This window comes from Tympanuchus pallidicinctus, unplaced genomic scaffold, assembly GCF_026119805.1.
Source record: "Tympanuchus pallidicinctus isolate F22 unplaced genomic scaffold, pur_lepc_1.0 scaffold1, whole genome shotgun sequence".
Classification (NCBI taxonomy): Eukaryota; Metazoa; Chordata; class Aves; order Galliformes; family Phasianidae; genus Tympanuchus; species Tympanuchus pallidicinctus.
Genome location: NW_026294618.1, coordinates 63,560,336 through 63,632,424, shown reverse-complemented (window position 1 = coordinate 63,632,424; position 72,089 = coordinate 63,560,336). Strand labels below are relative to the sequence as shown.

Here is a 72,089-nt window from a genome sequence, read left to right as displayed (position 1 = left end):
ATTTGATAGCTGTTTTGGTCACCTTGACTTTAATTGCTTTCTCTTTGGTACTCCAGTACTAAAACTGAGGGTGACAACCCCAACCAGTTTTAACTAGCTGCCATAACAATAAATATACAATACATTCAGATATGAATGTGAACAACCCAGAATACCATGAAGAAAATGATAACTGCGTTCAGCCCAGTACTTACGCAGCATGCAGGGAGCATCCGAAAAGGCATACTGACAGAAACTTCCCTTGGAAAACAGAGTCAGGGATCACTAATGTAAATGAGCCATCAAGTACAGTGTGAATGTTTTACTTACTTGCATTTCCTTAAAATACCCCTGTTATCATGTTGTTGTTCCTTAATTTCATGTCAAGTTTTGGGCAAAATATGCATCTCTATTCTGTGCTTTCACAGAAATGTAGCAGTGCCCTGCATGGCTCCACTGACCTTCAGAGGAACAGCCACCCAATGGCTTTCAGAAAAGTCTCAACACATCAACTTTGGGTTGTTTAGAGCTCAGGAACAAAATACCACCCTTTGCAGGGAGCTGTTCTAGGGACACTTATGTGATCCAGCTCATCAGAAGTGCCAAGTGCACACTTAAATCATTATGAAATTAGAGGCATGATGAGGGCAATGAAGACCCTCTAATGGAATAATTGCATTAGCATGGGAAAGTGATGCTGCTGAGCTCTGTAGTGCTTAGACCACAGTAATGAGACCTTGATGTGCTGGTGAATCAGCAAAGCAGCAGAGGCAAAGCAGCTGCTGGTCTGTGGAAATCAGGGCCATTAGGGCAGCTGAGCATCCTCATGCCAAAGAGATCCTTCTTTCAAAAACGTTGACAGAAACAGAAGGGAAAAAATAACACAGCAAATCACCTGCTGCTCAGTTCATCTGAAGCTGGCAAATGAGGTGTTTTCAAACATAGTGCACCAATATCTCATGACCTTGTGTCTCTAAAATATTGATAAGAATATTACTTTTAACCTGAAATGTAGTCTGCTCTTTTGTTGACTTCTGGTTAATGTAAATATGTGTCAGAGCAAGCACCAGGTAACATGGGTTAGCCAAAGTGCTGCTGTAGCTCTGAGATCCCAGGGCTGAGATTGAGAAAAAAGAAATGGAATGGAAACATGTGAAAGTGAGAACGTATGTAACAAACAATTCTGTATCTTTTGTTTCTAAAGGATATGGGTTTTGTTTCTGGCTGCAGCATTTTTGTGTTCTCTCCTGCTTCATCCATTAGCAACATATTAAAAAAAAAAAAGAAAGAAATGAAGACATAAAAAATATTTTTGAACATATACACATATTTATATTTAACAAGGAAATTGTTCTATAATTGGCAGAGAAATTAAGATACTTCTTCTCCAATAAGAAAACCAAGTTTAAAGCCTACAGGAAGTTTATTTGTGCAGAGCTTGCATGCTGTTAGATGTAATGTGAGAGTGGAAGAACAGTCAAATTTCACAGCAGGGGTCCTATCCAGGAGTTTGATTATTTGTTTATGCTATAAATCACTATGTAAGTCCCTGTAGTTGGAGTATGCAAATGCTTTAAAAATTTACTAGTTTTAAATATCTTTCTGAATGAAAATATGAGAAAAACAGACAACCCACAAAATTGTTAATAAAAGCCGTTTCTTGGTGAAGCAGAAGAAAAATTAATATAGGCAGTCCGGGAGAATTTAATGGTGAAACTGAACTATGGGGATTCAGATGGGCCCTAAGTCAGACAGCAGTAAGAAGGAGGAAATCTTTGAATTGCAAGTGGTGATTGATGTGCCTGAAGCATTGCTTTGCTGCATGCTTGACTGACACAGGAGCCACTGTTGTAAGCCAGAAACGGTGAGGGATGCTGTCCTTTGGTGGTGCTTTGTGGGGCCCTTTGCTTATTTTCTGCTGTAAAGAGCATCATCTGATTTTTTACCGGTTCTGAGAAAGAGCCAAGTTTTCTCCTTTCTAGGTACTTTCTTCTGCTCCAGCCATATGTACTTACCTATGACAATTTGTAATAGTATTTTGCACTATGTAGCTTCTGTTCAGTGAAATGTTCAAGTGTTTAACTGCTTTTGCACACAGCAAAACCCTAATATGCTAATGGCCAAGCACTTGCGTTAGTTCTTCCTTCACTGAACACTCTACAAGCCAAACTAACCAACCCTGAAAAGTAATTTGTGCATACTTACGCTATAGAGTGCATTTCACTACGTTATTAAATTCAGTTAAACATCAGTAGTGGAAGAATCATAATCGAATTTTCTACAGTATTTCATGACAGCTACAACTTCACAAAAATAGTTGCTGTCACAAAAGATATTTCTGTAGAACAGGAGATTGTATACTAATTTTAGAAATAGAATAGGTAGGTCACTCTAAAAGTAATGCCTCCTGTTTATTTCCAAGGAAACTACAACAAAGAGCACAATAACACTTTTTGATAGAGCAAATTCTCAGCTACAAAACACTATTTTTCAATGGAGTCATCACCATTAGCTATGCATTTTCACCAGCCATGAACAAGAGCCTGCATGCCACGCTTATTAAAATCAGTACCAGCTGAGGTGACGCACTCTTTAGCACTACTGCTAAAACACCACCCACCTCCTCACTGTGCTCAAATCCACTGCTTGGCCTCCACAAACGTACAGCAAGTATCAGTGAATGTCAATGGTTGCAATATTTTCAGCATAGAGGAATTCACTGACATGTCTTTGCTTCATCCACACTTCCATGTCAGACAGCATGGTGTTTGACTATCCCTCTGCTGCCATCTATCACACGGCAACAACATGTAATGGAATATTGGTGGGAAGGCTCAACCTCTTCTGCCATACCAACATCTGCCTCTGGTGTTGTGGGCCAACAATAAACAATAAAATAGGAGGCATTACTTTCAGAGCAGCTTTCATATCTTCATTCAGCCAGAGGTTGCATTACATGTCTCTGTCAGCAGAAATTTCTTTTCCTGAATTATCCTCCTTTCAATAAATCTCTGTCCCAAGTATTGCACAGACATGTAGCCTCAAATTCAGCTTGTCTACTCCAGCAAGTGAAAATGGCTGTTGCACAGTACCTACAACATCAGCTCTTCAGGCTTATTTAAGTCTTCAGCCTTTGGTAACTATAAAGCAAACAGAAAACTTCACTGCCTTTCTTGCACCACTGAAAATTTCCCTGTATGTAATTTGGAGAACTGTACATATATATGCTTGGCACATATATAAATCTACACGTATCATTTTGAAAGTATAAAAGCATCTTCATCTTCCAGCATGTTCATGCTGGACTTGAATCACCAAGACCTATTGGTCCTCATCCCCACGTGGGCTCCATCACAGTGCAGGGCATGGCCACCCCTCAGCTCCCTCCTCCGAGAGCTCCTCAGCACGACATGACCAATGCCCATTCCTCTCATAGTGACACCAGGAGAGCTCCAACAGCCAGCTCTGTGGCACCTTCTTATTCCATAAGTTTAGTCAGGAAGACTGTTGACTCCTTTTTAGAGATGAGGTGGAAACGATGATCATCACTTTCCTGACAGGCAATAATTTCTTCTTAGCAAAGCCATTAGGACCGTCAAGCAAATCTGCAGCACAGTACATAACGTAATTTCAGGGATGCATCTTATTTACCTGTAATGAGGCTGGTTTGTTTTAGCCTGTTCTGTCAGTCACTGCTTTAGAAATACAGATTACATTTATTCTGAAAAAACATATCCCATCCCTTTTACAGTGACTCTTTTTTTGGAACACAGTTTATCAGAGTAGTGTAAAATCTCCTGAATTTTCAGTAAATATTGAAGTCAATGACCTAACAAGTTATGTGATACAATCAAGTGACACGTTTCTCTTCAGTTACATACACCATTTTGTTGACTTCCCAGGGAGCTTAGCAAACGACACTAAATAAAGACTTACATCAGTGACATATATCTATGCAAGCAAGGACTGAAAATGATCTGGTCACCCAATCATGAAGTCCTGAAACTAGTCCCCATAGCATAACGGCCTGAATTCCAAGTGAATGAATTTATTCATAAGACAATCCTTTAGCAAGAGAGTGCAGTGGGGCCTACTTTTCTACGATACAATATTTTCTCTTTCCAACACAGTGGCACACAGCTTAAAAAAAGCAAAATGGGTCAAAACATACTTAAAATTACAGAAAATCTGCCCTTCAATTGTACTGTATGGACTGGCCTGACTTCTAAGGAGCCCACCAACTTTCTTTGTCACTTATTCCTTAGGAAACTTCTTCCCTGCAGGAAGTTTTATAATGATAAATTTTAACTCTGAAAAATTCAAATTGCATTAAAGTTTCCATTAAAGCTTTAGGAGATTGCCAGTGCCATCATTTCAGCTTGGAATGGCCACAATCAGTAGCTGTTTCTTATGGGTACCATGTAATTTATTCTCTTCTATTATAGAACTCCGTGCATTCTCATTTTTCTACTATGAGAAGACTTCAATTAAAAGTCTATCTTCTTTCCTAAATATAAAAATAAACATTGAATAGCACAGAGGAAATGCAGCCCTGAGCCTTCTTGCTCAGAGACAAGGTGTATAGCTTGTATTTTCTAGAATTCTCAGCATGAATTAGCTGGAATCATTAAAGCTGTGGATTGGAGAAATACTGCTATCCGCCTAGTGCTGGGGACATTTAGCATGTAGAAATTAGAACTTGGAAGACATTCAAAATAGAAAGAGAAAAAAGAAAACCAAACAAATCCACACTTTCACATTTTAAACTCACAACCATGCACAAAAAGAAAAATGCCCGCAGTCACATCACCCTGAAAATTCACATTATCTTGGTTATATTCTGTGATAGAGAGCAATTCACTCAGTTGTTCTATGCTTCCTGTGCTCGTGCTCTGTGTTTTCTCTTTCTAAGTTGCCCCTTCTGCAGTCAGAATTTCTCAGTAAGGGTCCCCCAGATCTTCCTCCACAAAACACAAGTAGCTCAAAACAAAATGCTAACCCAAATATTGGTTGAAGAATTTTGTGCTACACAGGAATTACTTGAGTTGGAAGGAACACTTAGGGGTCATCTAGTCCAACTCCCTTGCAATGACCCTTGTCTGCCCTGCAGTAGTGATGCACAAGAAGCCAACAGCATTCCACCAGAGCAAAACAGATGTCATAGAAGAAGGCACAGTCTTAGAGCATTCCCCCTTGTTCTGCTCTTGTTGCTCATCAGCTGGTGATGACCCCTCATTTCTCTGCACCCTTTTGGAAAGCAGTATCAGTCTAAAGGCTCACCTGAGAGCACCTATTATCTGCCTTATAAGAGTTGCAGAAGTGTTGGTCATTTTGGATAGTTCTTGCTTGATCTATTGGGATGCAAGAATTAAAGTAGCTTGATTTTTGAAGGGTGCAAGAGTGCATGCTCTCACTGCTTTCTGTTTCTGAGCAGAGTAGCTGAATTCTGGTCACTTGCAGCAAAAAGTCGAGTTCTTTCCATAGTTCTTTATCTTGCTTTAAAGCCAATTGTTTGCTTCTGCCAGCTCGTAATTGCACAGAAAGGTGGATGTCTGCAAGTGCGAAGGGAGGTTTTCTATCATTATGCGTAATGGTTGTTCCGCTCTGCTGGTGATTATTCATCTGCCTGTGATGTTTCCTGCTCTTGCCAGAAGACTTGCGGCAGGTCAGATTTGCCTTATATGTCTTTCACGGAATCATTTGTTTTCTCTTCCAGGAAAACATCAACATCTTAATGCAGTTTATTCCTCTGATTAATGAGAGAAGTAAATCCACCCATTTTTTTCTGATTTACGTTCATTTTACTCAATAAGCTGCAGATGCAGGTGTTCAAGAAATCCCTGTGTGAAAAAGAAAGCATTTTTACCTGATTAGTCTCACTTTTTCCTATTACTTGCTACAGGAAACAAAGGTATTTGGAGAAGTGCACTTTTCAATAATCAAATATGCTTGGCAAAGTGATATTTAGTCTCTGTGCTTTGCTGTGACCCACCAAGAGGCAGCTGGCTTTTGACTGCCACAAGCAGGAGTTCTGGCATTGTAGAATGTAAAGGATGGCCACCTCTTTGTGAGCACCAAGACCATGCCCAGAAAACCACCATCTACTTCAGAGACCAAAATCCACATTCTCTAACTAGTCCATTTTGAAAGGCTACTTTAGTAGTAAACCCTGTATAACTACATGATTTCTTACTAATTGTGACGCAGGCTAAAAAAAGCCATGATATTTATGGGAGCAGTGCCATGGAAATGGGTGGAGAAAGACGAATTTATAGGATATATATTTGATCCTAACCATACTGGCGGAAAGTATGAAACTGCATTTTAGCTGACTTCTTGACATCCTAAATACTTGAAGTAGAGCCGTCAGCTGTACGTGGCACTCCCCTCACACTCTCTGGTTTTAGCAGACAGTTTTACACTTAAAAGGAGTTTAATTTCTTTGAGCCTTAAAGATAAAGCCTCTTGCCTGAATTTTTAGCAGGAAGAACTCAACTGTCTCTCACTGAATAAGTAATGACCCAATGCATCTTAATCAGAGCATATGTCCTTCACAGACCGAAGGTCTTTTGAAATTTCACCCACAGCCCATTTGTAATGTCTGTTTGGCAAAGTTTAGCACTTGTTTGGTACAATCAAAAATGCAGACTCATTTCATCATCTTCTCCCTTATGCTTTCTCTGAAGGACAGAAAGTTACCAGCCCAGATCTCCTGTCTGGTTTAAACACATATCAAATGTAGGATTTCTCACAGGAGATACACAAATTGCTTGCTACCTCTTTTCTTGTACGGTTCATATCCCCGTCCCTGCTTATCAAGGAGAATGCTTCTGTACTGTCTTCCTATATAACTTACATCGAGCTTGGTATCTTTGCCCCCAGTTTTGCATGACAACGGAAATACTTGTTCAAGTGCAAACCTTATTGCAAAGTTTTGAAAAGACAATTGTTGAATAACTCAATTTTCATCATTTAGTTTGTTTCGCCTAATGAACTTCATTTTTCTTTTCCAAGGACATAATCTGTTAATTAGTTCACCTGCTCATTCTCATTCAATGAAAACAATGAGTCCTCAGAAGGGATTTCTTCACAACATTCTATCAGATCCTCTCCATTGTTACATTTCACTGAGAGGGTGATGAGGTCCTGAAGCAGGCTGCACAGAGCTCCATCTGTGGAGGTGCTCAAGGCCAAGTTGGATGGGGCCTTGGGCAGCCTGATCTGGTGAGTGGCAGCCCTGCCCATGGCAGAGGGTTGGAACTCGGTGATCTTTAAGGTCCCTTCCAACCCAAGCCATTCTGTGAGTCTGTGATTGTACAGTGATGTGTTTAGCTGAAGTGTAGTATTTGGCAGAAGACATCAACATACCATCGATGTGATCACCAACAACTATGGAAAATAGACTTCTGCAGCAGGAATTGAGACCTTAGCAACAAAAAAACCCCCACCTTCTGTGAAAGAAAAAATAGTTATTTCTGTACAGCAAATGCAAAGCCAGAAACTTCAGCAGGGAAGCCTAACAGATTTGCTTCTGGATAAACTTCATCATCCTGTAAAACTTTCCTCAGGATTGATTGTGTGGTTATGAGCAAGAGGCTCAACAAGATAAATATTGCCATGCAAGTGGATGATCTGTCACTCACCCTCCTCAGGTTTACTGGAGACTGGGCCTCACTTGGTTTCTGCTGGAATGAGATATAATGTTCTGGCAACATTGAGTGTTTTTTTTTTTATGGATGGAAAATTTCATGCAATAATTAACCACCTCTTGCTGCTTGGCTTGCTGAAATAATAAGGGTAATTGAATAACATGCTTATGGGTGTAAGCTGACTGCCTGCAGGGCTCTGGAAGGATGTATCTTCCCTGTACACCACACAGCATAATTGGATGGGTAATAGCTGTTATGGGAGCCTTCCACCTTCCTCTAGAATATCAGTGCAGAAGGCACAATGTCAAGTTAGATGAACAAATGATTTAATCTGGTATGGCAAATCCTCTGCCCCTGCAGTGCCATAGTGAGCAACCGGCTAGACTGCAGGATGTGTGCCTGCCGTTGTGTAATGAGGTCCTGGGTAACCTGGGTCATTATTTTTAGTCTGAAATGCCAGCAAAGGCCCCAAACTTCTGAGAATGCTCATCTCTATGGCAACCCCCATGCAAAGTATTGTTCAGTTCTGAATTAATATGTATTTATGCTTAAGCGAGAACCAGGAGTGACTGTTCCTGGTTTTACAAGCATACCATCTCCTGAATCCCTTTAATCTTCTCTGTGTGCTGTTGAATGTCAGGTAATGGAGAGGCACAGTGTGAGCTCAATTAGTTTAAAATCTTATCAGTGTAATTGGGCAGGATGAGCTGCATTAGCTTGCCAAATAGGACTCAACACTTTGAAGTTATTTACTCAATTTTATATTCTTCCAAAAGCAATTAATTGCATAACCATTAGCAACTAATATTAATTAATGGGGTTCCAACATAACTGTGTGTGATAGACATCACCAAATGAGTCCACTGAGATGGCTGGGAGGAAGGGGATTGCCACCATGAATACCAAATCTCAGCAGACTGACAGCAGACTCACTCGAAAACCGTGCTGAGGAATGATTAGAAAAAGGCCAGTGCTAAAGATGGCTCAGAGCAGGCACTGCCCCATGCATGGCCACAGCATAGTGGTGCTAGGTGTTGTTAAATCCCAATAGCCTTGCTGAAAACAGGACTGTCAAGAGTCTCTGTCTGCAAGAGCAACCTAAATGCTTTCCTCTGCACTAAACAGCATTTCACTTGCTGCGGCAGATTTCTGCCCTTTTGAACTATATTTTCTGCAGTCAATTTTCTTCCCTATCATTTCAGGTAACTGAGGCTGAAATCATTCAGTGTAATACGCCGTTTACTGTAGGCTTACTTGCCAAGAGCCCTGCCCATGCCTGCCAGCACACCACCACTCTGTTCCCTCCCATTCACCACTTACAGCAGCTGCTGCCCAAGGAAATGGAGCACACCAGAGATATGTTCTAGGATGCCGTGCTCACTGCCCTACTTCTCCATAACAAAGAGTGCAGAAGCCACATGCAGTGACATCATTTACTGTGCAGCACTGAACTTCAACGAGTGTCCAGGATCAAGCATTCATTTGACAATCATGACTTGGACTATTGAGGTAGCCTGGCCTTCAGTGGTGTGAGTAGGTGAGCTGAGCATTACTGAGTACTGATCAAAACACTCAGTCCAAGGTGCAGTAGTTAGACAGGTTACGATCCTTATGATAATCATAACAAAAACAGGTAGGGAAAGAGATGAATTGAGATGCATTATTTTCAGATAATGTTATTAGTTGGATATCCATTTTTAGTTAAACTTTTTCTAAAGGTCCCCTGCTGTTTCTGATGCATCCTGCCTTGCTTCTGTCCCTCACTGTGGGACTGTGTTGTTATCCACAATTAAACACATTTCCAATTTGTGCTCCTGAGACCGTGGCAGCTGCACTTCAATAGAGGGTGAAGGCAGACCAGATGGAGAGAAGGTGAAGTGCCGTCAGTCCGTTGAGATGGAAGATGCCATAGAAATGCAAACAGAACCTATAGTTTATAAGGGAAAATAATGTCCTGACAGCCTGATGAAAGACTAACTCAGAAACCTCCTAGTCCTTCCCAAATTAAGTTCTGGGAAGATTGATATGGGTGCACTGTCAGATACTTCATCATTTTTATCCTTCTACAGCTTTCTGTGTGTGTGTATGAGAAACTGTACCAATCTAATCCGAATGAGGAAAGTCACCTTCTTTGGTGCTCAGTTTCATTTTGCTCGAGTAATAGGAATGAAAATGAAAATCCCACTTTAAAAACATGAATAAGGAATGTTTTCTGTTAGGTAGAAAGGATTCTTCAACTCCACAAGGAAAACTCTTTAAACAGTCACATATATCCTTAAAAATCCAGGCTGCTTATATAAACTATAAACTATATTATATAATATAGTTTATATAAAGTATAAGTATATATAAGTATATATAAACTTATAAACTATATGCGCCTGCTCCATATTTTTTTTCCTCAAAGACAGATAGAAACTGCAGTGCCTCAAAGATCCAATAAATGCATAGCAAGGGAACACTTGAGAAGAGAAGGAGGGAGGGGAGACAGAGCTGAAGTCAAGTTAATTTGGGAGGCACTTTAAGAGAAACACACTGGAAGCATATGAAAGCTGTTAGAACAGTTCTTCTGGGACTCACAGTTCTGCACATTAGACGGTAATGAAAGAAGGTGCTGATGTATAGATCAACATCTAAATCCATAATATTTTTGGCAAACCATGCTATTAGCTGCATCTTCTCTCCTTATATACTGTAGCTATTTCACATGCATGTGTTCGTATTTCTTACAGAACAGATGCTGCACATCTGAAGCAGTGCTAAGTCCCAGGACATCAATGAAACTTTCAGCCCACTCTACAAATCAGGGTCTGATCCTGTTTTCATGTGTTAATCTTTACAATCATCCTGTCCTGAGCAAAGCAGCGATTTGCAGCAGGCTGTGAGCCCCCTGATCCCAGTGGTACACTGCACTTTGCTTGGTCACATCAAAACCAGTGAAGGGGGTGGATATCTGCTCCCCAGTGGGGGGTCACAGCTCTGCCCTTTGTGCATAGATTGCAGCAAAACTTCCAGTCAACTGGCTTGACATTCTTCTAATTGACTGTGAAATTATGCAGATCAAGGGCAGTTTGCCCAGGAATGTCCAACTCAAGCGTGGCGAATATTGGCTGTAACAGTATTCTGGATTATGGGGGCTTGCTTGGATTTTCCATAAGCACCTGTAACATACTTAGTGTTTGCATTCCCAACATCCCCCCTGCTTCACAGACACAACATCCAGCTGCAGCAGCCAAAGGAGCTTTTTGCATTGGCTGCTCTGTAAACAGAGAACTGAAAATATTTCCCTTGCCAAAAACCATACATAGAAATCCAGGTTTCCACAGGTACACATTTTTTTTACCATTTTTGGAGGGATAAAAGGAGCAAAGAAAATAAATCCTGTGTTTTTGAGGTCAGTTTCCTGAAATCTGCAGGGACAGAGGATGAGCCAGGACAGAGGAAACCCAGTCCCACACCATGAGGTGCCCTGGGGGCAGAGAGCCCTGGCCCAGCTCTGCCCCACCAGGCACGATCAAGGCAAAGACCCTTTTGTGTGTGTCATCTGTGATCCTGCCCCATCCACAGCAAAGGGTTTTCCCTGCAAAATGCGACCTGAACTCCCTGGGCTCCCTTGTCAAAATCTCCCATGTGGGAATCAATCACAGAAAGGAGGTGAGATACAGGGAAAACCACAGGGGAGGCTCATCCTTCCTTCTGTTTTGTATTGAATTACAGATGTTGTAACATGAGATATTGTGATAGAGGTACGCATTATTCCCTCACGAATATCTCAGGGGAAGAATTCGAAGAGAAGAAAATAGAGAGTTTATGTCTGCCAGTTACAAAATGAGTATTTGTGGGGCAAGTAGCTGCTCTTTGCCAAATGCAAAAGCATTATCATATATTTTAAAACACCAAGCCTATGGAAAAAGCAGACTGTTACTAGCACAAAACCTTATACTAAACATAGAATTGTCTTCAATGGATTTCTGTATTTCCTCTACATCATGTGTATTTTTTGTCAGTCAGCAAGACATAGAATACATTAAAAATATAAGAAACAGGTTTCTTGTCCTTAGAACTATAGATAGGCAGCAGACTTTGGTGCATATGCAAGCAACAGACTTTTATTAGATGCTGCAAACACAAGGATCTGGAAAGCCAGAGCCTTTTATTTCTATCTCCTTGCTGATACTGGAAACATTTTGGCAGAGTTGTCAACTCACACACAGAGGGCAGTTTGTGTATTTTCTCATCCTGTTGTGCTTTGCCTTTCTTTCTTTGTCTCATTACGATTTCAAGCTGCTTTCTTCATTTTCACAAATTTAAATGGCAAGTTTAATTGCAATACCCCAAACATGTTCTATGACAACTCTGAAAACCTTGGAGACTCACATAATATTTTTAAGCCCTAATTTGCCTCAATTTCTGCACCAGGCTGTAAGAGCTGACATTTCATAGAATCACAGAATCATAGAGTCACAGAATGGCTTGGGTTGGAAGGAACCACAAAACCCACCCAGCCCCAACCCCCTGCCATGTGCAGGGCTGCTACCCACTAGATCAGGCTGCCGAGGGCCCCATCCAACCTGGCCTTGAACACCTCCACAGGTGGGGCATCCACAGCATCCCTGGCTGGCCTGCTCCAGTGCCTCACCACTCTCTAAGAATTTCTTTGTAACACCTAACCTAAATCTTCCCTCTTTTAGCTTAAAGCCCTTCCCCCTCCCCATGTCTCTGTCAGACCATGTAAAAAGTCAGCCTTCCTCCTGCTCATAATAACCCTTCAAGTACTGCAAGTCTGCAGTGAGGCATCTCTAGAATCTTCTCCAAGCTAAACAAACCCAACTCCCTTAACCTTTCTACATAGAAGTGTTCCAGCCCTCTGATCATCCTCCTGGCCTTCCTCTGGATCCTCTCCAACAGCTCTGCATCCTTCCTGTGCTGATGGCCCCAGGCTTGGAGGGATATAGCCCCAAATGGAGACTCTCAAGGGCAGACCAGAGGGGGACAATCCCCTCGCTCTCCCTGCTGACCACTCTGTTGATGCCACCCAGGATGCAGTTGGCCTTCTGGGCTGCAAACACACACTGCTGGCTCATATTCAGCCTTTTGTCCATCAAGATGACCAAGTCCTTCTCCACAGCACTGCTCTCAATCAGTTCTTCTCCCATTCTGTATCTGGGATTGCTTTGATCCAAGTGCAATACCTTGCACCTTATTTCGTTTTCAAGCAGGTATGTGTAGCACGTGAACATGGATGTTTAGCCAGCCTTGCTGATGTGCACTGCACAGCGTTCGGATCTTGTGTTAAAAAGCAGGAGAGGCTCCAACACCTACTGTCACCCATTCCCTTGACAAATAAAGTGATTTCACTCTGCCAACCCACACAGCTTGCTTGAATCACAGAATCACACAGTAAACAAGTGTCCTTACCCTTTTCTAAGGGCTAATGACTCATAGCATGTTGCAGCAGGCCACCAAATTAGAACTCATCTCATCAATAACTCAGGTGGGGAATGCAGCAAGGCACTCGGAAACCAAGTATAGAGCCTTCAACTTGAAATCCCCAGTACTATTCTTGTACTCAAATTTCCATAAGTGGCAAGTGCTTTCTTATATCACTTTCTATCAAAAGGAAGTATTCCTTGAGCACAGCCTTGAAGTCTGTGGAAGGAGACTCTTTTTCCCTCCTGCCTTGCCCTTGGGAAAGCAGATTAATGGCAGGATAAACATACTGGTACTGGTTTTCTCATTGATGCTCACTTTAAAGGGTTATTTTTGTTTTTCATACAAATTTTAACACCGTGAACCTTGAATATTTACAGTAGCACAAAAACATAATGTTTTCAGCAATGGTTCCAAAACTAGCTATACTTTGGTATTTTCTGTGCTACCGAAGCATGTGTTTTAGCTTGAAATACTGGACAGTGGTGAATTAAAGAAGATAATTGTATGCTCTAATTTCAGCAATGCCCTAGTAAATAAGGATGATGATAATTAGAAGGACAGAAATTATCTTAGATCTGTATCGTTTTTATCCATTTCTGGTATGTTTCTTGGAAGAGTTTTTTTTTTCTTTTTAAATCTCAGTGCCACTGAAAGGCATCCTGAAATTATCGCTATTAAAGAAAGCAAAATAAGAACTATGTACACAGTTAAAATAAAGTTATTGATTTCATTTCCATAAACAGAAAAACACGAATGGCTTATCTCAGCATTTTTCAAAGCGTACTCAAGTCATGTTCCCAGCCATCAAGAGAGAGCTAATCAAATTTTTTCTTCTCAGAAATAATGATTGTGGCAGATTTTGTTGAATAGTTTGCAAGGTTTTGCTGTTTCAGTGTATATCACTGCGCTTCTGTTGATCATTGGGTATTGAGATATATTTGTGTCTCACTGCCTCATCCCAACACATCGATCCTTTCTTTAGGTCACATATTTCCCACTTCTCCTTGTAAATCTTTCTCTGGTGTGCAGACCCAGTACAGGCCTATTTCTCACCTTGGGAAACTTTCAGTCCTTTGCATGAAACTTGCTGCAGAATAGCACGTGCATTTTACCACTTAGGAAGGGTGGAAGACATCAAATACTGAGTATTTTCCATTTTGGTTGAGCATAGAGGTGGAAATACAAACACCCCCACAATCATTGTGGGTGAATGTACTGAGAATAGCAGTTGTTGTATTCAATTACTAACAGTAAACTGAGGTTAAGAATTCTTCCTGTCATTGTAAGACCGAAAATGTTGATCACATTTTCAAGTGAGTTGTGGTGTTTGTTTTCCCACTCCAGTACTTTTTCCATTGACATTAGCCACAGTTATACTACGTATTTATGTATCTTGCCTTTCTGCAAATACAATCCTTATAGTCCTTTCCTAACCTCTATGTTTATGTATTTTATTGAATTTTTGGAAATTAGATTCCTTTTCAGTGTTTGATTTGTTGCAGTGACTTTAGGCTGGCTGCCCAACTTAAATACGGTTGCTACCCTTGGATGATAGCCTGACTGTTAATTATTTCCTTTCTGAAACTGTTAGCACAAAACAAATTTTGTTATAATGACATTAAATAATGACCACAGAAACCTGCTCGGTGTTAGAATTTTTTTCCTTGGCAGCTGTTTTATGCTTTTTCCTCAATCATGTAAATTAAGAATGAGGTTTCATTTAATATTTTACCAGCTCATGAATAAATAGGCCTCCTATTTTTCTTGATGCAAATATAACAACATTAGTATGGGAATAATTACCAAATAGCAGACATTATCTTGCAATTTTTATAAAGTAAATCTTCCAAATAAGACAACACACTTAAGCACAAAAAAGGCTGAACTATATAGGGCTAGGGCTAATGATGTCACCATCCTTATTCTACATGGTATAACTGTTATTATTTCCTCATCCAAAGGCAAGCTTTGATATTTACAAAAGGGCTTAAAATATTTCTTACTTATCTTTACAAATATGGCAGTGTAGTCAAGAACCCTTTCCAACTAGTCAAGATTGGGACGGAGCATGTTGAGGTGGAAGGATGGAGCAAGAAAAAAATGTAATTTGGAACGAATACCCTATAGATTCAATGTTAACATAATGGAAGGTTCAAAAACATGTTTTAGTTGCTTATATCACAACTATACAATTATGCTAATATATGGTAATGGCATTACCCTTGAGAAATTTCCTTTCCTTCGTTAATTTAGGAAGAAAATCAGTTATGAATTCATATGATTTGGTCTGTTGGTGACGTCAGTGCTGTGTCAGAGGACAACTGAAGAATGATTAATTCTTCAACTTCCCCTGTTCAAAAGGCTGTTCCCTCAGAGCTGCTCCTTTAACTTTAAGCTATAAATATGTGTAAAATAAACCATAATTCTTTCCAACAGAATATTTTAAGGAAGCAACTGCGGAGGTGTTGATTTAACACATGGAATGTAAACAGCTCGAGTTGGAGAAAGTCATCTATATCCTGTCCTCTGCTACATTAATCCAATTCCATTTTAGCTAAAGGCTGTCTGCTGTTCATTATTCTACAAGAAGTAAGGGCCTGCTTGCCAAATATATACTTTTGTGGTAGTTATTATGCTTCTAAATATTTATTCACAGCTTCCCACTGCACAGCCTCAGTGCATTTTTTTAATGAATTAATATTTTTGTTTTAACTCTACTATTGGTACTAAACCTCTTGCTGCAATTTAATGAGGAAATATAAAAGAAGAGGCAAGGTAATAAAGTTATGGTAAAATTTTTAACAATTTTCAATCAATTTTTTTTCTTATTTGGAGATCAGTAAACTCCATGTATTATCCTATGGAAGTCAAAACGTAAGCCTACGTTAGCTAGAGAGTCTCCTTACAGTAACATACAGAGTTTCCAAGCATTTTCTGGTGTGTTGTACATTTTTGTTTTAAATAGGGAGTTCATTCCCTGCTTCTGCCCACCTACAGCTTAACCTCCATCACATTTCCTCAAGAGGGTTTGAGTCTCAAATCCTAATTCCACCCTGTCCTGGTGGAACACCCCAGAGCAGAGACACTGTTTTGCAATAAGCTTTTGTGCAGTGCACACAACTCAGCTGCCCACGGTAAGACTTTCCAGCTACTCAGGAGCACAACCTGGTACAAAACCACAAAACCAACAGTCCCAGCCACATCCAGAGCTACACTGTGTTTAGTGCTGGACAAGCAGACAGGGAAGACTGAGAGCTTGCAACCTAGGCACCTGAGGAGACAATACCAAAGGGGTCAAAGTACAAGGTGTGCACAGGAGCCAGAGATGAAAGAGGGTATACAGCAGCCCTGCCAGCCAGCCCAGTGTCCTTCATTGAACTGCATTCCCTGACTGAAGTCTCATGCAGGAGATCCACATTAACTGCTTTTTGATTTCAAAAGGCAAAATATTCATGAAACCAAACCACTCAGACCTCAACCCATTCATCAAGGGGCTGCATTTGTTATAGCATTACCTGTAAGAGCTAGCTGTGCTCAGATCCTTCAGATACATAGCCCTGGGAATGAACATACACTATTGCCTATTAATGACACTGACGTAACTATCCTGAATCATGAATGGTCCCATCTCATGTAACAAGTCCTGCTTTCTTCTTCAGTATTGCAAAGGTGAAAAACTGCTAGAAGAGGACAAAGAATACTGATGCTCTTACAAGCAGATAACCATTTTCCTTAACTGATGCTTTTCAATGACAATTTATAACAATATTTCTACCTGGTTCTTGTTACTGTCTGTACATTAGTTTGGCTTCTTGGGTGTGCTGTAAAATAAACATTATCTCTGTTAATCTTTCGATGGGAGTTGCCCTTCTCTAAGTATCACAGCACTTTTATGACTAAGCTGGTAAACTATACTTGGATGTGAACAACAGAGCTGTCCTCATCCTGACATCCAAACTGCATGAGGAATCTAGTATGTGGAAACAGCTAATGATCCAATCAGCACAAGAACATATTGCAAATTGCAATTGTAATAAATAAGCAGTAGACAGCTCTATCATGTAATTATACATTATGTTTTCATATCATTGCTTTTTCTATTACTGTAGCCTCTTTCAATAATCTCTTCAGCATTTAAATTCCTAGTTGCTTTCAACAGACAGAACTTTTAATGGATGTTACTTGCGACAGAGTGACCTTCAATGAAGAAAGCAAGTAGGTGGCAATGAGGAAAAAAAAGTGACAAATCAGCACAAAGGGATTACAAGCCATAAGAACTCCTTGCACTTGTTGTTTAAATGATATTGACAAGCTGTTTTCATGTATTTTATCAGCTACTGTGATCTGCATACGATACAGCTCACCATCGGTTTCACAGACAAGGAAACTGAAATGGCAATAAACAATGAATTAACAACCCCTTGCTAGGGCTTCCTTAAATAATATGGCTTCTGTATCATTTGAACTCCTGCACTTCAAGAGATGAAGCATCAATCTGCTTCAGCTGCCACGGAAACGAGCATTAAGGAATAGCCAACACAGCATGGTTATACCTTAGCTTTACATTCATGTGCACCATGTTATGCAAGAACTCTAAAAAAGAAATACAGTCAGCTATGAAACTAATAACATGTCAGAGGCAAAACCACAAGTGTTGGTCATAACAGACAAGTTGCATCAAATTGAAAGGAAACATAATTTAAGCTTGGGGTTTCAACTGTGTTTCAAAAGAACTGTAAAACTTAAGCAAGTTCCAGTTTCTGCTCCTCATGGCATCCTCCTCCTCCTCTCAGACCTTGTTTTGGAAGGCTAGACAGCAGACCCTCAGAACTGGCATTGTGTAGCACACAAACAACAGATCAACAGATCAACATCATTGAAGTGGCTGGCCCCTATCCCATACAGAGGTCAGTCATCACCCTTCCTGTTACTTATGAAATTGCGAGCCAAATGCAAAGAACAAAATGGACTACTGGAATCACCATGATGTTATTTAATTAGTGAACTTTTCTCAGACACTTTCTAAACAGGCACTGTTAGTGCAAAGCAAAACCAAAGCCAAACAAGCAAATAAAAAATGTAAAAAAAAAAAAAAAAAAAAAAAAAACCCACAACAAATCAGGATCAAAACCACTCATGTTCAATAATTTAAACATTTTTTTCCTTTTGAAGACTACTGAAATAGAAGATAAATAAAACATATTGTATTATGCTGGGCATTCTCCATTAACAGCTCATATCCAAACAGGCAGTATTACTTCAAAGCAAAAACAAAGAAACAAACCAGAAACGAAGCCATGATCAAAAACACACATTTAGAATAACTTAAATTGCCATTTTTCTTTTGAAGATAATTAAAGTAGAAGATAAATAAAATATCATATTGCATGATGCTGGACTTTCTCCATGAACAGCTCATACCCATTTTCATATTACATATTCAGATAAACTAAATTTATCAGTTATATTACACTGGCATCGATGGGATCTTTAGAGGGAAAAGTCAGCTGGCTAGGAAAAAAAAAAAAACACTGAAGAATAAATCTATAGAAATTAGTTTCTTAATGTTTATGTATCCTTAATCCTCTGTTCTCTAGAGAATGCTTTTCCTCTCTTGATCAATCTTAGACCTGTCCTGCAGCGAACTGGTTTTATTCAAGCAGGACTGTGAGCTATCAAAATATTTAAAATTAACTGCATAGGTAAAAAAAAATAAAATTAGTTGCCTGCATTTGATACTAGTTTTTTGCTCAAGAAACTCAGATGAAAAGTCACTTTCTGGTCTTTTGCACTAAAACCACTTTTCTACAAAATTACTAGAAAACACTTCAATAATGTACACTCCAAAACAACTGAGCCACTTTTGACTATCCTCAGCTCCATGCAAATCTGAACCATAACTCAGTCAATCTTACACCTGTTTTTCCGAGAACATCTTCCCTTCTTGTCACTAAAATACTGCCAACAATAATTATTTTATTTCAAGTCTTGTCTTATTATGTACCCTAACACTCAGCTCCTGTAGGCAAATAGTTAAAATAGAATCTTAGTCTCCTTTCGCAGACCTTTGGGTCTCGTACTTGCAGCAAAAGGCTTAAAAACATGAATCATATCAGCTTAAAGAATGCAAATGAAAAACACTCAAAGGCACTTTTTAACGAAATTCTCAGGGCTGTTATGACAGGTGTGCAATCTGATGAGGAGAGGCAGGAGTCTGATTCATGATTTCTTAACCACTGGGATTCACATGTAAGGATTGCTCTTCACCTTCATTTTCCTTTTCTGCTTTTCTACTCTCCTACTTTACATGAGGAACGAAGAGGTCCAAATTTCTGGAAGAAATCATCTTCAGCACGAATCAGAGCTTCCTCATCTATGTAGACAGCCGGTCTCCTGGAAGCCAAGAAGTACTGCACCTTGCGCAGGCTCCATCCCATCACATACTTCAGCCAGCCACTGACAGCAGCTGTAGACCTGCCAACGCCAGCATTGCAATGAACGTAGACAGTGTGTCCATTCTGAAGCAGCCCATGCAGGAGGCAGACAGCCTGTGGCAACATCTGTATTCTTCCTAAAGATAAAAACAAGGGCACGGTCACTAGCGTTTCAGAGAGTTAGGTTCACAGTAGAGATTTTGTCAGCACAGCCTGATGCACTTTAAATGCTATATATCTTTCTGTTTTCTCTCTCTTTTTTTTTTCCCCTCAAATGACCTACTCTAACCTCCATTTCTTCTTGCAGATTCAGATCATTCAAAACCTGTAAAATGCCCAAAGTCCTCTCTAAATACACCTTCTGATTAACATTGAATGTGCATGGCATATTCATTTTTCTGAAATAAGACAGGAAATTACATCAAGTAGCACATCTTTTATAGCATTCAAATCAGCAATCCAAAAATGTTTTTGTTTATTTTTTTTTAAAGTTTTTGTTTTTTTATCACCAATGGTTTGTGAATCTACCCATGCATTGCTGCTTTCCAAAACCTGGTAATGAAAACAGTAACATCAATCATAAGGGAAGGAGAGAGAACAGAATAGCATTTTCCTATACAACTTAACACTCTCATAATCAAATTGTGTACTGAGCATATGGTTAAATAGTCTGTGTATGATTAAGAGCAGTCTTTCTCACTCCCAAAGGGATGAATATACTGTATTTCTTGATACCTCTCCCTGCTACCCTGGGAATTGAAGCTGCAGACATCAAAGTGTAACTTCTCCTCACGGCATAGATAAGCACTGACGTTAAGCCCTTTCAAATCCCTGTCTTAAGGTCTCCTGTCCTTCCTGATGCCCCATTCCTGATGTGACAGCTCCCTGTTCGTGGCAGTGAACTTCACTCTGTTGAAAGCACTCTTGTTTGAGGGAGCAGCCTACCAGCCAAATACACACTTCCTACCTATGGGCTAAAAGCAAGATTTTGAAATGAGCATTGCAACCGAGGAATTAAAAATATTAATTTATGTTATGATGCAATGCACTGTGGGTATTCTAAATCAATTACAAATAATTATAGAAATGACTCCATGGAGATTCATCAGACTGGGATACTGTAGATAAAGAAAAATAATTTGCTTGGGGAACGGAGTGGCTACACTAGACATACAGCACTATCTCTCTCCATTTTTAACTAGCAAGATGGCAAGCTGTCCTGCTGTGCAAGCTTGCAGTCTTCCACCTACACAGCATATTTTCATTATACAGGCTGAATGCAAGCTGAAAGCACAAGTAGTCAAGCAGTTATCTGTGTCTGATGGCTTTAACCTCAAATACACATATACTCCCAGACACAAAGTAGTTTAGATGGCCTCTCCACCTACCAGAAAATGTAAATAAAACAAAAATATCCTTGAACTCTAGCTGTATTTTCACACAAAATTTACACGAGAAAAAAAAAAAAAAGGCAGCCACGACAGCAACAGTTTAATAACTCAAAGGTTTTATTGCTATTAATTTAGCTGCAAGACTGGTCTGAGCATTACCTTCAGTGCTCATGTCTGGAGTTGGCATCCAGACATAGGCGAGACCTTCCTCTTTGTACAGTTTCATGAGGACTTCAGGGCTCATAGGTTCTGGGTAGCGATTGCAGCCCCAGGAATTCTGAACAATGTCCCACTCAGTCTGGAAGTTCATCACTGCTGTGACACCCAGCTCGTGCTTTAGCTTGACCGTCACATGCTCCAGCTGCCGAGGGCAACTTCCCAGCCAGATGTTCGGCAGAATTCTAGCACGGAGAAGACATTGAAGTGGGTTTGATCAAAATATCTGAATGTAAAAACTGCCAAATTAAGTGATGTTCCAGCTCAAAACCTGCTTAGCATCATCACATGAATACTCCTAAGAACAACCTTTCATTTCACGCAGTGAGAAGCTTCCTCATTCGTTACAGTTTAGTTGGTAATGGTTGATGGTGGGGATCAAGCTCGTAACCTTCTCCAAAAGTCTAAGAAAAAATTCTGAGCAGTTACTAGCACAGGTCCCCAAGGCATCCATCATTCAATCTGCAGTGGAAACTTACCAACATCATGAATTAGGATAAGAGAACTCTTCAGATTTGTGCAATTTGCAGAGAAGAAAGAGACCAAAGGATTCACATGATCTAAATCTGAATAATAAGACAAATCACAGAACTCTTCTGGCTTTGTAGCTATCACTATAATGAGGACAGTAGACGGGGGGAAAAGGAAGAAAAAAACCAAGGAAATAAAAACCAACAACCCTTAAATTTCTCTTCTGTAAGAAAACTCAAAAAGGAATTTAATTAGTAATTTTCTTCTCATTTTTCTCTTCACTAGTAGTGTCTAGAGGGAACCAAGCATAGAATTATAAGCCTAGTTTCCCTCAAGGTTTGAAGAACTAGATATTTTCTCATGAAAACCTCAAGAGATGCAGTTAGAATGGATAAACATCCGCATTTCCAGCAATTCTTCAAATCAAACTTCAAGACTGCTATCATTCTCCCACTAATAACTATCATTAAAATATCCTACGTCCCAATCACTTTTTACATAAACAGAATATTAAGAGCCTTGTTTTTAAATGAGAATATTTAATCTGCACATACAATTATATTTATGTTATCTAAAATTGATTATTTACATTCATAAATTATTAGTGATTTATTTTTTCTGTATGCAAAAACATCTATTTTGAATATGCAATTCACAAGCTACAGTTAAATATACTCAATAGTTGAGTGAAGTTTATTAACAGCAAAAAAAAAAAAAAAAAAAAAAAAAAAGAATGCATGCTACATCAAAAACAAGATCTGCAAAAATAAAATATCTGCCAAAAATTTCTTAAAGGATTTTTTTTTTCTTTCTCAATTTTAATCTCAGGGACAAATGGGAAAACTTATTTTTATTGAGGAACAGTTACTCATATAAACAGCCCCTAGGTCAGCTATTTCCATTTGATAAGACTATGACAGTAATAACTGTTAACTAGCACTTAATTAAGCCTTGCAATTGGCAATGATTAAATCCTACTATATTACTACCGAAACATAAAAATGCACTCTAGAAAGCATATTTTATTGTTATTGCTTCCTGCATTTGAGCTGCATCCAGAGAGAGGCATACAGCTATGCAAACACAGCCAACAGTCCCAACAGCCCCTGCATCAGTGAGGCAAGGACCTTGACCTCAGGATGGTACAGGACATGGTAACTGTTGAGTCATGGCCTGAACCACTGATTGAGCACCTGGGGAAAGTCAGCCCTGGGAGCACAGGTGAAGGCAATTCAGTGTGTAATTGGAAGGGGGGAGCCTGGCTGCACCTTTCTTAGCTCTCATGTACTGGTTTTCTGAATAGATCTGAGAGTTTTGCCTTTGACAGCACCAGGACCAAGCTTTGATCTTGGCATTCAAGCCTCTTATTTATCCAGTTCCAAGGACTGTGAAGTGTTGGTTTTGCTGGACCCGGCTTAACTGTTCTTCTTCCAGGAAAACAGTCCCTGCATAGAACAGAAGGGCAGAGCTCTCCTATTGGTCAATTCATATCAAAGTCCTGGGATAATTCCACAGTACCCATATTTCCATTTGGCTTTAGCTGGTTCAAATCTTAACTTAGTCTTTTATCAGAGGGAAAGGATAGGTGCAAACAAGCATGGCAATTGATGAAGAGTTTAGCAGCTGTGTTCTGTATAGAGATTAATGACTGCCCTACTGAAAGCTTGATTCTTCTGAGGACCAAGGAAGTGTTAATTTCATTTTTACATCTTACTTTAGTAATAACGAATTTTAGTTTTTTTCCAATATGTCCTTACTTCTTTAAGCTGCCACTGTACTTCAGTAGCAGCTAACTAGATTGGAGCAGTGGAGTGCTTGGCATGAGAAAGAGACCTCTTATCTTCTCTGCTTAACTGTCATGCAAACTGCTTTGAGCTGCTCAACAGCTGCTGCTTTCCAGCTCACATGTGGTTGTTTTCCAGCAGTGGATTCAGTGATCCTTACCTACAGTTTGAAAAACAAAAACAAACAAAACAAAACAAAACAAAAAAACAAAAAACAAAACCAAGCAAACAAAAAAACAACATTTAGGTGTTATGTGTGATAGGTAAACCTATGCTCTTTGCAGTCGTTAGCCCTTTTCATATTCCCTAGTATCACAACAAGATAATTTAAAAAAAATTTTACTTAGAATTGTTTTAATACTAAAATAGCATTTTGTCATTGTATATGTAAACTTCCTGTTACTAATGATAGTATGCTATGCCTGGTCTCAGAATACATGGTCAATTCAGTCACAGTTTAGCAATAGAGAAACTACCTAGAGCAACATCAAAACATTCAGTTAACCTGGCAGGCTAACATCTACAGATTTTCTAAAAGCTGTTTCTTTAAAGCTGCCTTCTGCTAAGTTACTTTAATCCTGCCTTATGCCTCAGTTCCCCATTGGAAATGTGAAGATGATATTTACCCACCTCAAGAGGACGTTGGGGGATTAAATGAATAAACAAATGTGGAAAGTTCTAATCTGTGGTAAAAACAACAAAATATGAGACAGGTATCTATTGAATTTGCTTGAGTTACAGATCCCAGACTGAAGGCTGACATCTTAAAAAATACTGCATTTTGACTTACAAACCGAGAAACCCAATAGCAATTTATCTCTACTGAGGAATAAATATGGAATGTATTTGTATGATTATTTTCCATCTGTCATCACACTTAAATTATTTTTAATGATGTAGATATACATTGCACTTGGTTGCTTCCCCCAGGACCCTGCACAGCCTAGATTAAATTGTAACTATTCACTAAGAAAGCATCTGGAACAATAAATGCATTCCCTTTAATGAATGCATATACAAATGGTCTTCCCATCCATAAGGAGAAAATGAGTCTGAGGCTCAGACTAGAAGAAATGTACCCATGGAATGACGTGCTGCACTTTTCAATCCCAGACCTCCACAGATGGCACAAGACCAGTCCAGCAGCTGTGGGTTCACACCATGGGTGATCTGCCACAGGGGAAGGTACTGAGTTACTGCATCCAGTTGCTCCTTTACATGCTGATGTCTACACTGCTTCTGAAGCTCCCGTACTATTGCTATTGTTTGTGGTTTAAAGCAAACAGATTTGAATTTTGGCTTTCTTTAAAATGCTGAGCTGTAAACTAGGATGACTCAGGTGCTGTTTCCAGATTCATTGAATATTAGTGCACTAGGAGTGGTCATCTTGTAAAGTTTTCTAAGATCAGCCAGCCCTTCTTGGGGGTCACGGCTCTTACAGAAAAGTGCATGATTCAATTCTTTGGGGAACACATTTCATTGGAACATCTGTCAGGAACAATATTGTAGATGTCCACTTAGCAGTATAGTTGCCAGATTAAATCAAGAAAGAGGACTTCATCAAACTAGAGGGTTTTTTCCATTGGTTATTGGCAGTAGAGAGTGATACATTAGCCACTCCATTTGTTTATATTGATAACATGCTGGATCTTAATCAAAAATGTTATTTTAAATGAAAAGTGATGGATTCAGCCCTTAGTGCCAGCTCAAGATGTAGCCCAGTGTTAAAGCTTGCAATTCACTTTGGTTGCCTGCACTACAGTTTTCTCTTAGATCCTGTAAAGAATCAGATGACAAGCAGGGACAAGATTTAGCAGAGGGTTGTTAGAGTTAGACTAGTATGGTTAGGATGAGGTTAGACTTGATGATCTTGAAGGTCTTTTCCAACCTGAGCAATTCTGTGAGTATTGATATAAGTTCTTTTCAACTTTCCCTTACGGTACTTGTTGATCTGAATGTGGATGTTCCTGATCTGAATGTGGATGTTCCTGATCTGAATGTGGATGTTTGGTGGCCCTGCTAGGCAGGGGGGTTGGAACTACATGATCCTTGAGGTCCCTTCCAACCCAGGTGATTCTGTGATTCTGTGATTCTGTGATATTGATATACACATAACAGGGCAGGGCAACTTAGCTGAAACAAGAAAAAAAATGATTAAATTTCCTGTGTTGTCTCTTAAAGGCCTTGATTTTTGTAAAGGTGTAGCATGCAACTATGGCTACACATAACTTGCAGCAAAACTTATTTTGCATTCCCATAGGAATAAAATATACAATTAAGCCAATTTACTCCCAGCATTTTGTGGTGCTCCTATGCAGTATGGTTTTGTACTGATGTGGTGCTGTTGCCCTGATACCAGTACAAGCAAGCAGTCCAAAGGGAACTTAGGCCTGAAGTACAACTCAGTTAGAGATGTATTTGCAGCTCAGTAACTACTGGAAACTGCTTCAAATTACAGTGCATCCCACTCTGAAGGCAGAATTTTTTAATAAGGTGGATTTTTCAATGGAAAATCTGTCTGAATCAAAAGACTGCATTGGAACTTTTAGCCAAGTTTAAACTAGCGTAATAACTAAAAGTCTGATGAGAAATAAAGGAAGAGTGAGGGATATAAGAAATTCCTACCGCTCTCTCCCTTTCTCTCACTTGACAGATATTTTCGAAAGTATTGCTTTGGGCATATTCAAAATGAGAATAGAGGAAATCTTACCAGCTGTAGCTGAGATGCTCTTTCATCTTTTTTCCTACCCTCTACCTAGTGACAAGGCACATCATATTAAACAGTAATACCAGTAGATCATGATGATCCATAACTATTATGCTGTATGTGTTCACTGTTCTGCCATTGGCATTTTTTTAATACCACATTGCAGCTTATTTTTAAATACACATGCATCTTCCAAAGCAACAAATTAGACACACCTCTTTCCTGGGCCTTACTTGCTCTCTTCTCTCCTGATCACTTACTAGAATTCAAACAGGGTTCCTGTTGCTTAGATTCCTATCTGAAGTTCTAGAATGCATTTACAAGCAAAGAAAGGTTTTCAGGTGACCATGCTGTGTTCTCCAATGGATGACACTAACACTTTCAAATATGGCTTGATATGTAAAAATAAATTGATGACTACCCTTGACTCCAGAAATATTTTCCTAATGTCCAACATGAATAGTTTAGCCACAGTTAGAGCAAATTCTTCTTGTCTCCATAATGGATATGCAAGACAGGTTATTCCCTTCCACTCTTAAAAATTTACCTATCTGAAAATTACTAACACACATCCACACAGCTGTGCCTTCTTCATGCTAAAATATCTAACCTTTCCTTGCTTGTTATATATTGAGAATATTCAGCGATTCTTGTTTGCCTTTGGACTCTCCAGCTGATCAACATCTGTTTTAAGATGCTATTCCCAGTGCTGGAAAGAAGACCTACCAGTTCAGAGCAGAACCAAAGATTAGTTATTTCTTGTGCCCAAAGGCTACGTGCCTATGTATAGTTCTGTCTTTTTACAGCATGAAACCACTGATCTATGTTCAACAAGAAATTCCATTTTCAAGTTAAGATCTGTCACAAGAGATGAGGCTACTCAAGAATGGAGCAAAATCTCCCTGAAACAGAATTATTTAATACCTTATTAGTTACAACTATTAAATAAAACTAAATGAATATGCAACAAAAGAGCAGATGAGATTTATGGTTGATGGATGCATCACAGGATACATATTGGAACAAATAATCTCAGTCACTCAATACACATCACATGGATTTAAGTTAACTATAATCAATTCCAAAAGGAAACAGTGCATCCTAGAAGTTATGCTTAGTTTAAAAGTTTCTTCAAAGTAGTAATGTTAGCCTGTACAAACAAGTGAACTGAAAATGATAGAAAGTTTATAATAACCTCAAAACAATTATCTCAGTCTATGCACTAAAAGTTTGAACCTTCTGTTAACTATTGTACTGTATCAGGAAAGATATAGAAAAACAAAAACAGTCAAAATACAGGAGATACAGTCTATTGCCAAGAAAATAATTCCATATGAAGGCAGACTAAGAACGTAGAATATTTAAGAGAGAATTAGATTATAGCTTATGGATAAAATAAATTGGAGAGGTAAATCAAGTAGCACTACCTACATAAAAATGGTAAAGAATCTCAGCTTCCATACAGCTTCACCTGCACAGCAACTGCTAAGAGATAAGAAAAACAAGCAGGTGTTTTGTTTGGTTGTTTTTTTTTTGCTACTTAAAATATTAGTATTTTGCTCCCCAAAATACTGACAACATATGTAGATGTCAAAGCAGCTGAATCCCTGGTTTGGTCTTGTACAACAATTCTGACTTCACTCCATTCTTTTTAAATAAAGGACACCTCTCACCAAAATGAATTCTTGCCACTGAAATATGACATAATAATGCAGATCTGAGGGGTCATGCATTGACAATTCACTGCACATCATGCAGGGCACATAGGTAAATTATTGTGGTCTTAATCCCTTCTCCTGCTGACTTACTGATGAAGTCTCCTTGCAGAAGAAAAGCTGATGGAGGCTTTGTGATGAGAGGCTTGACTTAAGTAGGATTGGATGAACACAGTCTGATGCACTCAGAGGCCCACCATGCAGGCAAATACTATTGGCCTCAGTAGGAGAGTGAGGTTTGATGACACTAAAGTTTAACTCACAGAACATCAACATCTAATTGCCAGGCTTAATAACATCACTCTTCTCAATAAAGATGGGTTAAATGGATGTAATATTAGCAGAATCTTCACAGAAAAGTGCTGATTAATGATAAAACTATATCCTGCTGAAATGATACAGCTGCACATCTTGTAATAACTTACTTATATTTTTGAACAAAAAAATCACTTTTACTTAAGTGCCAAACATAGAATAAGTCATACAAGTTGCTGTGCTCTATTGCTGAAAGTGTGCAGTTTATTTTGAAGTTAAGAATTCTACCACAGGGCTTTAAATGAGGAAAATGAAAGAGACCACGGTGTATTTTCAGGGTGGTTTGGTTTGTTGTTTTTGTTTTCTTCTACTTCTGATTTGGCACTGTGATGAAAAGTAATTAAGCTTGGGCAAGTGTTCTTCTTAGATGTAATTTGGACTACTTATTGAGCCTCTCACATGGGAGCATACTTGGCAACTAAAAAGGAACACCTGCTTTTATCACCTTAGAACAACACTTTGTCAGCTTAGCAATATGCAAAGTTTCTCAAGCACTTAAGTCCCGAGTGCTAAGCTTAATAATATTGTATTTATTCCATGCTCACAAATGCATGAATGTAGCATTAAACTACACTACTTACTGATATGCAGAGCAAACAAGCCACTAAGAATTGAAATTAACCTGACAATGAGCTAAAATTAAAATAGCTAATAAAAATACCAGAGTGATACCTGAAATACAAGGTTACACATTCAGACACAAAGCAGTTCCAGTAGCACAGTGACTTAGAAGATTTCTGCAACACAGGGATGATGGTACACAAAAGGGCTGTAGTTGTCTTCTCTTCACCCAACAGCTTGTGATTCAGGGCCACAAAAATGAACAAAAGGCTGGAGCTCATCTCCTATAAAGACAGACTGAGAGAACTGGGCTTATTCAGCCTAGAAAAGAGAAGGCTCTGGAAGACTTCGCTGCAGCCTTCCAGTACTTAAAGAGATTTAGGGTAGACGTTGGAAGGAAATTCTTTACTCATAGGGTAGTGAGGCATTGGAATAGGTTGTCCAGATAAGCTGTGGATGCCCCATTCCTGCAAGTGTTCAAGACCAGGCATGATGGGGCCCTGGGCAGTCTGATCTAGGGGTAGTAATCCTGACTGTGGTAGGGGGACTGAAAATGAATCATCTTTAAGGTCCCTTCCAACCCAAGCCATTCTACGATACTGTGAATTACAGCTGGGGTACAATGACAACAAGATGAAGCACAACCATGCTAATGTCTAAGCATAGCTTTCCACCTCATTCATAATCTTCCAGTGGATTCTAAATGTGGGAGAAGCCTGTAGGCCATGCCTGCTCTATGGATTGTTCTAGCTTTGAATGCCCTAGGAACACAGGATAAAGAAGTATCCACCTGAGTAAAATTCAGGTCCAATACCTTCTAACAGATGCCTAAACAAAACAGCAGTTGGTACCAGAGTCACTCAGAAATGACATAAAATAGGAGCAGAACAAAGGTTTCACCCAGGTAATCAGAGCCACTGATATGCTAGCATGTGTGAAACAAAAGGTCAGTGTTGTGTATGCTAAAAAGCCAGATTAGTTTGAAGTCTTCTGGCACTGCATGTGATAGGGATATGAAGATACTCACTCCTATTCCACTGAGTTATTTTCTTAATGTACACACAGCCTTGAAGTTTCTGCTACTCTGACTTGAACATAAACGCTCTTCAGACCACAAACTGAACCTGTGCAGCTTAACATCAAAAGCATGGAAGCACAGGAAGTTAACCAATGACAAAACTTTCTCTCCACACTGTACAACTTCTCTTAGCCTCTGATACTTCAGAAAAACTCAATAGCGCTCAAGAAGCCAAATCAAATAGGCATAAAACTTTCTCATCACTTTATTCACAGAAATCGTAGAACGGGATTACCTTCCGAAAGATGTTATAAATGTAACGTGATAAATGTAATCAGTAAATACTTACAAGGGATCTTTTCAAATATTGCACCAGGAAACAACAGCAATCTGATAAGAAGTCTGAGGTACTAGCAATAATCTGAAGAAAGTTGAGAAACTTTGCACAGAAATATCAAGTACTTTGGAAGAGCAAAAAAGAAATAGAGAACAACCAACAAGAACAATGAACTGCACCAAGACAGAATGGGAGCCACCTGCTTAGCTAACAGTCCTAACAAAAAACTAGATCTATTGTTAATGATAAACCAAAAAATACTGAGATGAGGTTTCAACCTCATCTATTACGTGATTCTGTGAAGAAGGATAGTGAAGAAGCATATAAGAAAATAGCCACAAAGAAGCAGGATAATAATTTGTGTCCCATGTCTGATGTGGACAGGACAAGAAATGAACTTAAATGGCAAGCTCAGGAGACTTCAGTTAACATTAGGGAAGCATTTTAATGGCAAGAATAGTGAGCTAATTGAATGAAAGAATGGGCTGTAGAATCTCATAACTGAGATGAGATCATATGCAAGACCACACTGGATAAAGCTGGAATTATTTAAATATAATTGAGACTAAGTCACAGAAGAAAATGGACTGGATGTTTTCTTAGGTCTCTTTGAGCCTATGATCTATGACACTACAATCCTCTTAATCTCCCTCTCTAGCATCACTACCTATATTTACTTATTAAGCTCCATCTTTAAATAATTCAGGTTCCTTGTAATCCTTACCCTATTTGAAAGGTCATGCCAGAATTCAGCTTTATGCCTTTGATGTCAGAAATATTGTCCTAGTTTACAATCTAAGTTCAGAATCAATTAATATCCATTTGATATTACATAAATTTTTTCCTCCTTTGTACCAATTCCCAAATGCTTTTCACAAATAGCAATACATTCTCTCTCTTAGTTTTAATTTAACAATGCCATCTCTCTCAGATACTAGAGGTAGACAAGCTATGGAAGTACAAAGTTTTTTGCAAGCAAATTTACTACAAGTTCTGTGACGTGACTGCTACATAGCATCTGGAAGATGCCCTCATTCGTTCCAAGCTCAGGTATCTCTGCTTTCCACTGCAGTTTGTTTTGAAGGCATATCTTATGCCTGTCAGGGAATCCAAAAACAAAAATAATGTTCCATATTTAAATACATTTGCATAACCAAATCTGTGATTTCCACTGAACTCATGATACAAAAAAGATGTAAAGTTCTTCCAAACAGAAGTTTGAGATTTTTTTTTTTTTTCCTGGGTTATGAAGTTTATCTGAAGAAGACAACAGAGATGAGGAAGTGTATCCCCATTAACAGGGGTTACATCATTACTTCAAAGGTTAATTACTGAGAGAACTGAAAAACCAGCCAGATTCAGCTGACCTCTTCCATGGGAAGACTAGAACATGCCCCAGATTCATCACCCTTGAGAAACTGAGTGCAAAAGGAATTGTAAACTATCTTTGCTCTTCTGTCACAATAATAGATAAATGAAACTTAATTCTGCCTCGGGGATAAATGGGCATGCTCCAGTGAATTCAGTGGAATTGTTCTCATTAAGCTCACAGTACACTGCTATCTATATAGGGAAATAAACTTTTCTATCTTCTCATTCACCTTACTCCAATAAGAAGCTTGAAGCCAATGAATTTATATCTCACGCATTTTTAATAATCTATTTTATCTCTGTTCTAGAAATGATCTAAAATAACTTGGTCATACAAGACTTTACACACATGACCAAAATTAAATTATGGAAGATAAAATTTTATCTTCCCTGTGTTCAAAGTGAAATATTTTGTTTCATATTTCACTATGTTCTTCTATCATGAAGATAAGATACTGTAAAACAAGAACATGATCTTATCTTGCACACTGATGCCTTGCAAGATGTCTAGATCTAGCCTTTCAGGATACAGTCAATACTGGTTTTCAAACATACACATGAAGTTTCTGCTGATTCCTAGAAGCACACTGCATGCAGCAGAAGGCAGTATTTGCCTTTGCAGGGAATGACTCTTCTCATGACCTCCTTTGTATAAATACTATCTGAAGCAAATGAAGTGCCAATTGCAAAAATACAGCCTGAGAAGAGAAGCAAGTTCCAAAGCTTACAGTGAATAAACTCAGGATCTTGTTCTGGAAATGACTACTCAGTTGGCTTGTGGGGATTCATATTTAAATGTTCCAGTTTTAGAATCTTGTTTCATAACTGGCTGCCAATGGTTACTTCCTACATACATCTCCATTGGGTTGCCAACATTTCCATTTGTTTTGAACAAATACTTAGAAACGCAAGAACGACAGGCTGCTAAACTAAGCCAGACAGTAATGAGCCATGAATCCCTTGGCAAAAGGAACAAGAATTTCTAACATTAATGCTTAGTAACATGAATGATGCTTCTGCTGGCATCTGTAAATTAAGGCATCTTAACAAAGTTGACTTAAACCCCTATAGACGAACTTTAAACACTTGAGAAGTGTTAGTAAAATTATCTTTTACAATTTTTTCAGTGTTTTGTTATCCAAACAGTAATATGTACACACATGCAGTGTACTGGAATGTCCTCAGAGCTAGGATACAGTCAGAGGAAAAAGCACTCCCATTTCCCTTGGTGCCATCCAAACACAACAGTCCTGATGGACACTGCGCCTGTGTTCATTCCAGTTAAATTACTTATCCAGAATTTCCAAAATTTCAACAGTTCATTTACATTCATTTAAAAGAGGGAGAAGTGCATTCCAGAGTACAACAGACTGGGAAAAACCATTTTAGAAATATTGAGAAAAACTGAATCAATTCAACTTCACAATCAGTCACAAATATCTAAAAGAGTAACCTCCCCCATCCCCCCCAAAAAAGTGTAGTCAAAGGGACAACGGCTATCTGATAATATAATAAATTGCCAGCAAACTTATTTTTAGCTAAAATACCTGGATACTAGATCATAAACCTGAGATTAATAGCCCTGGTGAATGAGTTGCCAACCCATAACAGAACTCTATTATAACAACCCCTTGTTCCTTTATTTTTTCCTGGTTCTGTGTGTTTGTACATGCCTTTCTGCCTAAATTGCCTTCTCCAAGTCTTAGAAAATTAACAGAAATAATAATAATAAAAAAGTTAACAGTCTGCACCCTTCACTCTGACATAAACAACATCTCCAGTACTCAAAACTCAAGCAGACAGCAGAGCATTATAATAATCTCAACACTCATGTCTGCAAGCAGAATCCGAATGATAGAGATGAAGAAGCGAACATAGGGAGGGAGCTGTAGAAAGCATCTTTGCAGAGCAAGCTTGGAGTGCTGCATGGATTAGAGAAGAGGAGCTGAGTTAGCACAGCACTGCTGCAGAGCACTTCCTGCTTCACGACTCAAGCTAACTTATCTACTGGCACAATTCATGAAAGACAAAACTAGCTCTGTATTTTCTCTCCTGGCTCCTAGAGGAGCTGAAGAAAGGGAAAAAACAACAATAACAAAAACAACAACAACAAAAAAAAACCATTTGACTTGAAATTTTATAAATTAACAATTCTGCAGTCTTTATGGGAACCAAAAGATGAACAACAAATATTACAGGTTGCCTAAGTTTTTAAACTAGCGCATTTTTCCAGCTTGATTTCTTGTCCTATCTGCATCATTTTTGAGATTGGAGTATTGTTACAGTATCATTGGAGAATTTAATTGCAGGCACTTGAATAAACCTATTAAAGTCAGCTACTGTTACTAAAGTTCTTGCAAATGTGTTTATGTTGTCAGCTGAAGCATAACTTTGTAAAACATTACTCAGTACTGGATAGCCTTCTACCTAGACCATCAATATTTATGAGAAGGTTTTTCCTCTTTTATTTTACCAGATTGAAGCAACTCAGTGTGAAAGAAAACCCAGCAATTCAGCCTGTGGCAGTGAAAGCAATAGCTAATGTTATGTTTAGGAATGGCCTGCACAAGGCTGACACTTCTAGCTGGCAGCCTGGCAACTGAAAGAAGAATGCTAAGGAAACTATGGAGGAAATTGTGTGTTCTCCTCATCAGGCTTCCATCTTGAGACAATGAAGGCAAGATTATAACTGTTCTGAAGAGTTTTGAAAAGGCAACTCTGGAAAAGCTAGATAAAAACTAAACAAAAAGAAATCCACAAACTTCAATACCAGCACATCCTTTCTCTATCCTGAATGACAGAGCCACGGAGTGTCTTGCCTCTGGCCCATCTGATCAGTGGATTTTGCACAAGAATGCTGCCATCATGCTTCTGCTGTTACTCGTCCTGGTTTCAGCTGGGACAGATGTGATTCTTCCTTCCAGCAAGGGAGGAGCTGAGGGAGCATGAGGTGCAGGGAGTGGATAGAACCAGGTCAGCTGAGCTAAACTGGCCAAAGGGATACTCCATGCTGTATGACATCGTGCCAAAAAAAAAAAAAAAAAAAAAAAAAAAAGCCTTGAAAAATGGTGGGGAGTTGGCTGGGTGTTGGTCAGTGAATAGTGAGCAATTCCTTGTGCATCACGTGTTTTGTGTATTTGTAGGTATCTATAATTATCCTTAGTGTTCTCTTTTTCCTTTTCTATCTTAGTAAATAATTTGTATCTCAACCCATGATTCTACTTTATGGTTTTTTTCCTCTATTTTCATCCCCATCCCACTGGAAAGGGGGAAGAGTGAGCGAACAACTGTGTGGTGCTCAACTACCTGCTTTACTACTACCTTACTTTAAACTACAGGTAGGTAGACAGGTAAGTAGATAGGAAGGTAAATAGATACAGTAGACAAAAAATATCAACATTTGACTTCACTGATGATCTCATTTATATTCTATGTTCTTGTCTCTGTATTAAAACTGAAATGCGTATTTTCCCTTTTCCCTGTTCTTGCATGCTTAAGATCATCTTTTTTCATTAGCAGGTTTTTCACATCAAAGTGAAAGACATTTCATTTAAGCTCACAAAACACTGTATCTTTTGAGCCAAGAAAGAAAAAATCCATATTTCTTATAACTTGGTAACCTTTATGACACCTGACACAATTTTCATCTTAGTTCAGAAAAGGACACACATTAAACTCATGAGCAGTGTCATGGATTATGTACCTGACTCCCTGAAATTAAATTTCCCAAAGTAGAAGCTTAGAAGGAGAGAACAAGTGATTTTTCAGTACAGCTTCTTAATATGCTTCCTAGGAAGACAAACATAATTCATTTCTTTGGTTTTGTTTTTTTCTTGCAGAAAGTAGATTATACATAGGAAAATACACAGCAGCAATTTGATAATGTTTACTTCCTCCTGGGAAATAAAATAGTTAAGCTTTGAGACAAACTTCAAACAGACTACAACTACATTCAAGTTTCCTTCCTAATAAGTAATTTTTTTACTCTTTAAGTAGAATTCCCCATATTTTTGTATGGAGGACATTTTTTAAAAGCATCTAGAGCATTCAAGCATGAAAGCTTGTTTTTAAGTCTATCAGCACTTACAAAAGTTAAAGCTAGAGGTAGAATTTGTAATTTCATACCTTCAGACTGCTACTCTTCTGAATGAAGTATCTTTTACACTTTCCCCATTTCATTTATATTGAAAGAAGAAAGCAGTGTTGTTTCGTTTGCTTTTTTTTTCCAGATATTATGACTTCGAGGTTGCTGGTTTCAGAATTACAGTATATACCCAGCAAGTAAAAACCAAACAATGTAGTGGAAATAAACTAAGTAGGTAGCTCCAAAAGTAACACTTTCTATCTATTGGAAACTATAAAAGATACAAAGAATAGAATATCACTATTTGATAGAGCAAATGTTCAGCTAAAAAACAGCTTTTCAACATAGTCACCACCATTAGCTTTGAATTTTTGCCAGCAATAAACAAGAGCCTTGTCAAAATATGCATGGCCATCCAAAATGTGGCTTGCTTTTCACATTGCTATCACAACTGCTGAAACACAGCACCCAATGCAAACCCACTGGTTTGTCTGCACCAACGTTCAGCAAGCTTCAATAATTGTCAATGGGTGCAGTTTTCTCTTGAATGGAAAACAACACCTTTGCTTCATCTGTGCTTCCATAAAAGATTCCATTCTGTCAAACAGCACATATATGTAACAGAATACAAGTGGGAGGGTTTAACCTCTACTGCCATACCACCACCATCTGCCTGTGATGTCGTGGGTGAACATAAAAAATAAGAGGAATTACTTTTGGAGCACTCCTCATATCTGGTGGTGTCACCTTTCCCATTTGGAGACTGAAAACTCCTTCAGATTCTTCTCTAACTACTCTGTAAGAGCCAGCTGAAGGCATGCTGGGCTAGATTGGTCCAGGAACTGAACCTGTGAAGACCACAGAAGGGTGATGCAGGGACAGCCTACATGGCAAATGCCAAGTGCCTGGTTTGAATGTCTTGCTGGTTGTAAATTTTGAGGGTTTTTTTTTTTAAGTGATATTCTTTCAATAACAACAAATCATCTGAGTATCTGAATTCCCACCTTCCTGGTAAATTAAAAAAAAAAAAAAAAAAAAGCAAGAAAATTGAGTATTCAATCTCACGTTTTGAAAAAAAGCTGCTATCTTGAGATAAACTATATTAAGAAACACCAGTGATTACAGCGAACCTGACAAATGCATGTAAAAGATAATGAGAAATAAATATCTGCGAGACCTCTGGGACATCCTCTTTGGTGAAAGCACTGCCCTGCCTCCCTCCCTGCCCGCAGCCCAACTGTGAGCTAAATGGAGCAGGATTTCACCATCTCAAGCAATTTCATTCACAGCCAGCACCACTAGCAAATTGCTTCCCAATAAAGGCAGAGCTTTACTCTCTCACTGACCACCTGAATGCTAAAGACTAAAGAAGCAAGAGAAAGGGCTGAGAAAGGGCTCAGAAGAAATACTGGCGAGGGACAGGAAGGCTCAGTAAAACAGAAAAAGAAACAAGAAGCAGCAATAGGTTTTACTCCCTAGCAGTGATCCCCACATAAAATTCATGCTCACTAGACTATCAACGTTTGTCTGCTCTATCCCAGAGAGAAAAACAGAACAAATAAGTATGTTTACTCCTCAGGTTTTTTTCCAAGCAGGGTTCCTGGGTTTTGCTCCTGGGTTTTAAGCTTTTCTTACAAGAGTAGGAAATTATGTTGTACAGCAACACAGCTATGAAAAGATCCATTTAAAAAGTGGTTTTAAGAAATTATTACCCACTACGAGACAGATGAAAAACATTCAACTTGCCAGCTACAATCAGGCTCTGTTTGCTGCCATTTTATTAACAAAATACTCATTTTGTGAACAATCACTTCCTCCAAAGAAATAATTCTCAGTCAAGCCAGTTCCAAATATCACGTATAAACAGCAAAATGAAAAAAAAAAAAACAAAAACAGATAAGACTCACAAGACTATCAAAACAGCACACTAAGCTCCCCTTTGGGTTCTGCTGCCCATGTCCTGTTTGGAATTTATGTAGTTAAATTACCGTGGTTTATTTTTCTAAAGCACCCTGCAAGTCACAGGCTCTCAGCAGGTGAAGGAAAACAGTTTATTTCTATGAAACAGTAGCTGGTCTTTGTTTGCAGCTTCCTCTGCTCCTGCCACGTCACAGCACTCAGTTCAGCTCAGCTACAGACTTCCTACCAGGTACACCTGCACCCAGCATATAATACCTATTGTTTAATATAATCAATGTAATTCTTGATCCTGGTGATAAATGCAATTTTGGAAATTCGCCAACTTCACCTGGCTGCTTCTAAGCACGCTGAGCCATGCTCAACTTACATATATACACAGAATTTGGTTTCTGCAACTCACTCTAACAACTGCTGCCCTTCTGAGCTTTGTGCTGACGTGGATCCTTATAGTGATCCCATTTTGTTTTTACCATTCCCAGGTAGACAATCCAGCAGTGGCACTGCACAGACCTCATAAAGTTTATGCCATCCCTCTGACAGACAAAATTATATTTATTTTTTAATATCTATTACAGGAAATAAAAAGAAGTGTGTTCACTACCTCTCCAGAGATAAATACAATCAGACAAGGACTTTAAAAATTGCTAAAGTTCTTACCAAGAGCTTACAGTATGGTTCTCTTCTTGCTCCTGCTCCTCTTCCCTCAGATAAACTCATTATATATATTCTACATTTTCAAGAACTTGAATAGAAAACTGCTAAAAAAATCACATCTTACACTGATTTGAAATGATTTCTTCCATCTAGAGACTAGTAAGAGCATTTCATAGCTCTGGTTGAGGGTGATAATGAAAAACTTAAAGATATACATGGAACAAAATCCTCAAAACTATTTTTAAACAATTTTATAAAAGATTATTCTCATTGATAAGTAAACTGTGGCTCTAATTCAGACTAGTTTATAGCTAGGTATAATGAAAGCAAATTTAAACAAGTGGTCAGATGTCCTAATTTATGGGATATGCATGTCACAAAACGTGGCTTAGAATATTTTAATTTTTTAATGTACAAAAAGGCCAGATAACTTCACAATTAGAGCCTCCAGTACTGAAATCAAAGCACAAACTGCTACTATGTTAAGTATTTTTAATCAGGATTATTTTGCTAGAATACAATAGAAAACTTTTGATCTGTAGCTCATTATTTCTTACTCTTTTCTCTAATATTGTTACCACAAGTCTTCTCCAGGCACAGGGGACAGCTAGCTCTCAACTTTTAATGCTAATTGCTGTAATCTCAGTAGAGATCATCATCTCTTAGTTTATAATGTAGGCATTAAGTATCAGTGCAGCTTTCTACTACAGTAGCATAGTTCACTGCACTGTAGTTTTTTGGTTTTGTTTTTTTTTTTTGACAGCTTCCTCTTTAAACCTTCTTTTATTTTTTTAAATAATTCAGTAATAAAAGAATTACTTTAGAATGACACAACATAGAAGGGTATTTCATTTTTCAAATGAGTTAAAAACAGTTTTAAGCCAGAAGAGAAATTCTCCCCAAATTAAAAAGCAAGTAAAAGTGCTCTTTTCCAGTTGCACAATTCAAAGGTAATTCTGGCCTCAGACTGAACTGAGATGAACATTATTCATTAACGTAGGCTAGGGAAAGATGAAGCTTCCTAGACCTGAGGTGTCCTCTGCCACAGCAGTGCTCAGTGTTCATGCTCAGCCTTCCTAACATCCCAGATGTCCTGTAGCAACTGGAACATCTGTGTGGCACTCACAGATGTGACCAAAGAGCTATAAAAGATGATGTTCCTGCAATGCACCAGCTGGAGGACTGACAGTAAACTCCAGACCACCTCAAATGACACTAGATATTCAATTTAAAGCAACAAGGTACAATTAACTGCATGTTTAAAGTATAATTATAAACCATAGCATAATTAGTGTTGTTTGGAGACCATTTCAGTTCTTTGATTCTCTCCAAAGTAGACACCTAGTCACCAGTGAGTTGAACTGCTCTACGTAGACATCCAAAGTCACTTAGCCTCAAACTGAGTCCTACCACAGATGTCTTTAAGAATACCTTTAAACTCATCACTCCCAACATTGTCACAACATTCAAACAGCAGTAAATGCAACTCAACTAGTTAAATTAAGTCACATTATTCCCTTCTCTCCGGTGACTCTCAGGCAAAACATACCCAACAAGATTGTTTTCTGCCCAGACTAAAGAAGCATGTCAATCAAGCAGGTGCACATTATCTTCACAGGAGAGCTATAAAGCTTCAGTTTAGCTATACCTGACAAGATTCACTCTCTTCGTTCTTAGACTTCTCTACAACATAAAGCACAGTGTGGTAAGTAGGGATGATTTGAAAAAGTTACATAAAATGTACACCCCTGGCCTATACTAAAATCTCAGTGTAGATATGCATGTGGATAAGGAATTTTTTGCCCTGGTCAAAAAATCCTGGGCAAAATCCTGATGCTTCTTGTTTACCTTTTTGAAGCATTAAAGCAGTATTCTGATGATAATTGCTAACCATCCTTTTGTAGCAACTCTCACAGGTGGAAGGGTAGTAAATATCAAATTAAGGACATAAAATTATTCTAATATTAGAAAACTGTAACTAGAAGGCCTTTCATCTCAATGATACACCTTCCCCTATTACCAAATTCTGTCACCAGGCATCATTGTCTCCAACATATTATTCAAGGATTTTGATATTCCAGGTGTCACTCCTTCTCCAATCTCATACAAAGCCATTCTTCTGAGAATTGCAGAGTTATTTTTAATAAATATTAAGACATGCAACATCTTCAAATTAGGAAATTCCATCTTTCACAAATGGAATTTAAACAGTGCTGAAATGACCCATTTTTAGAGATTTTCTGAAGCCATCTTCTCCCAAAAAAAGAGGACAATAACTCATATTTGAAAAATGACCGTGTCCTAAATTAACTCTTCTGTCCTTATTGCATTAATACTTAACACAAAAGAGAAAAGGACTGTTATTTTTTCTGAATCAGATTTAAGTAATGCACATCATTATATTTCCAAAACAAGTGGACACTAACCTGAGTGATCAGTACAAACTGAGTTTTCGAAATGTGCATTTAAATATAAGTTCACTCATTTATGGAGTGAGTACATACACACATCATTAAGATAAGTATGATTCCTCAAAGCTGTCAGCCTCAGCATTGTTCAGAACGACTTCCAACAACATCTCATAATGCTACATATCATTTAAAATTTAAGCACAAGTTTTTTGAAGAAATAAGGTGGTAGTGAAGCTAAGAACAACTACTTTTAATCATTGTGATTAGACAGATGGCAAGCATTTAAGCAGCTCACATGGGAGGTCATTTTGATGGAGATAAACTTTCCTCTCCACCTGATTTGCACACAGCAATCCTATTTAGTGTAACAGATCAGTACGATGTCAAAAGTCTTCCCTGATAACAAACTTCTTTCCAGCTACCACTGCTATATAAAGATCTTACAGCTGGTGGAATTATTCAGAATTCATGCTCCTAAAGATCCCCATAATACTGGTACCTAATAACATCAGAAAATATTATCTCAGAGGGAACTAAGACCAGACCATACAGCGAGCTTTCAGCTGTCAACACAAAGGGACTTGTTCTTTGGTTTCATTTGCTTGTGTCGTTTGTTTTTTTTTTCGTGTTTTCTTGATGCTAATATCCACTGTAAAAAAATACAAGAATTTTTATCAGCTCACTTTAACTGTTCAAACAAACAAAAAAAATTAGCCAATAGCATTAGGCTGCTTTGTTAAAATGATTGGGCATGTGAATCTGTACCCAGCTGTTAATAACTAAAAAGTCATTTAAGGCTACGTATCTTCAAAGTATTAATAATTATGCAATAGCCCTGTTACAAGATATGCTCACTTAATAAAGCTGAAAGATATGAGATAAGAATTACTTACTGAAGCTTTATATATAATACTGTCTTGCAATGGAGATATGTGTATGTGAGAGGCAAACTGAGGAGATACTCATTGGGAAATGACTACCTAACACAGAAAATTTACTCAAAATATTCTTTAGTGCAACCTGCAGGTTTTTCCTCATTTTGGAAACATACAGGCATGCAGATAAGGCAGTATTAAATGAATCACTGCTGCCTCTGGGAAGGAAGATAAGTTAGCCTTTGGTGCTTATGTATGCTCCTTCTGACAGCTGTTCCTCTTTCTCATAAACTTTCTCTGCCAAGTGAAGATTATTTGGGATTGACAAGTTTCTGTTTTGGAGGAAACGAGATCATTTCTCTGACAGGACGCTGGAAATGAATGCTTAAGATACAGATAACACTCTGTCAGGAGTATTACATAGCTTGAGGGAGTCTCCAGGAAACAGTACCAAGTCACATGCATACCTGCATATGCCTAACAGTGTTTATGAATCTGTAATACTCCAAAAGATACCAAGTGGAAAAAAAAATATCTTTCCCTTGTTCACTGCAAGTCTCATGACAAAAAAATTCTGCTCCATTCTGTCAGAGTTCAAACAAAACAGCACAGGACAAGACAGTAAAGCTAGAGTAGCCAAAAGAGTAATCCAGAGAAATTCACAAAAAGGAACGTCAAGACTCAGTGAAAGTACAGACTTTGACTTCTTCAAACAATAGGTTACCCTTTAGGATCATTAACCCACTCAATAGCCAACATCAGCACCAAGTGCCATATCAGGGTTGCCAGCAATGCAACCACTGTTAATCAAAATCTCTTACCACATCCAGAACTGGAGACAGGGACAAAACTACAAATGATCCCCAAATCCTTGGTGCATATTGCCAGCCACCAGTATTAAGGCTGCTGCTCTAAAAACAACCTCTGCTTTATGTGCAGCCCCAAAGGGTGCATACTATCTTCAGTTCAAGTATTGCTGGCTCCTAATTCAGGCCAGCAGGCTTCACTGGTGAGTCAGCAGTGAGACATGACAGATTTTTTCAGTGCATGCTTTGGAGGTCTTTGTATCTTCTCATTCTGCTTTCCCTCACAAAGCAGTGGCTCTAGCAGCACTTCTTGAACCCAGTACTTCAAAGACAAGCTATGATTATGAGAATCCAAGCTTACATCAGTCTTCTAGACTCAAAAAGCTGTGGGAATCAGTTGGACTCTACAGAACTCCAGGGAAGAACATAAATTCTAAGACATCCTTAAATTTTAGCTTTTTTTTTTTTTTTTTTTTTTGAAGAAACAAGATCACACACTATGTTTGAGATGCATACACATACCTATAAGGGCTGTCACTAATTGCCACTGCTTTCACACATAAGCAATAATATGACACCCTATATATTTTTCCCCAAATTATGTACTTCAGCAAAATAATCCCCAACACACACATTTATTATATAGATGTATATTTACGAACACTAAATTACTGAGATAAACATTTTCTTATGTGACACAACTAATAGCTCCTCATAGGCTGCAGGTGTTCTTGAATACAGAATCCCCCCTTTTTATTGCAAAAACACGATATCTAATTGCAAAGAGGTGCTTAATCTTTGTTCAGATTTTCTGAGGAACTGCTGCCATTTGTTGCTTCTAATTCAAGGTTTTCTGATGTCGTGTTGATTCCCTGTTTCAATATTTGACACTAGACAAGTCTCAGACTTATCTTTTACCTTGAGTAATGGATAGCTTGATGTCCTGCAATATTAAAATAGAAGTCAGTCGTATGTTTCATCTCATCAGTATGTCCGGACACTTCAATCCAGTGCGCTATCGGAAGGCAGTAAACTCCATCAACTATGTTGCTCCGGTTGTAAACACAACTTCGATCATGATGAGGCCCATTACCTAGAACACAAGAAAGGACAGTTGCAGGTGGTGTATCCAGAAAATTTTAAAAAAGATCTGCGGGAGATGCAAACTGAGCATTTAAGGCAAGAAGTAGTGTTTGCTGCCTGTTTGCTGCATTTCTAGAACACATGATTAACACCTGAAATAAACTAGAACACAAGTATGGCCTCAAAACATTCAACATTACAATCAATTGTAGTGAATGAATTAAAGACAACATTAGAACTCTATCAGGTTCCCAAGTAATGAACTGTAGCACTCAGGAGTTCAGGAATAATTAATTTCATTTAAGTTCCTTATCTAATGTTTGATAATATTTGACCTCAGCATGTAACATTTCTGCTGTGTGATCTGTCTCTCCAGGGTTCAGCTTTCTGTGATTCAAGGTCTAGCACTGATACAGCACAGCTTCATAACCCTGCCTAGACTTCCAAGGAAATGAGCTAAGCTATGAGACAGACCTTGGAGAAAATACACAGCACAGCCATGCATGATAAGAGAGGTACAAGTGCAAAAAAGAAGGTAGGACTGTCAAGGCTGGATTGATTCCAGACAAGGATTAGAAAGAAAAATCATTGACATAAATGGTATAAAAATCTTACAGGAAGAAAAAGTAAGCAGGTGGAAGACAGCAACTTAGAAGCACTGAAGACCACCTCTCCTCCAGGCTCTGCCTGGCCAGCAAAGACTCTGCAGCTATCCTCCTGGGGGATCACAAGCATGCTAATGCCTAGCCTGGAAGCCCATTACATCCTACTTGTCTTTTATGTTTGCTAGCCAATAAATGACTGCTTTGTACTTTTCGGAGTCTCACTGTATACAGGAAAAGTTCCCCAAGGTGATCCAGAAAGAGACTGTTACACCTGTAACAAGTGAGCACTATTACCTTAAATGATCTTGAGTAAAGTAAGAAATTTTTATTACTGTTATCCAATATCACCCATTATCCCTCTAACTTATCTTACATCAAATCTGAGCTTTATTACAGGCAACCAATTTTCAATACCATGCCACAGTAAGCAATCTAAAATGAATAGGCTCATGTCAGCAATGAAAAGGTTATCTAGCCTCCAAAAGTCCAGTACATGTATATTCTTCCCTCTCAATTTTTACAGGTTTATTGTAACACTGACTGCCATGTAGGAATTGTTGCACTGATTAAAAATGACCTGGTCTGAGGCTTGCTTTTAATGTAAACTTGCTACACTTACTACACTTATTATTAATAATGTTAGAACATTCTGGAGTAAAGTGATGCCTGCAGGAATGCCTTCAATATCATGTAAATGCTTCCAAGCATCATTCATAAGAAATTTTCTAAAGAGCATTTTAGGAGATGTAATGATTAGAGAATAAGACAAACATTTAATTATAAAGCTGAAAAAAACTCCTTATTTCCAGATACAATACAGCATTCTTTATTATATTGTAAAATACCATTACTTACCAACCAAGAAAAAAGAAAATAGTAGGCAGAAGACCATTTTCTCTTTCTGTACTTGTATGCTATAGTAGGACAATAATTGCAGGGTGGCAAAGTCTTTGGTTACAGAAAATGAGAATGAGCCCAAACGCTGCAGCCATGGATGCAGAAATAAAGGTAAAGAGCTGCTTACCTTTGGAAGATCTCAGGTAGGCAGGGATCTCTGGCAAGAGATGCCCTCACCTCCACTGCCAACCCTTAAACAAGGTGTGGGAAGAGGTGGATCTGGCAATCAAAGCACATTCTCCCCCTCTTAATTTCTCCTCTCCCTAAGATGCTAGTAAGCCCCATAAGACATGGAAATCTTCTCACTCTTCAAATCTGTGGTCACAACTGCATCACTAGATACCTTACAGTTGCCCATTTCCAGTTGCTTCAGCATGAGGCTCACATACTACTGTTTGCCAGTTCCATAGTCCATCCTCCTCTTTCGGCTTCAATTCTCAGCTCTCTTCCTCCTTTCTTCTCTATCATCTATTCTCTTAAATGGCAGCAGCCTCCATGCCTTGTGATCTTTTTACCTTCACCACGATTCATTTCCTTATCTAGCCTACAATCACACACAGCAAAGCCAGGAGTAAACTGTCACTATAGACATTTGCCTTGTTTGTTCCTTACACAGATTTTGTCAATTCTCATTCTGAAAAGCTCCCTTCTTTAACTGTTATTTATCACTGTTGATTTTTCTGCACCACTCAACATCACCTTCCTGCTGTGGCCTATATTCAAACAAGAATCTCTGTATTTCTGTTTTCATTTTAATACTTGAGTATGCAATAACAACTTGCATTCATAGCACTTTTCATGAGAACTGCATAGCTCTTTACTTCTCTTAACATTACGTACTAATCTATGAATTAACACCTTTCTTACTGAAATACAGTGGCTGCAAAACAAAATGAATACAAAAACAAATACAGCAAGATGATTTCAGACAGGAAGGGAAAATAATAACCACAATTAAAAGAATATTACTATGGGGAAGGAAGAAAGAAAAAAAAGGATCGTAGTGAGTTGCTTAGAACACTAAATGCCAAATCCCTCTTCCACGAGTTATGAAAGAATGAAATTCTTGGCACAAGCGACCAAGATCTCACTACCCTGGTAACACCCAACAGATCCTACTTCCCACACAAGTGCTTCCTGCCACCACTTGCTTCACAAGATGCAGTTTAGAAACAAGTTTTTAGAAAAGTGAACATTGTTTTATCACAGTTTACACTATGCATCTGCTAGCAGAGTTTGCAAAAGGAAAACTCTAATTTTTCTGGTTGCTGTGAAACAACGATGCAACAGTTTTTTATGTACAGCCACACTGCAGATTTGGAGGCAAAATGTGAAATGATAATTTAGAGCTCCTATAGAAGGGATTGAAATCTCTTAACTTTTATCTCACAGAGTCATTTAATATAAAAATAAAAGTCAGCCAATTAAATCCAGCTTTTATTCAAGTTAACTGATCATAAACAGTTCTTCAAATAGAAAACAATTAGGACCACTTACATTTTTTTTTGTTACACGTTCTATTATACATTTGCAGAACACATTCAACTATGAAAACAGGCATAGCTTGGGGGATGAGCAAAAAACATTAACTACACAACCTTCAATCCTTCCTTCTCCAGCCCTGTTTCTATGAACTGTTTACCACGAGCATCCTCTGTTTGAAGCAAGGTGCTTCAACCTCATGGTACGCTCAGCCGTACCATGCCTTAGTTTCAGCTTACCCTCTAATACAGCAAGCTCCTTCCATCTCATTTATGAGAAAGTCAATCAACCCTATCGCTCTCAGACTCCAAAGACCCAGCTCAAGACCTCTCAGAAGCACAGGAGGAGTTTGTGCAAAGAATAAAATAGCTACCAGAGGCAGGATAAAACTTTGGTACAGCATGTGAAACACTTACTCTCCCCTCTCTTGCCACTATAGACCAAAAAAATTATTTTCTGGATTTGACTAGTTGCAGCATAGGACTGTTCCAAGCTACAAGTAACAGAACTAAAAGACCACTACTTCCTCACTCTGGCCCAGTTGTTTGTTTGAACAGTGTGGTTGATTAGTAGCTTGTTGGTTTGGAAGGAAATAAACTATGATGAAGGCAACGGTATCAAGCTTAGCAGAATTTGAATCTGAGTGCACTGAGAATGTGTCGCTGCCCTTTTTAACTTCTTTCATCCTGCTTAAGCACCAGAGAGAAAAGTGGCCAGGGCAGAAAGAAGTGCCATCAGACTACTCACGCACAGAGTCTAGACATGAGCTCATGACTGAAGCTGTTCATATCCACATCAACTTCCTATTCTACTTAACCCCTCCATCCCAGCTCACATTAGATCTTCTAAGTGACTTCACTAAGTCAGTCAGCAGCATTCCAAACAGAAATGGTACATGCAGCACAAAGTATTACTTACTCATTTCTCAAAGCATTTCATAAAGTCAGTTAGCTACAGCAAAGGCCTACTGCTGAAATTTAGTCTTTGTATCTGAAGCTCAGACGTACAATACAAGCTGAGAAAGCTATCTGATCACTCTGAGCAACCTTGCCTGTCAGAGTGTGCCTGGGCCTTCATTCCTTCTGTGGCCTAGCACAAACAAAGGAGACCCTGGGTTTAATTTACTACAATCCAATACACTTCCAGGACTGCAAGTGCAAATCACATCTTCACAAGCAATAAATCCTGCACCACTGGCCAGTCCCATGTGGAGATCGAGCAAATTTAGGCTCCCAATTACAAGCTGGATACTCTAGACTTCATTCTGCTAGTAGGAAAACACTTTGAAACGTGCTGGTGCTGAGCATAACTGCATAATGCAAAATCCTTAGGTAGGATACAAGGCAAATTCTCATCAAAAGGAACCCTTTGTCCATGTAAATGCAACTGTTCCCTCACACTGGCTGTTATCTCCAAGCTTACCCAGAACTTGTATGAAAACTTCAAGCTACTTTGAATGAACTCCCCATGACTCTAGCAGTCTCCAAGAGTGAGAAATCATCACAGCTCTCACTTAATCGGCTCAAGCAGAGTAGGTGTATGCCCCCACAACAGCATTTGCAAGAGAACAAGAAAATGGGTCTCAGAACTAAATGCCACTTTCTCACAGGTTGCTCACAGAACCTGCACCAGATCGCTAGGCAGGTTTTCAGGTACTTTTTACAGAAAGCAATTATTTGAGTGGAATTTTAATTTGTAAAGTCAGTAAAATATTGTGCATCCTCAATGATTTGGGAGGATTTAAATAACGTTTAAACTTCCTTTTTCATAGATAAAATACAAATAAAATAAAATCCACTTTCCACTGTTCATCTTTAGAGAAAAGAAGGCAAATACAAATGTACTTTGAGAAAGGACAATACACAATAGGAAGGACACGTTTTTACAGCCAAACTATATATGAAAAATCATAATGAGTTTTCTTCCTCAAGTGGCAAAACACTGATTCCATTATTTATTTTTGGGAGGCAAATACACGAACAATTTGAAAAACGTATAATTTACCTATGAAAAAGGGTGAGCTAATCACCTAAACAGTACAGAATCTCTTGTTATTCAATCATTTGGGCATTCCTAATTAAAGAACAAGAGAAACTCAGAGATACAGGACCTAGTTTAAATGATAGGGTAGTGTAGCACTCTTTCTCTTTAAAGTCTAGAATGATTTTGTTTGAATTCCAGTTTTGTGACTCTTCACGGCTAAAGTGCTTATCAAAAAGAGAAATGAAAAACAAGTTTCTAAGGGTTAAGTTATAAAGTCCCACTGGTTTTGTAACCTACTTGTTGCTCTTCCTACTGCTCACATTTGCTCAGTGGAATCTGCTAATCCAGGGAATTACTAAAGAACAAAGGAATCAGCCATGCTTACAGTCTGAGCTTCAGAGTGCTCTTCTGAACAAATCTGCACAACTGCACATATGGCTTCTGGCTTAACGCATATGAAGGATGATCAAAGTGCTATATGAAAGAAGCTGGCTGTACAAACAAACAAACATTTATTATTATCGTTTTAATTTTTAAAAAGTCCCCCTTGTAGCTGAAAAACGGCACTGGCGAGAGACTGAAACAAGAATAAAACAAAGGAAAAACAAAAGAAGATATAAGAATAAGATGTCCAAAGATCAAGGATCAGAAGTAGATTAGTAGGAACCAGAAGAAAATTTTCTGAGATTGAAACTAACAGCAAGCAGTAACAGAATACAAGGAAAAACTTGCAGTTTTTATCGTATTACAGCTGTGCTGTAGGTGTGAAAAAAACATAATGCAACAAAATGCCAACAGTATATTCATCTTCATAAAATTGCACACAGACTGTATCATGATTTGGAAGAGTCACAACGGTAAAATTATCAGCTTGATCTTAAAAGATAATGAGCAAAATCTAAGATGACAAAATTTCTCAACACCAGTAAGTGTCCTGAAGAAAAACACATGAATGAACGAAGAAAATATGAGATTAACTCTTCCACTGTCTCTGCAGACAGTGGCTTTACAGCAAAGCTGTTTCATGTATTGTCTAGCCACAGTCCTGCCAGCTACCAGCTTGTTGTGCTGCTACTTGGTAGCTGTTTTAATTTTTATGTTTTATGATGTGAAGGAAGTGGGTATGTAGAAACTACAAGGCACACAATGGCTATAGAAGTGCTGTGTATCTTATCCTTGCCTTAGACAGATCCTAAACCACATGAATTCCTTTTCCAAACTTCCAAAGTCCAAAAAGGCCGGCTTACTACTCAGTTCACCACCAGCTTTGAAAAACCACAGGGCTATTTAAATGACTTGGATACACACATTAGCTTCAATGGCAATGAACAAATCCAAAAAGAAAGTAGTCAGGTAATTTTCAGATCACTTACTTTCAAATCAGTGAGAGCAAAAACTTTCTTCTAATGTTTGTCATAACTTTTGCATGACTCAAATTTTAACTATACTTAAATACTACAAATAACCTGAAATATTAAACTAACTCTCCTTTAACAAGGTAAAGGAATACCTCAAGTTCATGCTTAGAAATTCCACTGGAAGAGTTTAATAACATTGTAAGCATTCAAGGCCAGGCTGGATGTGGCTCTGGGCAGCCTGCTCTCGTGGTTGGCAACTCTGCACATAGCAAGAGGGTTGAAACCAGGTGATCATTGTGGTCCTTTTCAATCCAGGCCATTCTATGATATGATGTGATATAAATATTCTTGATGTAGGGAAACGGAGAGGTATTAAGGAACAGAAGCTTGGGTGATTTTTGTTGTTGTTGTTTTTTGGTTTTATTGGAACAATAAAGCAATGGGAACCAAAGGAAACACTTAAAAACTTCTGAAATGAAGAATTTAAAAGCCTAAGTATTTGCTACGTTCTTTACCTTTCATATCTATATGACAGTGGAGAAAATAGTCAAGTTCTCTTATGCTGCTGTGCAATGTCATTATCAGACATTACTGTAACTGGACTTCCACCACTACACTTGCAATACTGAGATTTACTTATCCTTTACATCAGATTCTGCCACAGAAGTCCCTCTACTGTCAGTCAGAAAGACATTCAACCTCCCACATCTGGAAATATGACCTGTCTCAATTCCACCAAGTCTGAATTGCTACTGATTGCTAAAAAACAGAGATATGAGAAGCTGAGTTTCCCTGGAATTTACCCAGACAGTTTTACCCAGTCTGAGTCTGTCACAGACCCTTAGACAGAAGTCCCATCTTTCAAGAATCCAAGCAAAGCTCCTGCATGGCTGGCCTTTATTTTCATATCTCAGACAAATACTGCCAAGAACACATTTGAATTCTGTATTTCACATACTAATCGTTACTTGCATGCTTAATAAAGGTACACCCACTCTGCTTTTTAATGCCTTTTCTGTTGTCACTAATCTGTCCTCCCTTTAGATGCAGAAAACAGTAGGTATATTTCTTGTACTGCTTAAATATATAATGGTGCTCAAAAGAAAATTGTTAATTTGCCACACTAGCTCACTAACTCCTTGTTCATGCCTGGTTGGGTTTTTAGAAATGTTTCCTTGCATGTGCTAATCCCCTAAAAGTATCCAAAAATCAGAAGACCATTTCATGGTGAGCTTATTTTTTGCGAGACTAAAATCAAGATGATTCAATTTCTCATTTTGTGGACTGATACACGTAACCAACAAAATAAGTTTAAAATCTTATTAAAATCCAGATTTAAATCAAGATTTCTTTAGTCTGTTAGCCTACCCCAGAAACATTCTTTTATAGATTTTAATTATCACAAAATTACAAATAAATGGTATACAAGAAAGCCGTCTTCAGCACTTAATGCTGTTTATCAACAAGATTTTTTTTTTTAATGAGAAAATAAAAACTTTCTGAGGCAAATTTCAAAAACATCTGTTTTATTTCTCTAAGACTGCTTAAGCACAGGTGTTTCACAGTGAGAGCTGCTGCTATACTAAGGACATTTAGTCATATGTCCAATCTGATGATATAGATTAAGCCACAGAACAGCAACTCGAAGGGAATTTCAGTCATGAAATAAACACACTTCTCAGATGGTGGAAATAAGAATTAAATAAATGCCATGATAAAATAATGGATGGTAATAACAAAATACATAATGTAGAATACTTTAACTGCCCTGAAATTCCTTATTATATGTACTGTATATTACAGTTTGCTACTTAATAACAAACCAGAATAGATCACGAAATTATAGGCAGGAAACAAGCTACATCAACACCATAGCCATGGCAAAATCTTAAGCAAGAGATTATCCCATTTACCTTTCTTTCTACTGATCAATGCTTTTCAACACTGAAAATAAATTCTTGACCCACACTGAATGCTGCTGTCCCTTAGAAGTGAAGACAAGGAGTGAAGTGAGGGACAGCAGTAATGGTAAGTGAGGCATTTGCACAAACAATACATTTATTTTAATTTTATCATTACAATCACAAATGTTTAATAGCCTTTCACATCAGCCAGAGCTGTCCTGCAGTTATCACTGTGGGTAGGAAACAGCACATACCTGTCCAAGTCATGTGTATGGATTTGGCAAATACCATTGCACATACTTATTTTCACTCTTCTAATTTTGCAGTTTCTTGGGCAACTCTCCGTTGCTTTATACATCTCCAGTGGACTGCTCAGCTTAAGTTGCTTAACGCTGACATACAGACAGAAAGGAAGAAAAAACTTATTACTCATCATGTCATTATGTGTGTCGAGAGAGCTGAAGAACAAAAGACCAGCAGCTACCGTACTTTGTAAACAAAAGCTTCTCTCCATTCACCATGCTGTATTCAGAAGCAGATTTCAAAATTATTCAGTTTTACTCATAACAAAGTTTCCTCACATCTGAAAGGTGCCCGAGCATGTAGCATGGTGCAGGAAGCAACAGACTCACATGAATGAAACACACGCTCTACACAATTATTCAGCAACCAACATCCTACTGCGCTTTTTGTTCCTTCCTGGACACTATTTTCATAACAACAAGACTGGAGAATGGAGGAAGGAAATAAAACCCTGCATTATTTTCAAAAGTGGAACAGATGATGCTCATCTAAATGATGATGAGATTTGCGAGCAGTTGCAAGAAGAGAAGCAGTCCCTGGCTGTATGCAGCTATACACAGGTAAAATGGCGACACCCAGTGGGAGCAGCGCCGCATAAAACAGCTCCATTACGAGGCTGAAAAAACGTTAACCGAGAAGTAAGACAGCTTCATGTTTGCGCTCTAAAAAATGAATTAGTACTTACTTAAAAATAACTTGCCTATTTTTGTGAGCAGCTGGACTAAGCTGTAAGAACACCTGCTGTGAAGAGTTCTGCCACTGGCAGGGAAGTCCCAACAGACCCTAAATTCTGCTCTGCACGGCTCAGGGGCAGCACCGCAGGCTTTGCCCCCAGACAGCTAACATAGCTCCTGCAGCACCAAGCTGAGCAGGCAGATCCAGCAAACTAAGAAGGCATCTAAGAAATCAGTAGCAGAAAGAAGAGCAAAAAGGTGTAAAAAAAATATATATATATAAATAGATTAAAAAATAAGGTGAGGTATGATGTGTCTAAAGAGAGAGAAATGTGTAACATGGTAGGCTCTAACAGAAACATGTATCAAAGTACATTTCCTTATGCCTTAAGTAACCTTAGTTACTTCATTCTTAGAATAAAACAGCTTACCCAACAAATTGTTTTTTCAACTTTTTCTAGAAAATGAGTAGCCAGAGTCAAAATAAAGAGAAGCTACAAAGTCACTGAGCCACAGTTCCCTGGAGAGGACCATACCAGGGTCAACATACTGAGCCAGAGGCTTCTAAATTGAACTGTGGGCCTCTAAGAAATCACAGATAACCATCTACCCCCAAAAATAATGTGGTTTTGGTTTTTTGTTTTTTTTTTTTTGATGTGGTTTTTGTTTGTTTGTTTGTTTGTTTTTGGTTTTTGTTTTTTGGGGTTTTTTTTTGTATGGAATAATGCCCTGTTCAGGTACACAGATTGCTAGAAACCAGGTTTATTGTGCTCCTTCGCCTTAACCGGTATTACTGTATCATTTGTCAAGCTTCAAGCAAGAACTCACTACATCAAACTAATGGTTATGTGGACACGGATCAAAATCTTATTTTCCCCTTCTCAAAAGCTAAGGTGCCAAGAGACCATATTACAGCATCTCAGAACAGTTTGGGGCACACCCTTAGTATCTCCTCTGTTGATTTATGGAACATTTATCCTGCATAGTACCTACAGTTTATTTGGACCACAGAAAAAGGTGGGAGGGGGGGAAGGAGTACTGTTAGTGTTCAAGCATTAACTCATATGAATAAGCAAATAAATGCAACCATAAGCTCCATCTTGTATTTCTTTGGTTTTGACATTAGGCACAATGTACTTCTACTTTCCAGACCGAAAGAGATGCGTAAATCCAATTCTGAAGAATCTACACCAAAAACAGAGTACAGAAATAAAGAAAGGATGTAGCTGAAAAGAAGATAGTATGGACATTCCTTTACTTTTCTAATGAGTAAAACTCTTCCAGATTCTGAAGCTCAACATCATCACCTGGTTTTCTATAAATACTGTAGCACGCTTAATCTTCCTGAATTTCAGGCCTTTCGGCTGAACTCACTGCAAGTAAGCAAACTATCATTCCCAAAGAAACATTTCTGGGACCACAGCACATGCAGAAATCATAATTTGAGCTAGAAGAGCCCAATGGCTTTAAGGCACAGGCCTCAGGTGAACACCAGAGTGAATGTCATCACCCTGGGACACTGTAAACATCTGACCCTTTGGGGAAACAAACAGCCTCCTCTCCTACCTCATAATCCTACAGAGAGGAACCAGTTCTCTCAAGACACAGGATACAAGCCACCAACCTTCCCACTAGCCAAGCCTGACCCTACAACTTCCTATCAAGCCATCTGACAAAACCCAAAAGCCACAGAACACTGGCCCACAGCTCTGACTCTTCTAGTTCCACAAATACCCTCATTTGCTGTTCCCATTTTCCCATTACAATGAATGCTGTGAAGATGAACTAAATTTTATACTCAAAATGTATGGTGCTGTAGTATTACTTAAGAAAAAAAAAAAAAAAAAAAGTAATTTTCTTAAATACAGCAATTTTTCATGACTTGTGTTATTTCACATCCCTATCTGGACAGGAGTTTCTGCAGTTACATATGAAAGCCTCAGCATATAGATTTGAAGAATTTAGAGCAAATGTAGTTCTGTGCATTCCTCTCTCTCACAACTATGTCTTCAAAACTGCAGATGTTCTATTAAAAAAAAAAAAAAAAAACAAAAAACACAAAAAAACCACCTTTCCAAACTGTGATTTTTGCAATAAAAACCAGATGAGATCCAAACCTGTCTTTCCATCTACAGCTCGATAAAATCATTAAAACATACGGCATGAGCATTATCTTGCTGTCTCTTTTTTTATTGGATAGAATAACATTAAGCTCCCTTCATCTATTATATGAAGAGCAATACGTTTCAGGGATTTAAGCAAATGGTTTTTTTGTTCATTTGTTTGTTTGTTGTTGTATTTGTTTTCTTTTGTAACTAACAACTTTGGAAAAAAATAATTGATATGAATGAGAGAAATTAAAACAAAACAAAAAACCTCTCTGAGTTTGGGTGATATTCCATTTTATTTTCTAACGTTCCAGCTAAGCAGTTAACTCAAACTGCTGATCATTTACAATGACAAGAGCAAAATTCCACACAGTTTAATTCTAAGACTGTATTAACAGCACTAGCGCAAACAGAACCTACCACGCTTAATAAATGCACTCCCAGGTATAGACAACCACCTTGAGGTAACAATAGTTCTGAACTCAACAGTAACCATCACTTTACAATTACAGATTCTCAACAGTCTGCAACTCTCTTAAAAAATACATACTGTTTTTATATTCTGTGTGGTGAAGACCTCTTTATATACCAATGGAACTTGGCACCTCAAAAAAAAACCAAACCAAAACAAAACAAAACAAAAAAAAAACCAACCCAATTCTGTTTCATGGGACAGATGCTGAGATTTTTATTTCTTAAATTCACTTTTCTGCATGTCTGCAAAAGAAAGACACGATTAAAGTGCTTTTTAAGGCGCATTATACTGTTTATTGTAACTACTAAATAAAACTATTACTAGTACACAACATAAATAGTGGTTGAAGATGTAAATTTTACGTTCCCAGAACAAACTCGATAGTTGAGATGACATTCAGGTTTCAGCCTCTGACAGAATCATAGTATCATTTGAGCTGGAAGAGATCCTTAAAGGCTATTTGGTCCAAGTGCCCCGCAGTGAACAGGGACACCTACAGCTTGATCAGGTTGCTCAGAGCCCCGTCCAGCCTGACCTTGACTGTTTCCAAGGACTGGGCTCCCACCACCTCTCTGGGCAACCTGAGAAGGGCTGCTTAACTGGGTGACCCGCACCCCTGAAAAGGATGAGAAGTAACTGCTCTATAATACGCTATTCTCTACATGGACTACAAAACCAGCTAAAAACGTAGTGAATTCTTTAATCGCCTGCCTTCTATTCACCAAGTCTGATCCTATCCTCAGCGACAAGAGGTGAACTTACAGCTTAATACCCTTGCATCTATAAGAACAGCTCATGGAAACTGAGTTCCCGCTGCCCAGCCCGACCCACTACAACAGCTGCCACCCCCACCCCGCGCTGCCCGCTCCAGCGGGGCGGAGCGGCGGGCCCCGCCCTTACCTTCCCAGAGCAGCTGGCCGCCTTCCCGCCGCAGGAACTTGTACCAGAAAGGGCTGGCGGTGTCCTCGTCCGGCAGCAGCACCTCCCCCAACCACAGAACCGGCTCCTGGGCCGCCAGCGCCGCGGCCGGCCGGGCCGGCTGCATGGGCACGGCGCGCTGCGGGTCCCACTCGCCCAGCTCTGGTCGCGAGCCGGCCACCAGCAACGCGCCACCGCCCTCCGCTATGCGGGCCGGCAGCACCACGCCGAAGCGGAACAGCATGGCGGGCCGTGCCGGGCCGAGGACAGCGGGCAACGGGGTGGGGGGAGTGAAGCTGTGCCGCCGCCAGGGGCCGCCCCGCACCCTCACTTCCGGCGGGGGGACCGGGGCGGGCGGGGCGCTCCGGCTGGGACTTGGTGGGGACGTCTGGGAGTTGCCCGCGCGTTAAGGGTTTGTGTCACTCTCAGAGTTTAGGTATAGACTGACCAGGCACTCGAGCAGGGTCCTAGCGAGGTGGTTGGTCAGTGCTCAAGAGACCTTAGGATAATTACCTCATTAATAGGCTTTAACATTTGGTTAGTCCTAAAGCGGTCAGGCAGAAAAGTAGTCAGGCAGAAAATCTGAACTGCTGAACTGCTGAACTGCTGAACTGCTGTGCCCTACCCTACCCAACTCAACCTATCCGACCCTCTGACCGAACGGCATGGAGCTGTGTCAGGGGACAGGCGGCTGGGGGTTAGGGAAAGGTTCTGTGCCAGAGGGCGGTGGGCATGGAAGTGGCTGCCCAGGACAGTGAGCACGGCCCCGAGTTCAAGGAGTTGTTTCGTGTTGCTCTCATAGAGTCTGATTTTCTGAGGGGTTCTGTGGAGCCAGGGGTTGGACTCGGTGATTCTTATGGGCCCCTTCTAATTCGGGGTATTCAATGCATCTGTAACTCTTATCTCAGCAGGTAAATAATGAACTGAGGTTGCAAAAGGTTGCACGTTACATATATTGACTTTAGCAAGTGTTACTGCTTTGTTAAATGAAACTGCTGCAATTACTCTGGAGAGACTTAATTTAGTACAGCAAACACCTCATTAAATCACTGCTATACCTGCAGTGCTACAAACAGTCTCAAGGTTTGGTCCCAAGTAACGTGCTTAGCAGGATAGTTATACCTTCTCTGTGGGCAGGCAGACACCAGCCCTGGTGAGACCAGAAATGTGAGGGTTTGGGGGTGGGCAGCAGGTGGTAGACAGCTCTTTAAAAGTTCTGCAGCTCTGTATTGCCTGCATTCTGGCTTGCCCTTCTGGCTGTAATTTGGCAACTCCTACATGTAGCACTATTCAGGGCTTGCAAAGACTGAGGGAAAGGATGCGATCCAACCATTTATACGACAGTCCTTGTCTGAATACATCCATTTCAGAAGCATTTAAAGACAGAAACAGAGAAGTAATAACTTTATTTGGGTCAAGTTCTGGGAACAGGATGAAGGCCTTTCAGTGAATCAAAAGAAATCCTGCCTCAAAAGGTGGCTGCTTGTTTCCTGTGTTCAGTGCTGATGACATACTGAAGAGTATGTACTGCCAAATTTATTTTTAAGAATGCTTGAGCTCATTTTCACTGATCCTGATTCAACTTTTGTAAGTGATATGCCACCACTGTTCCAGACATAACCAAAGTGAAGGGGATTCTGGCAGTCCTCCATGCATTTCTGTTAGCACCAGCCCTTCTCCTAGCCCTGTTGCTTTCTTCCACAAAATCCTTGTTTCTACTCAACCTTACAGTCAAGCTAGCTGTAATCTATCTCATAACTGTCTTTCAAATATCTACCCTTGTAGCATACACTTTCATTTTAGTATTATGGGCAATACGGAGAGTAATAATAGACTTAGATTTTCTACCCCAAGCGTGACAGTAGCCCTAAAGGCATCTTCTGTCTACATAAAATCCCATAGAGGTGCTGGAGTCACCATCCCTGGAGGTGTTCAAGAAGAGGGTGGATGTGGCAGTGAAGGATGTGGGTTAGTGGTACGGTGGTAGTGGGTTGATGGCTAGACTGAATGATTTAGAGGTCTTCTCCCACCATAATAATTCTGTGATATGCAGCTGTTCATTCCAGGCACCATTTGAGCTAAGAAGCTGCAGGATCCAGCAACGCATCTGATAATTTAATTCCTGACTGTTAATGTAAAAAGACCAGCAGCATATATGTACCTTTAAGAAAGCTTAACTTCTTTATGTACCAAACCCTCATCATAGACCTGCAAGTGAAGCAATAAAAAATATATTTTTATTCTTGTGCAAAATACTAGCTGTAAAAATAATTCAGTCCATTTCTTCTCCATATTTCACCATAATTCATTTTGTATGCACCAACATTAGCTGTTGGATTAAGTTTAAAAATAGCAGGGAACAACATGCTTGAGTTCCTGCACTTTCCTCAAAAACCCACTCAAGATAAGCGTTGGGGCTGAGAGAGGTAGATTACTGTTTATTAGTTGTGGGTCACCAGACTATACCTCAAAAGTGAGGGGCAGTTTTGGCAAACTGGTGAGGACTGAATGTCTTGGATTTTCAACAACTTGGATTTTCAAACTGGATTGTTTCTCAGGTGGCTATAGGTTTTCTGACTGTGATTATTATACTGTAATATAGATATAGGGCTAACATTGAGAGATAAAACAAGAAAGGCTGAAAAGTGATTTATTTCTGGTTCCTGCAAGATTGAGATAAGAGCTAGAAGTGGAGATTCGCTGTGACTCTGGAGTTCTATGGGTTAGGAACAGCAGGGATAGAAAAACAAGTTTTTATTGATGGATATTACCAAAATGTGAGGTGTGGACAGAGTGAGGTTTGTAGACAGGATGATATGGGTCATCATTAGATCTAAGACATAGGATGATATGGGTCATCATTAGATCTAAAACTATGTAAGTAAGACTGTGTAAGTACCGTAAGGTTTGGCTTCAAGCTCAGAAGTAAATGGTTCACTGCCAGTTTTGAGTGGTCTATGGATTTCTCATCTCTAAACTGGTGTTTTATCAAAGAGTCAAAGGCTGAAGGGGCAATAGAGAGCATACATGTGCTACTGTAGTTGGATATTGTAGGAATTGAAAAAATACTTTCACTTTTGGGCCATTGCTATCAGCCTAAATGTAGTTTTACGCATGACCCTAAGCTTCCAAAGGAATTAATGATAAACCAGTTTCCTTTGCCAAAATACCTTATCCTTATACCACATGACCAGCACTCTTTCCCTGCAGTCTTTAACGCTGTTCTCAAACCTAAAAGTCTTTCCTTTAAGCCGGTCATCTTCAACAGCCACAAATGTCAACAGGACCATTCCCTGGTTTTGCTATATTAAGTCCCCCATTCCAACTTAGCATGGTTCCATCAAAAAGCCCATCTGATTCTGGTAATTGATACTGTGCCTTTGTGTTCCTTGTTGGCTCTGTAGGCTGTAGCACTAAACTCAGAGCTGCAGCTCTGTGTGCCTAGGCCTTCCACAAATCTAATAGTAAATGGCAATGCAGTGATGTTTGTGTTTTTTTTATGCTACAGAAATCCTTATGATTTCTTATACTGTCTCTTCCTGACATCAGTTGTTTCATGAACTCAGAGTTCTGAAACTTATTACGTTCATAAAACTTGGAAAGTTAATTCCTTACTTACAGAGGGAGAATTGCTGGCTGAAATTATAATAAGGACACTAACCAAGAAGTTTGACAGTCCACAATTCAGCTTTCTAAGTTGAATCTTCACCACAGTCTTCTTATTTGAAAAGTGTCTACTAAATATAGGAACAGAACATGGCAATGGACGCTTCTGAAGTGGCAGATGAACTTGAATAATTCCGTAGTAAGGCAGCCTCTGTCTGTAGCATGTATGTTCCTTAGTGATTGTAAACTTTTACACCCTGGGCCTGTTTGCTGCCTGGCACAGCTTTATCTGCTGTTGCTGAACAGTGATCTCAAACAATAATATTTCCAAGTAGGGAAATCTGTAGCGAAGGCAGAGATTGAAAAACAAAACCAAAACACAGATATCAAAAGGATCTGGTTGGAGAAGGGATGACATTTAGATGTGTTTTTCTTTTTTCCCCAATTGCACATTCTGGCTGATGTTTAGATTAGCTGTGCTCCTTCCTAGACTGGACTTTACTCCCTTTTTTGGTCATTTTCTTTCTTGTACAGATATTGAGAAAGAGTTATTGCGATTTGTAAATGTTTTCTCTATTTATAGAAAAGAGGCAGCACACTGTAAAAAGAAATCCATGTATGTTATGTGGTAAAATCTGAAGACAGAAAGAATTTTAAATACTTTAACATCCTATTACCAGATAAACACTGCTATTCCAACTTTTTCATTTTAGTTGCTGCTTCAGAGGAGTGATAACTCCATTTACTGTTTTAGCTGCTTAATGCTAATAGCAACCTTTTATGCAGGCTAAGCTAAGAAGTTGTAGTATGACTAACCATTTTAGGAATTGTGTTGGAAAATAATATTGAAATGATAGATGGGACACTGCAGGAGATTTTTATCATGTTTGCAGTTTTGTGTAGCATATTTCCTTACAAAAATAATAATAATTTCTTCTTTTTAACAGTAACTGGGCAGCATAAATATGCAATAACATTACAGTAACACATACAGAAATAACTGTTCTAGTTCAAAATCCAGTAAAAATGACAAGCCATCTCTGCATCCTTCCCAGCCTGAAATGTTTGAGGAGCACTAGAAAGTCCCAATATATTTCACCAGAGGGCCCTTTCAGTATGCTGTATCAGTTTCATCAATGCTCAAGATACCAACAAACGTTGCAGACAAACCCAGAATGCAGCTCAGTTCCTGCTTCAAGCAAAGTGATTCCCATAGCTCTTGGAGGGATGCTCTAGGCCAGCCTTATTTATTTCTTGTGGGACATCCGCACCAGGGAATCACAGAATTGCAGAACCATAGATTGTCCTGAGTTTGAAGGGACCCATAAAAATCGAGTCTGACTCCTGACTCCACACAGCACCACCCAAAATTCAAAGTCTGAGAGCATTGTCCAAATACTCCTTGAACTCCAGCAGCTTGGGGCTGTGACCAGTGCCCTGGGGACCTGTTCCATGCCTACCACACTCTGGTGAAGAACCTCTTCCCAACCCCCACCTGACCCTCCCCTGATGCAGCTCCATGCAGTCCCCTCAGATCCTCTCTCTGTCACCAGAGATCAGTACCTGCCCATCCTAACCCTCCCACCCACGTCCTTACCACTCACTCTGGCCCAGCACTCCCCAGGCTGCCTCTGTCCATGTGGGCAGTGGTTCTGTTCACACCCTGGAGTGCTGCCAGCTCCCAATGGGGCTCTGCCTCCCCTAGGGTGTCCCTGGCTCAGGGACCCTCTGGGTCCCACCGTCCCTACACAACGCATCTGTGCTGGAGCCATGGCCTCACCAAGCGAGGCTGCATCCCAAGCCCATCTGGAGCTCTGGCAGCGCTCGCATCAGTGTGGCCCTTCTGCCTGGCACAAACAGGCAGAAGACAGGCCAGGGATTTACTCAGAGGGCTTGAGTAAATGCTTAGTGGATAGTAAAGATTTAATGACTGCTAAGTACCTTGATGTTCTCAAGTGCAAATTAGTATGTAACAGTGAATGGTTGCAACACTAAACTCATTATAAGGTACCCTGTTTGAAACTAGCCTTTTAAAACCACTCTTGAGTAGCAGATCAAGCAATCATCTTTAAAACACAGGTAAAGCCATAGGAGGAATTAAAAAAAAATTCCAGAAATCACCCTGCAGACCCAGTTGTCCTACCACACACAAGAAGAACCGACTGCACCACCAGCCAAAGCTAGCAAAGAACTAGATTTAACACTTTGGTAGCCAATAGTGTACAGGGATCTTGAATATCTTTGTTCCATCTATTAATATGGTATTATACCCACTGTATCCCATACATTTAGCTTTCATCTTCTTGGTTTCTTGTATTTACCAATTTTTCAACTACAGAGTTCTTGTTCTCTTTTCAAGAAACTTTATTTCAGCTAGTCTGGCAAGCTTTATTGGATTCACTAACCTGACACAGAAATAATTCTTGCTGAGGAACAAACACTGTTTTCACCCAGCTGTAAAACAACAACAACAACAAAAAAAACAGGAACAAAAAACCAAACAAAAATCAAACAAACAACAAAAAAAACAATCAAAAAACCACTAACTTGAAAATATGAAGTGCAGTCAAGAATGAGTGTATAAGCAGTCTGAAGCATAGCAACTTTCCACAGGTCATGGCAACAGTTTGCAGCCAAGAGCCAGAAGATGTGTATGGCATAGTTTGGAGAGTAGGTCATTGACAGGGGACTCCTACTACTTAATTTGGCGTGTGTATGTTGCTGTGTATCATAGTGACCTGTTTCCACTGAAGCTCGAGCTCTCCCACAGCTGCCTTTCCATTAGCACAGCCAGTCCCCTCAAGGCAGTTTCAGCAACAGAAGCCAGAGGTGGCTGCTCAGGAGCAGTACCTTGACTCTAAGTCACCAGCTGACCATTTCTCATTGATTTCTTCCACTCCACACCTGTTTTGAAGGAATAACAGTCTGGAGATGAACCTGAAAATGAATCCATCGTATTAATGAACAATGTTAGTCTCTGAAGGACAGGAAAGTCCTTCAGTCCTTCAGGAAAGTGTACTTCATTGTAAGAAGATTCTCCTTGAAAAGTTACACTTGTGTATTACACATATGTATTCCACTGCCTTAAACAACAGTTATAAGCACACATATTTTTGAAGAACGAAAATATCAGTACTTACTTTTTGATTCTTATTGCATGAAAATATATTTGTACAAGCTGTCTGAAATTTGTTATACCTCCCTCCCTCTTCCCCAGTGCTTTGAAATTGATGGAAAAAAGCACACAGAGTTAACTAGATTCCTTCTTGGTTTGCATTATCTTATGTTATCTGCATACTTACATAGGCACAATATTCCCAAGCTAAGACTGTTATGGAAAACTTGGTCCTACAAAAATATTTTTGCCAAAAGCTTCTCCTGTTCTGAGATAAACACGATCAGAAACGTTTATGGTTTCACAGACCAACTTTGAATAGTCCTTGAACATGTCACATGACTCCAATCATGTTATTATTTCAATCACATGCTTTTACACCTTAATGATTTCTTGTACTGAAACATTTAAGTGAAATTGATTTCTCAAGTTAACAGAATTAGCTCATGCTTGATAGCAAATTCCTTCTCTTGGAAATTTCTAGAATAAATCCTGCTCTGTTCTTTTACTTTCCAAGATTATGCTCATAAAAGAATGAAATGGAGTTTTTACAGGCATTTATATATAGATCATTTTAACTATCTAGTGCAAACTTGGAGCACTTGAGTTGCTGTCAGCCAGTGTTTCTTTGTAGAGTGTGTGGTAGAATTTTGTGTTCTAAGTTCTCAAGAACCTGATCTTGTTTTTTTTAAAAAAAAGTTAGTTACACTGTATACATTTATCAGAATGTTTAATTTGTTACTAATTTGTTATCCTAGTGGTTAAAATATTTTTTAAGGAAGAAAAGGAAAGGGGAATAAGGTTATCATGCTACTGCAATAGCCAGTCTGAACTGGCAGCTGCAGCACAACAGAGTACCTGACGATGAGCTAGATTTGACTCAACTAGATTTCCTTTATAAGCATCCACAGTTCTATTGACTTAAACTGAAAGCAACAATCAAGCCTGTGTTTTCAATTACAGTGTAGGTTTGAATATGTATATATATATGTGTATATTTAGTATTGTAAACATTCACTGATGTGATCACGTTAAATGGCACAGAATATGAATGAAATCCCTCAGCATTTTTAAAGGATTTAGATGTGGAAACTCTATCTGTTGCTTCCATAATCAGAATTTCAGTGTCAGTTCCAACCAAGTGAATGTTACAGTGCTACTGAATAGTTCATTCTCAGTCAGAAACAGCAATAAATTAAATGAGGTACTTACAGACTGTGTATTCTAACTTTAACAGACCACTTAATATTACCTTTGTTTTCAGCCACTTCATTTGTTTCCTTCAAGTTACATAGACTTTATCAATACACAGGAAGATTTAAACATGCTAAAATAATTGTTTTCAACTGTGTTTCCAAAAAGTGACTATGCTCATGAGAGGCATCTTTAATATTTGCATGTTGATATGCATGTTTCCTTAGCAACCATATACAGATACTTGTTGGTATTTATCTACCAGTTGGCTGCGGGGTGCAACTAAAAAGTTTGGCAATGTTACCAATCTCAATACTTGGAAAAAAAATCAAGTGTGTTGCACTGTGTGGCCAATTGAATAATCCATGCTACAGAAGGCACCATGGATGAAGTGGCAATCGCAGACTTAACCACACTCATACACACCAAAATCTGTAGGGAACGTTGGTATTTTTTTTATTCCAAAAAATATCTCTACTAGATACTTGTACAAGCTTGAACCTTACGTCTTTTCAGGCTTGATACTGCAAAAGCTGAACCTAGTGGTGTTTGCCTGGCAAAATAGCTGAGTGAAGGTCGGGTTTTCTGTTGTAATGGCTGAATTAAAATGATCTTCTAATGCTCCTAATTTTTGTATTCTTTAAAGAGAGAGCACAGATCAGAATCATCCTGGTCTTTACCATCTCTGTAGGAAAATTTAAACCAATTTGTCTTACCACATGAGGTTCTCTGACACGTTTAAAACACTAAGCCTTAGAAGGTGGGTGTTTCTTTCCTCTTATTTAAAACATGTAAAATGCAAAACACTGGCTGCTAGTGCCTTCACCTACCAGTAGAAAGACTGAAAGTGACTCTAGGAAAAGCATTCAGCTTTAGAACGCTAAAGGTAGACTTCAATTATTGGTGACAACAGATAGAACAGTACCCTCTATTGATTTTATCAGCACATAAGGGATTGAGTCTTTAGAAGGATACCTTTTATTTTCTATTTTCTATATGAAAATATAACTAATTGCTATTTAAAAAGCTATTAAGAAATAGTGTTTTACATATGCAATTCGGGCTAATATGGCTTCAAACAGGGAGTCTCATTGGGGACAGAGTAAGAACAGTGCAAGGAAATGGACAAAAATAAAGGGAACAACAAGAAGAAATGGTTCATTTTTCTGGACTATGTAGACCTGTAGAGGTGGTAGAGCTTTACTGAGCTCTTTGCAGAGTAATATGGTTTTCATACAAGTCAATGTATAATCAACTAAAAACTTCAAGTGGTTAATGAAATTTCAGCTACTAATTTGGGTATTAAATCCATCTACTTGAACATTGCAAATCTCTGCTTTTCACAAACATTTGCAAGTACAACAGCTTCTTATTTAGGGACACGTCATCAAGCAGAGAAGTATAAAAGAAAGCTACTGCACTGTTACTTGGCAGCTTGCTAGAGTGATGGATGAATTGCATATTATCACCTACAAGAGCTCATTTCAGACTTAGAGAACTAACTGCTTTGTGCTAGTACTGACACACATTTAAAGCAACAGCCAGACTGACCTGGTTTAGAACACTTCGAAAACTGCATGGAAATCAATGGAATCCACTCATTTCTCCAGGAACACCTATTTTCTGTAAATTTACTAATAGCATCACCATATGCCAGATCATGAAAATGAACAGCACAAGTATTCCCATTGCTAACAATCTAAAGCCTGTTCTTCTGAGACCAAAATACTAAAAAATCTGTTGGAAGTTTTGTTTACATAACAAATCCAGCTGGCATCATTTTTCACTCAAGTACTTCAAAGTCAGACAAACAAGTTGCTGCCATTCTTTCCCAAGTAAACAAGTTCTATTTAGATTTCTGTCCATGCTGCTGGTGAACAATTATTTTTGTCTTACATTTAATGTTCTGTATTTATTAATACGTGCTTTGCTGTAGCATATCTTTGTTCAAACATTACCACCTGCATAAATTCAAGGAAACAGAAACTGACAAACATCTGATATATTGATCAAACTAAGTGTAGAATGCACTCACACAAATGTCATACCTTTAGAATTTCACTTCATTTTAATGTGATTACATCCATGTGGTCTGCAGGAAGCAAAAAATAATGAAGTTCTTTGTCCCCAAACCAAAGTTGTACTGTGGATGAATTCGCCAGAACATCCACTTATAACAGCAACTTTATAAATCATTTTAATACTGGCTTTGAAAAAAAAATAATGACTTCTATTGTTAATCTCACTTACACTTATGTAAAAATCATCATCAACAACAACAGAACAGCATTTAATGCCACAGAGAGAATGAGAAATGTCAAAACTGCTGGGGGAGTGCACTTGGCTATGATGGGATAACTGATGTCATGGGCTAGATTTTGGCTCCTAGCACATCCTGCTGCAATTCCTCAATTCCTCACATTATTGTGGAGTAATGTGCCATTAGCTGAGTTGTATGTGGTCACACAGGTCTGTTATCATGGGTGATTCCTCAGGTAACAGCATACAACTGGTAATGTTCTCTATATTTTCTCCAGTCTTTCCCCAGGTTAATTTTGGCTTGATCACAACTCCAAATCATTACCTACAAAGATGCAGTCGCTCTAATCTGATGTGCTGCATCAAACTTTGAGAAAAAAAGTGCTCGTGTAATCTTAATGTAACCACTGGGTATGTAAGTAGCACAACATATTTCAGGCGGCCATTTGTTAGCTTTTTCCTGATCTCTGCTAGGTCACAGTCTACTCCAACCCTTTGTGTGTTGATCTCAGTAACTACCGTAATTAACACTATGTTCATCCAGCTGTGACTGGATGACACTTAAGGCAGAAGTGCCTTAACATTCAAAGAGGATATTCACAAGGCAGGCTGTGGCTTAAGTCCCTAAGAATTCAGAAATACATTTTTAATGAGAGCATACCTGTACTCACAGCAATTTAACATTTGTCTTGACTAATGACAAAGAATAATATTTCATGTAATTTGAAGATGGATGTGGTCAGGCCCTTCCTCCTCACATGTAGCAGGGGTAGCACTCATCTGTCTCCTGAGTCATGGGACATTGTAGTCTCATATATGACAAACAAACAACAGTAAACCTTGCTTCTCATCTTCCCAAGCCCTTCTATGTCCCTTGCAAATCCAAGTGGAAATAGCATGATGTCTACAAGGCTGCTTCTTGCATTTTTTCTTTGCTTCTCTTTCCCTCAGCTGCCACACAGTGCAACTTCTTTAGCCTTTTCTAAATGTGTTTTCACAAAAGAACTACCAGCTTTGCTGCCGGCCTGAGCTTTGGCCAGCAGCAGGTGAGTTGCAGAGCCTGCTGGGACCAATTATCTGGCATGGAGCAGCCACATCTCAGCCACCATTGCTGCCTCCTCACTACCAAACGTTTGCCACAATCACAATACAGTTCTGTTCAAGGTAAAACATGCCTTACACCCTAAAGATGGAAAGCCTCAATCTCGGATACACATCTCAGGGTGAGTTAGGCAGAAATCTCCTGATTTCAGTTGCAGTATAACAGAATCCCAGGGAGAAACATTTACTTTGGAAAGACAGGGTACCATGCAAAAAAAAGGATCAACCATAAAGGCTGAATTTTCTAAAATCACAGCCTTCAAAAAGACTGTTAGCTTCAACAGAGGGAAGCAGACAGCCTTTGACTCAAAAAAAAACAACCAACCAACAACACAAAAAAACCTCCCAGTGATGAGACCAGATCAGATTAAACTGGTGGTAAGAAACATCCTACTCATCTACATCAAAAACCATGTGCACAGTGAGATCCCATATGAAATTCTTCTCACTGCAGAACTAAAGCCACCTTGCGTAGACAGAGGTACCTGCTCATCCCTTCCCTCACACTTGAAACACACAATGAAGTGTCCACTGACAGCTGAGGCACATAAACAGCTGCCACTGTACATAACAGCCATGTTTTTACCTTAGCCAAGGTTCAAATCCCATTGACGCATTACTTCTCATCTGCTGCCAAGGCCTCCAGAATTATATATTGACCATAACAATGTAATCACTGTACAAAAAACGTACGCAATATTCAAATGATTACACAGTACATAACTGTCAAACTCTAACACTTCCGAGCAAAGTCCAACGTATATTAATGTCAGGTCCTTGACTGCACCTTTGCTAACTGGTCATGTAATCAATTGGCTTTTTTCTGCTGCCTACTCCTTTGCTGTGATGCTCACGTGAAAGTACTAATAAATCTCAACTTTCATGTTGCTAGTAGAATTTTCTCCATTTAACTGCAATAAACTTGAAAACAGCCCCTTTTTTACATGCTTGAAAATGTAATTTAGAGGGGAAAAAAGCAAATATTAAAAAGTATTACAATCTTGTTTTTGTGTTCCATTATTTTAACATTGTAAAATACTCAGTTCAATACTACTTCACAACACTGTCAAACTGAAATAATGTTCTAGCATATACATTTTATATTAATTTTATGATTTTAAAGAAATGTCATCATAGTTTTGGATAAAACTAAACACCAGAATAACTAAAATATCAATAAGACAGAAATCACATTCTTCTGATTGATTCTACAAATCTAGCTTTAATGTGAAACATACCTCAAGGAATGCTAGTTGTTTTGTTTACTTTTTTTTTTTTTTTTTTTTTTTTTTGGTGATGTGTGCATGTGTGCATGCTTTTCGCCTGTATTTTGCAATTAAAGTCACACATACCCATTTTAGACATTTTTCTACCACCTAGGTTTGTTATTAGTCTGCGTATCTACAAGTACATGTTGCTGAATTTGGTTTGTCAAAATAACAGAGGCGTGGACTTCTGCTGTCACATACTGTAATGCATCTGACAAAAGATGTTTTCTAGACTGTCACTCTACTAGCAAGTTATTAGCAAGTGACAGCTATCAGACTCTTTATTTTGCTCCTTCCATACCCTAACACATCTTCGTGCCCCTTTTCTGTGAAAGGCTGATGAAAGCATGCATCAAATTCTCCGTATCAGAAGGATCTTATTGTCTTACTACTCTTAGGAATTACTGTCTCTGACACCATCAGCAGGTAGAACCTACACCAAATAAATATCTGTATTCAGTAGAGAGAACAGCATTCAACATAGCCAATACTTACTTGGGGAATACAGGTAGTACTTGAAAACAGCTTATAACTAAAATGTAGTATAGAGCTAAAGTAGCAGCATGGTAACTCCTGTTATAATAGAAAGACTGATAAGTCATTAGCAGAAGGTGCAGCAGAATGTACAAGCCTGAAACTCCGCACTCTCAGAAACAGTCAGAAGAGTCAGAAGAGAAACAGTCAGAATCTTCTATGCTGGAAATGGATGCCTTTTACTATGTTGACCCCATTTCTCCATTCAGTTTTCTTCTCCAGTTTGGATTTCGACAATATTCACCACATGCACAAACAGCTATGCTAAGAAAACCACAAACTATCTCAAATTACATGTCATGACTTATTTATAAACACTAGCTGAATGTAGTATTCTCTCCATGCTCTTAACAACCATTGCAGTTTGTTCCTCAGATGATCAAAGATGCCTGAATAGCCCTTTTGACTATAAGCATTTGAGTCACCTTTCTGTTACTACAGCAAGCATCAAAGTTTCCATTTAATTTAAATCTTGGTTTGGTAAAGTGAGTTTACCATGTAAGACCCTATGAAGACAGTTTTAATAAGGATATTTGAAAACTAGCAAAGGGAAAATGTTCTGGAATACTTGAGACATCGAGGAAAGTAAAGCAAGACAAAAATGATTTCCTTACACAGCAGTATGCCCAAATACACGTATGGAGAGGAAAATACAAAAGGCTAAACACGGCACCTTGGGTACACTTGTACAAAAAGTAAAATTGCCCCAAATGTGTACAGGTGGTTGAAAAAACTGTGAGCCACAGCACATTACTGAGCACAGCTCAGATTCATTTATTAGTTATCAGAGTTACGTAGCATAGGTACATTTTGATTTTTTGATTGTCAGTTTATCCATGCTAGCAAACTGCAAGGCCAACAATCAATTCCTGGACAGAGTCTTCCAATCCCACCCTAATGATTCTATAACTTCACCGAGGTTTTGTTTTGTGTTGTGCCATTCCACAAACAATCAGAACCACAACTATTCTCTAAATGCCACTCTAGATTTTTTGCTCCTGGACTACTTCAAGCAAGAGCTTTCTACAGAAGAAGTCTAAATGAAACAATGCACTGAAAATGTTCTTTGCAAAGAAGTATCGTAAAATTCTATAATCTTCATCAGGTAATCTTTCTGACTTACTATTCGGAAAAAAGCCTGCAGGTACAGCAAGAGTCTATATAGTTGAATCTTTAATTGCAGAAGAAAATCTAACAGACGAAAGCAATAGTAGCAGGCCTATAGTCTAAAAAGAAATGACTGATCTTTAGTGTGAAGTGGATGTATATTAATTCCTTGCACATCATGCTGCGTTTAAATATTTGTAAATAGATTCCTTACTGTAATTTTATTTTTCAAGTATGCAGTGAAATCCTACAGGCAGACACTGAACGCTGAAACGCTGGTGGAAAGCTTTCAAATACAAGAGTCATACTAAAAGAGAAACTCCAAAAGTTTTATTAGGATTTTAACAGACATTGCAAAAAAAAATATTGCATAATGATTGAAAACATATTTTAAACAAAGTAGCAACGTGGTATCAAGTAAAAGAAAGACTGGAACAGCTGTCTATGTATGCTGTAAGGAAGATGTAAAAGGAAAGGGGATACGGCGTTTTTAAAATTCAGGGGCAAATGTGAACAAGCCACATTTTGATAGACTGACTATACACCATAGATGTTTTATGAACTGCATAGCAGTGTTAAAAAAAAAAAAGTTTTATCCTAGCTATATTGTATTCCTGCATTTGCAGCAGTTTACAAGGCAGAGATTTTGTTTACAACATCAATAATTTTAATAGCTCTGGATTCTCGTAAAAAATAAAACTAATTTAACAACAACAAAAAAAGCCTGTATCTACATTTGAAAACAAAAGTGCATGAATTGAGAAATAGTGTTATTTCTTAAGAAGAACACCGAGTACTTAAAAAGTTCATTTTAATAAATCAACAACAGATAGTTTAGATGTAGATCTGCACTGTGCTACAAGTGAGATTCTACCAACACCAGCTCCTACAACTGGATACCCTCTTTTCCTAAGGAACGAAGATACACGCCCGCCTACCACCGCTTATCAGGGTTTTGGGTAGTTCTGAAGAAGGTCAAGTACCAAAACCATCACGCTGCTGACCAAGACAGATGCTTTAAAGTAGATTTTGCCATAAATTTGACCATAAGCTCCTCAGCAGTCAGGACCCTTCCAGTCACAACTACTTTTAAACATTAGAGAGCAGAAGCAAGGAGCCATTAGAGCTAAAAGATAAGAACTGATTAAAGTCTCTCTCCTGCCTCGTACTGAAGAATTTGTGGGTAAAAAAGCACTTCAACAACCCTGTTCTCTTAGGGCACTGTTTTTATTTTGTATTGTTACTTATTTATTTATATGTAATTCCTACCTAAAACCCAGTTGGTCAGATCTGTACATAAGATTCTCCTTTTCCTTTTCTGATTCTCCTTTCCACGTAACTGTGATAACAGTTAAGAATTACTGCAAATACTGTTGACTCCTCTGGTAAGTTTACTCAATTCCTCCCTTCAACGAAAAAAAAAAAGTGTGGAAAGAGAACATGTTGCTTCAGGATCCAGGCAGAGTTTCTGTTTGAGCTCTTGTAATTCAAACTCATGGCACTAAAACAATAGATTCAATTTTTTTTTTTTTTTTCTTCCTGGGCACCCCTAGCATTCTGGATAGAAAAAGGCAGAAGGCAGTGAATGTTTAGCTGGACCAGATCCAGAATAGGAAATGCACAGATACCAAAGTTGTGAACTGCAGCCAATCTAGCCATAAACAACTGTCCAGTACAGAATTTACAAGTAATAAATTTAGCCATTTTTGTAAACATCTCCTCCCTACTAATCTCTTTTTTTTCCTATAATGGAAATACGTACTGTATTTCTTTGTTCTAAACTCTAGTCTGTTTCTGTTTTAGCTTTGTGGCAGAGTTGCTAAGTGCAACAAGCTAGAGACACCAACATTAATACAAACAAATTGGAAAGTCAGTTCAAGTAATTACTGTTTTGCTATACCAGGGCATTTTTCATAGCGTGTATTCCCTATTCACAAATGCCTTGCAAGATCTTTTATTATGGAAGACTGGATACAAACTGAAG

The 72,089-nt window shown here is 38.8% G+C and overlaps 2 protein-coding genes across 9 annotated transcripts in view; both read right to left on the bottom strand.

Annotated features, from left to right (window-relative positions):
- Window positions 1-18,039: 18,039 nt before the first annotated feature.
- Window positions 18,040-56,216, bottom strand: EPM2A (EPM2A glucan phosphatase, laforin). Of its 2 annotated transcripts, XM_052671028.1 has the most exons (5): window positions 55,904-56,020; window positions 51,698-51,835; window positions 43,050-43,224; window positions 21,046-21,287; window positions 18,040-19,632 (listed from the first exon to the last, which is right to left on the bottom strand). In XM_052671028.1, exons 2-5 carry the CDS (start codon window positions 51,732-51,734, stop codon window positions 19,352-19,354), a joined length of 735 nt encoding a protein of 244 aa, XP_052526988.1. In that variant the 5' UTR covers window positions 51,735-51,835; window positions 55,904-56,020; the 3' UTR covers window positions 18,040-19,351. The 2 variants fall into 2 exon arrangements, with proteins under 2 accessions (XP_052526988.1, XP_052526979.1); XM_052671019.1 differs by lacking the exon at window positions 51,698-51,835 and having other exon boundaries at window positions 55,904-56,216.
- Window positions 56,217-70,413: 14,197 nt separating this feature from the next.
- The window catches only part of FBXO30 (F-box protein 30), a 17,471-nt gene continuing 15,795 nt past the window's right edge, over window positions 70,414-72,089 (bottom strand). For all 7 annotated transcript variants that reach the window (XM_052670946.1, XM_052670988.1, XM_052670968.1 and 4 more), the window contains one exon: window positions 70,414-72,089. This exon is cut by the window's right edge and continues 1,298 nt beyond it. The gene's annotated coding sequence lies outside the window, so the exon portion shown is untranslated.

Coding starts and splice junctions, on each gene's coding strand:
- EPM2A (XM_052671019.1), bottom strand. CDS start 56,165: ATGCTGTTCCGCTTCGGCGTGGTGCTGCCGGCCCGCATAGCGGAGGGC. Junction 21,288..43,049: donor CAAGCTATCCATTACTCAAG/GTAAAAGATAAG, acceptor TCTCCGTGCTAG/AATTCTGCCGAACATCTGGC. Junction 19,633..21,045: donor TCCAGACATGAGCACTGAAG/GTAATGCTCAGA, acceptor TTTTATCTTTAG/GAAGAATACAGATGTTGCCA.